This window comes from Euprymna scolopes, chromosome 24 (genome assembly GCF_053919585.1).
Source record: "Euprymna scolopes isolate OS-2025 chromosome 24, ASM5391958v1, whole genome shotgun sequence".
In the NCBI taxonomy this organism is placed as follows: domain Eukaryota; kingdom Metazoa; phylum Mollusca; class Cephalopoda; order Sepiida; family Sepiolidae; genus Euprymna; species Euprymna scolopes.
Window position 1 is genome coordinate 26,677,646 of NC_136505.1, and position 72,089 is coordinate 26,749,734.

Consider the following 72,089-nt stretch of genomic DNA (forward strand, 5'->3'; position numbering starts at 1 on the left):
AATTTAAAAAATCGAAAAGAAAAAGATATCTTACAACACGATTTGAACCCAAAACCCTTTACATAATGAGGCCGCGCTCTAAGTAACTGAGCTAAGACGACGTCGACGAAATTGAGTCGCTTTTTCAAATATCTAAAGTAAATCATATTCCGAAGTCGTATGATGAGAGGGCGTTTTTTGCTGACCCCCCCCCCCCGTGTAGAAAACTGCTGCTTTTGGGGTGAAGGAATTAACGTTTTTGGCCAATTTTTCGATATTTGTCGGGCGAAGGTTGGAAGTTTAAAATTATGCCGATCTGGTGAAAATCCGTGACCTGTGTGGAAAGCTTTTACGAGACATACAAACACACATACATACATACAAACAAACACATTTTCGCTTTTATATATATATAGACTAACGAGGGGTACCCGGCGTTGCCCGGATGTTTTTCGGTGTGTGTGGTCGGGAAAAGGAACGTTAAAAAACCCTGCTTAGCGTGGGGGGGGGACTCGGCGTTGCCCGAGTGTTTGGAGGGGTGGGAGTGTTAATGAAAACCTAAGATTAAGCGAAGTAAAAAAAGAAAACTGAAAAACGAACCCGGTAATCAAAACATGGAAAAAAAACACAAAAAACTAATGTAAGGCAAACGAACGATGTTAAATGTAAAAATCGAAAAAACAAAAACAAAAAAGAAAACAGAAGAACGAACGTTAAAAAAGAAAACACGTGAAAAATGGCTTACATAAGCCTGTTTCGATATTAAAATTTAAAAAATCGGTGCGTACCCGGGTGTGTGGTCTGTAGTGTTAATGAAAACCTAAGAATAAGCGAAGTAAAAAAAAAAACAGAAAAACGAACGTTACGTGAAAAATGGCTTAAATAACACTGGTTCAATATTTAAATTTAAAAAATCGAAAAAAAAGACATCTAACACCACGATTCGAACCCAAAACGTTTAGATAATGAACCAACGAGCTAAGCAACTGAGCTAACACGACGTACATTAAATTCAGTCAGTTCTTCAACTATTTAAACTAAATCAGGTCATGATGTCATCTGATGCATGTGTAGGACCGGTCGTCGTCATGAGAGGGCGTTTTTTGTTGACCCCCCCTTTAGAAAATTGTCGATTTCGGGGTGAAAAAATTAACGTTTTGGGCTATTTCTTCGATATTTTTCGGGCGAAGGATGGAGCTTCAGTATGATACCGAGTTTCTGTATTTTTGTACTGTCTGTCGAAAGTTTTTAGCGGACACACAAACACACATACATACATACGAACATACATGCATACATACATACACACATTTTCGCTTTTATATATATATATATATATATATATATATATATATATATATATAGAGAGAGAGAGAGAGAGAGAGAGAGAGAGAGAAAGACATCCAACCTGTGATCCAGTGGATCACAGAGTGGAGTAGGTGCTCGTGTAATTGCAAGGATGCGATCAAAAAGAAGATGCAAACACATAATGAAATACTGTAATGCAACGAAACAGTCTGTGGATCAAATGTATATAGTTTACAGATACCAGCAGTGACAGGTTTCAACAGACGAGGATTTTTTTTTAACAAGAAATGAAAATCTAAACTGTACGTCCAATTGCTCTAAGTGATTAATCGTTTACATTTTTTCAAGTGGAACGTTTTTCTCGATAGTTTTTCAGAATTTCTCAAAATGCAGAAAAATGGAATTGATTAATGTACTAAGGAAGATAGACAGATAGGCAGACAGACTATATATATATATATATATATATATATATATATAGAGAGAGAGAGAGAGAGAGAGAGAGATAGATAGAGAGAGAGATAGATAGAGAGAGAGAGAGGAAGAGAGAGAGACAGACAGACAGACGGACAGAGACAGAGACAGACAGATAGATAGAGAGAGAGAGAGAAAGAGACAGAGAGAGAGGGAGATATATATATATATATATATATATATGTGTAGAGAGAGAGGGGGGATACATAGCGATAAAGAGATAGATATATAGATAGACAGCTAGACAGATATAGATATATATATGATGGCCTCTCCTGTCGATTTCGACCTATAAGCTTCCGCCACAACAACTAAGTTGCTCGGAAATCCACACAGATGATTTGTTTATAGTGGTGAAGGCTTTGGGCAGAACCAACCACACATTTTGGAACAACTGCTAACTTTTGTCGATACAGATATCTGCCACAGGAAAAAGTATACAATAGACCGCAGGTTTTTACATCAGAGTTTCCTTCTCCTAGATACGTGTCTTAATGAAGACCGGGGGTAGATCACTTCCATTGAATTAATGCGCCCCCAGATACCAACCTGGAAATTTCTATGACTCGGCGCGGTATATACAGCGCCTACCCTTCCGAAATGGGTACATATCTGGTACTGGTCAAGCTCAACGATGTATATATATATATATATATATATATATATATATACAGTGTGTGAGAGAGAGAGTGGGTAGGATACAGTATGACCTAGATAGATTGATACAAAGTGGGATGGATAGATAGACAAGTAGATACATAATGAGTTATATATATATATATATATATATATATATATATATATATATATATATATATATATATATATACACACATTAAACTACCCGTGACCCGTGTGGTCAGTATGTTATATTAGCTATGGAATTAATGTATGAGCGTGACACTTGTCACGTAAAGAAAATAGTTTTTTGTGACATAACAGAAACGTTTCTATGAAAGTATATTATACTGAAAAAAGAATATAAATAGATTTCTATGAGTTGTTCTGTTTATTCCTTGAAAAAAAAACTTACAGCGATTGAATTATAAGTGGTTTACCATACTTATAGGTAAATGTGCACTGAACAGATACCATAATACTTAAAGTTAAATCAGATTTTGATATATCTGTTTATTAAAACGCGAAAACAAAAAAACAATTGGGACGCTGATAACGTACACAGTAAAACAATATGTTTTATTGTATTTGTAACGCAAATTAAAAAAAAACATATTTTCAGGGTTATTTATTTATGTTGGTAGTGTAGAAGAAAATGTATGAATGTTTTTTAAGGAAGTTGCATATAAAAATGGAGAATAAATTAAAAATAGGGAAGGCGGTGGGTAAATCGCCGTTGTAAAATGCTCTTATGGTTTTCAACGGGTTAAAGTAGATTTATTTGTAAGGAATTTGCGTTAAAATAATTAAAAATAGTACAAAAATGAACGATGTAAAAAAATGCAGAAAGTATTAACAATTGTTATTTGGATAATTTAAACGCAGAAAAAAAAGCAATTTGGACGTTCAAAACGTACACAGTAAAACAATACGTTTTGTTGTCGCATTGATTATTTATTTTAACGCAATTTAAAAAAATATTTTCGGGGTTATTGTAATGCAGAATAGTTGCAAAACATCCCCACCTTTCCTATGTTAAATAATAATTTCTAAATAATAACGTTAATATTTTAGTGCGCAGGTCAAATTCTGCAAAAGTATCTATTTGTGTTTATTTGTTTACGCTGTTATGGGTTTATGTTTATGTACGCATACACTGCCAGAAGTCGTAAATCGGATGTGGGTTACAACACCCGGTACAAGGTCATTTGAGTTTTATAATTATGCTATATATATAATGATTTTTATATATATATATATATATATATATATATATATATATATATATATATATATATATGCGTGTGTGTGTGTGTGTGTGTGTTATATTTTCATTAAAATTGTTTCGTTCTTACTGTTTAAAATATTTTTACTTAAATTGTTTTTTTCTTACTATTTAAAAAAAAAATGCAAATTCAGTTTCTTGCCACGTGATTTTGCACGTGTTTCTTTTTTAAAAGACTCTTTCTCTCTTGCTTTAGTAGGTGTGACTTTTGTTCAATAAAGCCTTTGAAAGAGGTTTTGTTTTATTGAACAAGATTTTATTTCCCTCATAGAGAAGATCATTCGTCTGAACAAATTTGACGTATCCTCGACAGACCCTTAGTCTAACAAGCTTTGGAGATTGTGGTATCGCAACTTTAATTACTATATATCAACTATTGCGTTTTTAAACCATGATAAACAGAAGTTCTTTATTTAAACACCGTTGCTGACGTAATCGAGGGTTGTTCAGGATTTGAACACGCTGTCGAATTACTGAAAGGTGTTTACGACAAGTCTCCAAGCGTTATTCATGCTAGACATCTGCTTCGACGCGTCTGCAACAAGAAAACGAGTCTGTCGACCAATATCTTCAGGTCTTGAATCGACTTGCCCCTGACAGTTACTTTAAAGACATTACTGCTACTACTTACCGGCATGAATCTGTTAGTGATACGTTTATACGTGGTCTCTGCTCCTCAGTAATACGTTCTAGACTACTTGAAACTGATACGCTAACTCTCAAAGAGGCTACTAGCTAGGGCTTTAGAACAAGCTTACTTTCGTGCAATCATACGCTTCCCCGATTGGAGTAGCCGCTGCTACTACTACTACTACTACTTCTATTAGAACTAACAATGTGTCTACTGATCCTGCCGAGGGGGCCACTATTACTAAAATTTCTTATTCTATTGGTTCTCGTATGGAGTGTGACTCTGTACAATTTTCTGCTGCCCTTCCTGCTCATGACAAGTGTTACAACCGTGGAAGGAGACGTCACTTTAAGGATGATCGCCGTCATTGTCTTGCCCGCGATAAGGTATGTCGAAACTGTGGTAAACTCGGTCATTTCTCCAAAGTTTGCCGTTCTACTATGCTGAAACCTTCACGTTCTACTTCTGCTATTATAGTAGCTCATGCTAAAAGGGGTGATAGGTGCCCTTCCATTACTAAAATTGTTGAATTAAAAGGGGAAAAAAATAACTGCCCTCATAGACAGCGGCACTTCTGATAACTTTATCAGTGCTCGTATTGTTAAAACAATGAAGCTGTCTACTTCAACATTATCTTCAATGGTTGCGAGTATAAAGAAATTGACTTTACAATGTTTCCTGATTCCTGTATGGATATTATACTCGGAATACCTTTTTTAAAACTATATCAGGGTATCAGTATTTTTTTTTTGTGGACATCAGGATATTCTAAAAGTCTGCGCCCTAACGAAGATCAGCTGTGCCCCTGTGAAATTGTTTTGAAACTTAACCCCTGATGGCAAACCTATTGCTACTAAATCCTGAAATTACCGTGCGAAGGATGCTCGATTCATTGAAAAGGAAATTCTACAACTACTAGAGGATGATGAAACAAGTTATTCACTCTTTCTCTCTCTCTCTCTCTCTCTCTCTCTCTCTCTCTCTATATATATATATATATATATATATATATATATATATATATATATATATATAGTAAGTTATAAAATGTATATGGCGATTAAGCTACACTGAATATTCCGCGTTTCATCCACTTTAGGATTCTTCAGGTGTATGCGCATAAGCCTGAAGAATCCTAGAGTGGATTAAACGCGGAATATTCAGTGCAGCTTAATCGCCATATACATTTTATAACTTACTAACTAGCTCTACCTGCGTATTGAGCACTTTTGAAATAAATCTTACGCATAAATCTATACTTTCGTATATTAATTTTATGTGAGTAAATTTTATATATATATATATATATATATATATATATATATATATATACAGTTGGTCGCTATAAAAGCGGGAAATTTGAAGGTCAGCTTAGATCATGAATAAAATGCGTGATTGCTATTTTTTGATTGGTGCCGTGTGAGTGTCGTAAAAATAAATCGTTGTTTGACGCTGCAGTAAAGTGTACGGATGACATTTTGGGTATCTATAAATATAATATTACATTTATCTTTGAAAAACTTTGTAAAAATTATTTTTTGTAAAAGTAAATCGTTGTTTGACAAATTTCCCGCTTTTCTAGCGGCCATCCTGTATATATAGTTTTTATTTTTCTTTATGTAAATATAATCATATCTTGCTACGATGCGCAGATATCGTTTCGATCATAATTGCTCTTATCAGACAATAACATTTAAAAATTAAAAATGTACAAGACCATTTTCAATTTTAGAGAGGAGAAAATATACTTTGCCGTGAAGCAAGGTTAATGTTCTTACCATTAAGAGCATTGACCTTACTTTACGCCAGTCATGGCAAAGTATATTTTATCTCCTGTAAAATTGAAAATGGTCTTGTACCTTTTTAATTTTTTAATTTTCTTGCCTGATGAGATCAATTATGATCGAAATGGTCTGCACATCGTAGCAAGATATGACTATATTTACATAAAGAAAATAAAAACTATAATTTGCTCTCTTTGGTTGAGCACTATCAACAATCCTTGTTAGAATTCAATTATTCTTAATTTTTAGTCGCGTGCAAGCGACTCTATAAGTCACTCCGTCGGTCGGTCGGTCGGTCGGTCGGTCTGTCCGTAACACTTTTGTGCTTGACCTTTTTGGTTAAGATCAAAGGCCTGTTGTTTATACATGGTGTTCTTAGCTTTTTAAGCTTTCTTGGACTTTTGGCCATGAACAAAGTGCAGTATCTGTTCCGGCAGATACTGCAAGCAAAGACCATATGTGGGGGTAACCCCAGTAATCAGACTTTGGTCAATGTAGGGGCAACCCTTCATACCAATTGTCACCAGCTCCCATTTCCCACCCATCGGGAGCTGGTCCCCTTCTCCCCCCCCCCTCTCTCCACATTAAAAAACGGCCTTGTGCCTAATTTGCTCAGTGGGTAAGCAAATAAATCCACCCACATATAAGACCTTGGTCAATGTAGGGGCAACCCTTCATACCAATTGTCACTATCCAGCTCCCCTACTCCCCGGGGAGTTGGTCCCCATTTCCCCTTCACTCCTCAAATCGGCCTTGTGCCTAATTTGCTCTGTGAGGGAGCAAATAAATATCACCCTTTTCTTGGCCTTTTGGCCAAGATCAAAGTGTAGTATCTGTTCTTACTACATGCTGTACTTATGTTTGTAACTTTGTGATATAAAGTCGGGGATCACTTTTCTGTATTAATTTAATGTAAAATGATCAACCACTTTACAACCAGTCAGTCTCAAAGCCATTCAAGTCATTCTCCAGATCATTCAAGTTGTTTTTGAAGGATTCCAGTCATTTTTTTAAGCATTCAAGTCATTCTTAAGGTGATTCAATTCATCCTTAAGTTCATTAAAGTCATTTACTCTTTATTTATGTAAGTAATTTCAGTCCATTTTTCGGTCATTTTAGTTTATCTTTAAGAATTTCATGTCAATCCTACATTCACGCATTCATTCATTACACGAGAGCACGCGACTAATGGCTATTGGCCTTGTTTGATATCTTTCAACCTTTCAATATATATATATGCACACGGATACAGAAATATGGGAGGAAGAGAGGTACAGAATGGGATAGACGGATAGATAGATAGATGGATAGATAATTGCATATATAGAGTAGAGTATGAGATTGATTGATAGATAGAAAAATATACAGATAGATACAAATGGAGACAGAGAGGTAGATGAATGGTTGATTCCTTTAACCTTTAATTTTTTTCGATTCACATTAGTTAATTGATTTTTGCAAACCAATCCAAAATGTGCACCGTCCCCTCGGTCCGATTGATTAATCGTTGGAATTTTATTCCGTGGCAAATTTTAATGGACAAAATAATTTAAAACATTTAAAATGGCTTTCTTGAAATTTCCTACTCTTACCATTTCCACAGTCACCCCAAATGGGGGGGAACCTTTTCAGAGAATGGGACAAGGAGGGCAGTACGGATGCAGGTGAAACTAATATTTATTTTTGTAGACCTCCGCTGTTTTCACATTTTAAAGCGATTTTGAATCTACTTTTAAGAGGTCTACATAACGAGGTTGTTGCCTCCTGCTTAGCGAAACTCGAAATGAAATTAACTGAATTCTTACGTTTATTTTTTTTTTTTAATAAAAAATTATTTTGCATTTTTTTTGTGTGTTTGTTAGAATTAAAAAAAATTAAAATTAAAAAAGTTCGTTGCAAAATTTTTTAAAGTTGGGAGCATGTGGTTTGATTCCCTTGTGCATTAGAATGTTTATGGAAATAATTTGGAAACATGTCGAAGAGCATGATGGTTAGTCGTCCTCTGCTTTTTAATTGTTTTTTAGATATTTTATTGCTTTTTTATCATAAAGAGAGAGGGAGAAGCTAGGGAGGGAGAGAAAAGGGGGGTTAAAGTATGAAAAGACAGAAGGCTTAAAAAGGAAAGGGGATGATGTCAAGAACATATATATATATATATATATATATATATATATATATATATATAGATAGATAGATAGATAGATAGATAGATGAGGAGAGAAGAAGGAGATAGAGAGGCTCAGGAGAAGAAGACCAATAAAAAATTTAAGAGAGAGAATGAAGAGGAGGCAAAGAAAATGGGTTACACAGTGGAAGTGCATAAATAGATTAAAAGAGAAAAGGTTAAAAAGGGCAGAAGGTGATGTTAAGAATTAGTGTTGAGATGATTAATCGGAATCGGGAATCAGAAAAATCGGAACTTTTGAGGGTATTGGAATCGGTATCAGAATCGGAAAAAAAAAGTATGCATATTTTTCGATGCCAAAAACGATTATTTTAACTGTTTTTTTTTAAATTCCATTTTGTTTTAAAAATCTTCTACTGCTAGTGTTAAGACTAAAATAATAAATTGGTTTTCAAACGATCAGTCAGACTAAGGTCATCCCCTGCAAAAAAATATCCGCACATTTAACACGTGTGCTTTTTTTTTAATTTTTTATTTAAAAAATTTTTTTCACCGTAATCGGGAAAATATCATCTCTATAGTTAAATATATAGAAATTTATTAAGAATCGGAATCGGTAATTGTATCGAAATCGGCAAAAAATATTGGAATCGTCTCATCACTATCAAGAACGGGATAGATAGATAGATAGATAGATAGATAGATAGATAGAAAGGGAACGTAAAAGAGAAAGAGAGGGGTTGAAGGGTCAATTTCAACTAGTGAAGGAGAGGAAGTCAAATAAAAAAAGAAAGAGAGAGAGAGTTGGACGTTGTATTCACGTGTAAATCACTGACAATAAGTCTTACGTTTCAGCATTAAATAACATCAGACGATGTCATGAAATCAACAAAGGATTCGCTTACTACAGGTTGGAACGATAAAAGTGTCACCCTAAAGAAAATAACACTGCAATTTATTTTAAAACTATTATGGAAAAAAAATAAATTCAGGTAACTTGATTATGTAGTAGGGCTGACATCTATTCAATGTAGCCACCTTCAGCCTCAATCATCACCTCGATATGGGTATAGGACTGGGAGCATGCCTTTTTCCAGAAGCGCCGGTGGGAGCTTGGTGAATACTCGGCAGATGGCAATTAGGCTGGCTTACTGTTGTGAGAGGTTATGTTCGGGATGTTCTCGGCGTATAACTAAACGAAGCAGTCCAGAGGGTTCAGGTCGGGGGAGTAGAGGAACAATGTGAGAAGGTTACAAAATCGTAGCAGTCCTTCTGAAGCCAAGCCTAGGTCTCTTTGGACTTGTGAGCCGGCGCCGAGTTCTACTGCCACACCCAGGGTCTTCCAGCGGCCACCTGATTGTACTCTTCAGCACATCCAGGTACCCTTTGGTGTTAACTTTCAAGCCGACTTTGAAGATGTGAGGTGGCATGATGTGGCCCTCACTTGAAACCACACGAAAGACAATAACCATGGCCGGAAACTTAATTTTCATCAGCTTGTGCACATCCCTCTTATTCGTGACGATCCAGCAATGCATTTTGAGGACACTGACATGGTCCTGTTGTCATAACTTGAATCGGTAGAGAGCAGGAGTTGTGCAGCGGCACATCTTCGATCTCTCATCTCGTTGAACATTGTGTCACTTTCAGACGTGATAGACAACTCCTATAGTTATTGGAATTTGTACACAGCTGGCCAACTAGTAGATGATCTGCAACAAATAAAGAAAACCGGTTCTCATCAAACGGAAATGGAATCATGTTGTTTTTTTCTAGGATGACAATTTTATCGTTCCACCCTTTACTTATTTAGAGTTTCGTATGCGTATAGCTTTATAGATTTGTAAGTGTATGATTTATTTCTACTAAAACGATCATTATGAACTTTGGAATACATCTGTTATGTGTAAGGGTCGGTAATGTGAGCTATATATAGTTATTGTTAGTAGTCCGGTTGTCTTAAATTCATACACAAGCTGATTTCACAAACTGTAAGTTTGTTTATAACTTGACTCGTTAGTATAGAAAAAAATTCATTCTTTTATTTATTTATTTATTTTTGACTTTTCAGAAATTTTTAGATGAGGATTAGTTGTTTGTATTATTATCCATCGGACTACTGTTCTCATCTTGAGTGTGATTTTCACAACGTTTCGGTCGATATAACCTCCAACCTTCTTTAGGTGTATCTTGTTGAACTCGGGAATTTGGACGAAATATTGAGCGGAACCCTTTATTTACTTCACAGGGATAGCATGCTCTTGTTCCGTCGGCCATAACTGGATAGAAGTCCTAAGTAATTCGCAAATGTATTTTTTTTTTTAATACATTTGCGAATTACTTATTTACTTCACAGGGGTAGCGTGCTCTTGTTCCCTCAGCCATGACTGGATAGAGGTCCTAAGTAATTATTTTTTGAAAAATACATTCGCAAATTACTTAGGACCTCTATCCAGTCATGGCTGACGGAACAAGAGCATGCTACCCTCATGAAGTAAATAAGTAATATGCAAATGTATTTAAAAAAACAAAACATTATTATTGCTATAGAACTCAATATGGAAAAACATCGAACCTTTTTATATGTGCAAGGTTTGCTATTTTGAAGCAGCTCTATTCTGGAAAAGCAGTTGATTTTCCTTTTTGGGTGATTAGTTGATGATGTCTCTATATTACGAAACGCCAGAGCAGCAGTAGTCATTTTTAAAACAAATTGTAGTGAAGTGTATATGATCGATAACATTGTATCACAATAGCAAATATAAATTATCTAACTAGAATCAAAGTTTGTTCGGCCTGCTTAAATGCTATTTATGTCCAACTTTTAGAATCCGGTTGACTTAACTTTATGCACTAGATCGTTTCAGATCATTTATATCTTGCCCTTTCAGTATAGAAAAAATTATTTATTTGTTTTTATAAACGATAAAGAATTTAATTTTTTGGTAATTTAATTCGATTTTCTATGAATTATTTATTCTGAGAAATAATCTCTTTTCTAGAAATGTAACGTAAATAAGTTCTTGATGAGCCGTTCCATATAAGTTATCAAATTTAACAAATTTTTATTACTAATGATTATTATATTGTCCAATTTCTACTATACACTCTTTAACCCTTATCCTTGAGTGGCGACTTGGCCTTGATAATGAGTTGATACCTATGAAAAAAAAGTCCAATGTGAACAAGTTCTAATTGAATCGTCCCCCTAAGTAATCCAAGTTTACAAATTCCCACTGTTTACTATGCTAAAATCACAATGACTAATGTATACCTATTAACCCTTATCCTCGAGTGGCCTCTGGGCCTTGATAAGTGGTGACACCCTTGTAAAAAAAAAATGATCTCTTTTCTAGAAATGATTTTTTTCTATAAACTGCTTCTTTTTCCGAAAAACGGTCTTTCTCTAGAAATTACCATTTTTCTAGAAATGATTTTTCTAGAAATCACTTATTTCCGGAAATGATCTCTTTTCTAGAAATATTCTTTTAATTCTCGTTTCTCGTCTTAGAAAGAGAGCGGAGATAAAAATTTGAATTAAACAACACCTTTTGTGTTAATCAATTATTAAAAAATAATTTCCAGGGTGGAAATTTTGTATAGAAATAAAAAGAAAAAGAAATCGTTCTGGAAATATATCAAGTAAGTGAGTGTTAGCCTTCAAATAACCGAAGAATAGTTTTGTTGCTAGAAACAGAAAAACAAATTAGGATAGAAATAGAGGGGGGGTGTTAGGAAATGCCTGAAGAAGGGTAAATTAAGCTTTTACCGAAATGGGGGCTTGGAACTTTGCAGCTGCTGCCTTCTTCGATTTGGAAGTTGATCCACGAACGGAGAACCTAAGTGGGAAAACAGTTGAAACGCAAATGATGAGCCGAATTTGGAACGCTATTACTGCATCTGCAGTTTAAATTCTTTTGAAACCAGGATCAATTTTGTCTTCTTTTTTTTTTAAACGGGAATCTTTTTTTTTTTTTTAATTTTCTTGCTTTTCTTTATACTAATTTTTAAACAATTTTTTTGTCATTTTTTCTTCTTTTTCCTGTTTTTCTCAAGCAATCTAGATGAGAACAGAAAAAGGTTTGGAGATGATGTCTGGGGATCTCAAAGAGCTAAAGGTGCTTTGTAGGAATTTCATGAAGCTAGAAGAGGATATAAAATTTGGGGACGGACGGAGGGAGGGCAGGGCAGGGCAGGGCAGGGCAGGGACCATAGAGTGGCACTTAAAATGTTTTTGAACTGAAATTTAAATTTACTTTTTCAGGTGAACGATTTTACTTGATAATTCAAGACGTGCATAGCAGTTGCAAAAATGGGCTTCACTAGAAAAGCTTCACACTAAATAAGAGCTTTTTGTAAAATGAGAGCTGTTAAGAGATTAAGAGGTACGAACGTTTCTTTATAATCAAACAGCCTTATCATTAAAGAAAGAAATCGCTCCAGACAAGGCGTGGAGCCACTTTATGTAAGGAACTCACAAGAACAAAACATGATCATAACAAAGACAGAAGATGCCTATTGACTTTAGTCCTGAAAAGATTAATGCTATAGGCAGAAGGAAAACAGCCAGAAGAAAGAAAGTTCCACAAGCTTTCAGTTCTAGAAAAAAAGATACTGGAATAAGAAATTATTCAAAACAGCGAATTGAGGACCACTAGACAAACGGACTGGAACAAAGGAAACAGGAAATATACCGAACAATTCTGAAGAACGCATGTCATAATAGTATTTATTAAAAAAAACTGAGACTGGCAACATCACGTTTATTAGAAACAAATAATAAAAAAAAATTAAGGTAGAAAGGAGGCGTTAGAGAAGAATAAATCAAGTTAGAAAAAATGGGGGGTTGTAACTTTGCAACCACTGCCTTCTTCGGCTTGGAAGTTGATCCATGAACGGTGGAATTAAGTGGAAAAAAGAGTTGAAACGGGCTAGAACAGTATGTTAACGATGTTATTAGTGATAGGACGATTTCAATTGTAGTCTGTGTTTCATTAGCATATGCAGCAATAGGAACTATCAATACATTCTAAAATCTTCACTTGCAAAGATGTAATATAAGTGATGGGACCATTCCACTATTTTTCCCCGATTCCAATAGGCGGGCTGAACCTGCTTCCTCCAAAGGAGAAAGTGTCAAGGGAATGTTAAATGCAGAAGCGGTTCCCTGTCATATGTATATCTTTCAAGAGAGTTAATGACGTTAGGTTCTTGTAGAGGGGTGTCGACGTCTTCCTACACACAGCGCCTGGTATTTTTACATGATGGGAGAGGTAAATAAAAAATGTTGGCGACTGTAAGAGAATATTTTCCGCAAAAGTGATGAGCTAGAAAAGACCGCAATGCTAAAACATATAAAAAATTATAAAATTAAATAAAACACATGTTCGCCACTCCAAGAAGTAAATGAGATTGTAAAACAAAAAGGAAAAGAAATATAAAAGAGAGATAATCAAAACAAATCAAAACAAATCAAACAGACGAAATCAAAAAACATCAGACGAAAGGAAAAATAAAAAAATAAAAATATAAAAATGACATTGAAACAAAAAAAATGAGACAGAAATAAATACAAAAACAAATAAAAATAGATTAGACAAAACAAAAAAAAAACGAGGAAACGGATAATAGAAAAAAAACAATAAAAAGATAGATGATACTGTAAAATTAAACCAAATTTGTTGAGACTGAAAGAAAGAACTAAAAAAGAGATGAAACCAAAAGACATCAAAACCGAAGATGAAACTAAAAAATAATAAAAAGAAAGATCGGATTGCAAGCAATTAAAACGAAGATGAAACTAACAATCAATTAAAAAGGAGGTTAAACTAAAACGATAATTAAAAGATGAAACTAAATACTAGTATTGGGACGATTAATCGGAATCGGAATCGGGAATCCAGAAAAATCGGAGCTTTTTGGTGTATCGGAATCGGCATCGAAATCGGAAAAATTTTGCCCTATTTTTCGATGTCAAAACTGATTCCATTTGATTACTACATTTTTATTTGATTTTGGTTGAAAAAATATCTTCCGTAGTAATAATGAAATAATAAATATTTATTGATTTAAACTTTCAGTAAGACTAAAATCTCTAGCTTACACTCTCACAAGTGTGTTCTTACCTTTGAGAAAAGATAGGCAAATTTAAGATGTGTTTTTATAGTAATCGGGACAAAATAACTATTTATTTGTTAAACATTTAGAGATTTATAAAGAATCGGAATCGGTAATTGTATCGGAATCGGGAATTTAGCACGGAATCGTTAATTGTATTGGAAAAATATTGGAATCGTCCCATAACTACTAAATACAATTAAAAAAGACATAAATCTAGAAAAAAAACAATTTGGAGAAAGATGAAGCTACAAAATTTTTGCGGAAGTAAAACTAAAATACTTAAAAGAAAGATAAAACAAAAACAATAAAAAGAAACATGAAACTAAGAAAAATAATTAGAAGAGAAATGAAATGTAAAAATGTTATAGACACATGAGATTAAAAATAATTAACACAGAGATAAAACTAAAAATAATTAAAAGATAAATGAAACTAAAAAAAACAATTAAAAATGTGATTAAACGAAAACAACAATTTAAAGAAAGATTAACCAACAAATAATTAAAACAAACAATTAAAAGAGAGATGAAACTAAAAACGTTTAAAAGAAAAATTAAACTAAAAAATAATTAAAAGAAAAACGAGAAGACAAACAATTAAAAAGGCGACGAAAAAACAATTAAAAGAGAGATGAAACTAAAGCGAACTAAAAGATGAAACTAAAAACAATTTAAAAAGAAATAAATCCATAAAACGATTAGGAGAAAGATGAAACCAAAATTATTTTTTAAAGAAATGAAACCAAAAACAATTAAAAGAGAGATGAAACTAAAAAAAAAACAATTCAAAAGGAGATGTAACAAAAACAATCAAAAGAATCATAAAACTAAGAAAAACCATTAAAAGATAAATAAAATTAAAATATTAACAGAAAGATGATACTAAAAAGTACTTAAAAGAAATATGCAATCTAGATGAGAACAGAAAAAGGTTTGGAGATGATGTCTGGGGATCTCAAAGAGCTAAAGGTGCTTTGTAGGAATTTCATGAAACTAGAAGGGGATATAAAATTTGGGGACGGACAGAGGGAAGGCAGGGCAGGGCAGGGACCATAGAGTGGCACTTAAAATGTTTTTGAACTGAAATTTAAATTTACTTTTTCAGGTGAACGATTTTACTTGATAATTCAAGACGTGCATAGCAGTTGCAAAAATGGGCTTCACTAGAAAAGCTTCACACTAAATAAGAGCTTTTTGTAAAATGAGAGCTGTTAAGAGATTAAGAGGTACGAACGTTTCTTTATAATCAAACAGCCTTATCATTAAAGAAAGAAATCGCTCCAGACAAGGCGTGGAGCCACTTTATGTAAGGAACTCACAAGAACAAAACATGATCATAACAAAGACAGAAGATGCCTATTGACTTTAGTCCTGAAAAGATTAATGCTATAGGCAGAAGGAAAACAGTCAGAAGAAAGAAAGTTCCATAAGCTTTCAGTTCTAGAAAAAAAGATACTGGAATAAGAAATTATTCAAAACAGCGAATTGAGGACCACTAGACAAACGGACTGGAACAAAGGAAACAGGAAATATACCGAACAATTCTGAAGAACGCATGTCATAATAGTATTTATTAAAAAAAACTGAGACTAGCAACATCACGTTTATTAGAAACAAATAACAAAAACAAAAAATAGGGTAGCAAGGGGGCGTTAGAGAAGAGTAAATCAAGTTAGAAGAAATGGGGGTTTGGAACTTTGCAACCACTGCCTTCTTCGACTTGGAAGTTGATCCATGAACGGTGGACCTAAGTGGGAAAAAGAGTTGAAACGGGCTAGAACAGTATGTTAACGATGTTATTAGTGATAGGACGATTTCAATTGTAGTCTGTGTTTCATTAGCATATGCAGCAATAGGAACTATCAATACATTCTAAAATCTTCACTTGCAAAGATGTAATATAAGTGATGGGACCATTCCACTATTTTTCCCCGATTCCAATAGGCGGGCTGAACCTGCTTCCTCCAAAGGAGAAAGTGTCAAGGGAATGTTAAATTCAGAAGCGGTTCCCCGTCATATGTATATCTTTCAAGAGAGTTAATGACGTTAGGTTCTTGTAGAGGGGTGTCGACGTCTTCCTACACACAGCGCCTGGTATTTTTACATGATGGGAGAGGTAAATAAAAAATGTTGGCGACTGTAAGAGAATATTTTCCGCAAAAGTGATGAGCTAGAAAAGACCGCAATGCTAAAACATATAAAAAATTATAAAATTAAATAAAACACATGTTCGTCACTCCAAGAAGTAAATGAGATTGTAAAACGAAAAGGAAAATAAAAAAGGAAAAGAAATATAAAAGAGAGATAATCAAAACAAATCAAAACAAATCAAAACAAATCAAACAGATGAAATCAAAAAACATCAGACGAAAGGAAAAATAAAAAAAAAATACAAATATAAAAATGACATTGAAACAAAAAAAAATAAATACAAAAACAAAGAAAAATAGATTAGACAAAAAAAAACGAGGAAACGGATAATAGAAAAAACAATAAAAAGATAGATGATACTGTAAAATAAAACCAAATTTGTTGAGACTGAAAGAAAGAACTAAAAAAGAGATGAAACCAAAAGACAACAAAACCAAAGATGAAACTAAAACATAATTAAAAAAAAGAAAGATCGGATTGCAAACAATTAAAACGAAGATGAAACTAACAATCAATTAAAAAGGAGGTTAAACTAAAACGATAATTAAAAGATGAAACTAAATACTAGTATTGGGACGATTAATCGGAATCGGAATCGGGAATCCAGAAAAATCGGAGCTTTTTGGTGTATCGGAATCGGCATCGAAATCGCAAAAATTTTGGCCTATTTTCCGATGTCAAAATCGATTCCATTTGATTACTACATTTTTATTTGATTTTGGTTGAAAAAATATCTTCCACTGCTAGTAGTAATAATGAAATAATAAATATTTATTGATTTAAACTTTCAGTAAGACTAAAATCTCTAGCTTACACTCTCACAAGTGTGTTCTTACCTTTGAGAGAAGATAGGCAAATTTAAGATGTGTTTTTATAGTAATCGGGACAAAATAACTATTTATTTGTTAAACATTTAGAGATTTATAAAGAATCGGAATCGGTAATTGTATCGGAATCGGGAATTTAGCACGGAATCGTTAATTGTATTGGAAAAATATTGGAATCGTCCCATAACTACTAAATACAATTAAAAAAAGACATAAATCTAGAAAAAAAACAATTAGGAGAAAGATGAAGCTACAAAATTTTTGCGGAAGTAAAACTAAATTACTTAAAAGAAAGATAAAACAAAAACAATAAAAAGAAACATGAAACTAAGAAAAATAATTAGAAGAGAAATGAAATTTAAAAATTTTATAGACACATGAGATTAAAAACAATTAAAACAGAGATAAAACTAAAAATAATTAAAAGATAAATGAAACTAAAAAAAAAAAAAATTAAAAATGTGATTAAACGAAAACAACAATTTAAAGAAAGATTAACCAACAAATAATTAAAACAAACAATTAAAAGAGAGATGAAACTAAACTCGTTTAAAAGAAAAATTAAACTAAAAAATAATTCAAAGAAAAACGAGAAGAAAAACAATTAAAAAGGAGACGAAAAAACAATTAAAAGAGAGATGAAACTAAAGCGAACTAAAAGATGAAACTAAAAACAATTTAAAAAGAAATAAATCCATAAAACGATTAGGAGAAACATGAAACCAAAATTATTTTTTAAAGAAATGAAACCAAAAACAATTAAAAGAGAGATGAAACTAATAAAACAATTAAAAAAAAAACAATTAAAATCGAGATGTAACAAAAACAATCAAAAGAATAATAAAACTAGGAAAATCCATTAAAAGATAAATAAAATTAAAATATTAACAGAAAGATGAGACTAAAAGTACTTAAAAGAAATATGAAACCGAGAAAAACAATTAAAAAAAGATGAGTCTAAATTAATAAGACAAAACACATGAGATTATAAATAAAAAAAGATAAAACTAAATCCAAAAAACAATTAAAAGAAAAATGAGACTAAACTAATACGATACAATAGTCTCACCCACCATAAAAGAATAGACGAGATAAAAGAAATAAAAAGACAGAGGAAAACAATTAAAAGAGAAATAAAATTAAAAAATTAACAAAAAGATGAGACTAAAAGTACTTAAAAGAAATATGAAACCTAGAAAAACAATTAAAAAAAAAGAATAGACGAGATAAAAGAAATAAAAAGACAGAGGAAAACAATTAAAAGAGAAATAAAATTAAAAAATTAACAAAAAGATGAGACTAAAAGTACTTAAAAGAAATATGAAACCTAGAAAAACAATTAAAAAAGAGAATAGACGAGATAAAAGAAATAAAAAGACAGAGGAAAACAATTAAAAGAGAAATAAAATTTAAAAATTAACAGAAAGATGAGACTAAAAGTACTTAAAAGAAATATGAAACCTAGAAAAACAATTAAAAAAAAAGAATAGACGAGATAAAAGAAATAAAAAGACAGAGGAAAACAATTAAAAGAGAAATTAGACTAAACTTAAGATAAAATAGATTTGATATAAGAAATAGCACAAAAAAAAAAACAGAAAATAGAAAAACTAAAGAAAACCTGATGAGTCATAACATAGATAAAACTGAACAAAAAAACAATACGACGGATGAGACTGAAAAATACAGCAAAAAAAGGAAGAATTATGATACTGATAAAAATAATTAAACGAGATGAGACTAAACATAAGAAAAAACTAAAAGTGATGAAATGTTAAAACTATCCCCCCACCCACAAAAAAAAAACAACAGATGAGATGAAAGAAATAAAATAAAAAAAAAACAAATCAGAATGAAAACAAAAAATGGAAAGAAAAGTGAAATAAAAAATATATATAAAAAATGAAAATAAACAGAGCAACGTAAAACCAAAGTGTCCTAAACTTGTTCTAAGCATTTTGGGTGTGGTGTCATGTGCTTAGACGAAAAAAAAAATGGCTCAGAAGTGGATAACCATGTTGTCGATTAGAATGCTTTCAAATAAAAGAGAGCATACACCCCGACAAGTACTCAGAACCTTTCAGATACGCAACAATCATCGATAGATTCCATATGTAAAGCATTACATAAGTATGCACGCCTCCTTTAATAAGAAGGGCTTCGTCCCCTTGCCCTCCCGTCCTCAATGTTTTGAATAAAGGGGTGAATGAAGCCACTTCCAGTTATCTTACGGTTTATATTACATTCCATTCTTTTGATCCTCTTCCACTTTACATGACAAACTGTCTTGAAACACCCAAAACACTTTGGATTTGACTCCGTGTGTGTGTGTGTGTGTGTGTGTGTGTGTGTGTGTGTGTGTGTGTGTGTGTGTGTGTGTGTGTGTGTGTGTGTGATAAGAACCAGGAATTTACTTACTCCATTCTTTGCATTTATAAGAGAACTAGTGTTCCGTCGCAGACATATTTCCCCAGAATACCGTTGCCCGTAGTGAGTGCTTCATCCACAGCCATGGAGGTAACGATGGCTACGTGGTTAACGACACGAACTGACAAACTGTGCCAAAGTTAGTAGCGAGATATTTCTACGGTGAAGGTGCGTATCAATTAATTTCTATGTCACTATCAAGATATTGTTACATCTTGAAAAATATTTACTTTTAATAAATATATCGTAGTTTTCTTTATATATATATATATATATATATATATATATATATATATATATATATAGTGTAAAATTTTGTTGAAAATTCAAATACTCGCGTTTTCTTTTTTATAACCTTCGTTTGTTTCCTAGATTATTATCCGATACAGCTGTTTCATTAGTGGGTAGGCAATTTTACGATTTATGTGTCAATAAACATATCCTGTCCCCACCAACAGGTGTTTATATATATATATATATATATATATATATATATATATATATATATATATATATATATATATATATATATGTATGTATATATATACACACAAGGTGCTTTCAATAAGTTTCTTGAAAATTCAGTATGTTATGCAGGAATTGCAATACATCCTACTAAAGCTGATGAATTTTAAAAATGCAATCTGGACGTGAGGACACTTTAGAAGAACGATATGTTTACGTAAACTTGAAAAAAATGTCACATAAACGTATGAAATGCTTCAGTTTTTGAGCGACATAAGAGATTCAATGAAGGCAGAGAGTCTGTAATGGATGATGAGAAATGTGGGAAGAGTGAGGAAGTCAGAACACAAGAGTTGATTGGCCAAATAAAGAATTTCATTGTTAAGGACCTTTGTGTGTCTATAGTCAGTGTGGGAACTGTACACAGAGTTATTCATGAGGAATTGAAGATGCGGAAGATTTGCGCAGAGTTTGTCCCAAACAAATGTCACCAATAATCATCTGATTCAAAGGGAGGTAATGATGATGGTCATAAATCCCTCATTAGCAAATGTTTCAATCGTTGTGCCAAACGTGAACACATATTTTATCTTTAATTATGTTTAAAACAGCAACTTGTGTTATATTCGTTGAATTTTTTGGTATTAAATGACAAAAAAAAAAAATGAGTTCCAAACCACAAATCCATATTTCGAAATCTGATTGTTCCTATTAACAATGCCTTCCCCACGAGCGCAGACCTACACATCGTGATCATTTTTTAATGTGGAGAAAAGGAACAGAAATTAAAAATTGTCTCAGTTGTAAAGGATTTCTCCTCCACTGAGAGAGAACAAGAAATTGAAGTGCAGCATCTGAAGCACAGATACTACATTTTCATCTTGTCCGAACGCCAAGAACGTATTGTTCTTAAATGTGTATCCTTGATAATATTCGATAATAACTACTATCTCATTTACACTTTCTTATTTTTCTACCACGATGTCTAGTTTTTTTTTTTTTTTACATTTTCACCTCAAACAAGGCACATTGCCACTTTGATGTCGGACTGGAATAGAAGGGTCTTTTACATCTAAGGATCTCTACTGTGAAGGGGTGAGATTTAGCTGCTTGTCGGGTTTGTCGGGGGTATTTACGTCGAAGGGGTACAAGTGCTTGTAGTTCGTCGGAGCATTCACCGTTAAAGTACTTGTAGAACAGAACAGGCAGAGGGATGCTACATTTCATCGATGGGACAGAGACTGAAGCTTAGATGACAGTTCAGGGCCTATCAGATTGGCGAATCTCTATTGAACTTTTTCTAGGAGCAAGAGACTAGTAGCAGATGCGCCAGCCCAAATATGACAACAATACTCCATACATGGGAGAATGGTGGCCTTATAGAGGTACAGGATACTTTCGGGCATTAGTAGCTTTCTAGCACGGTAGAGAGGGCCTACTTTCTTCACAGTGGTCCTGGCAATGCTCTCAATGTAATTGTTTCAACTCATGTTTACTGTGCACGTTAGATCGAGGAGTTTTAAAGATGTACTTTCAGATAAAGAATGTTTGGCCATTGCTATTGGTGGTAGAGATGGTTTCTTGTAATTATTGAAGGAAACAAGTTTAGTCTTGGCAGCATTGAATGTGACCATCCATTTTTGTCCCCATTCCACTACAGATTGGAGGTCATCCTCTAGTGTTTCTGCCATTTCTTTAGATATGTGTTCATTTGTTTTCCTGTCGTGTCGGTTATAAAGCGTGGTGTCATAGTCTTAACTCCTGTGAGGTCATCTATTATTATACCGAATAAGAGTCAATCAACGTTTGTTTACCTAAGATTTTTTTCAATATACTTTAATCACGCAAAATACATGCTAAAGTATTCTTTAGTTCTGGGATTGAATTATACTGCAAACAAAATTTTTTTTTAGATTTTAATCGCACAAAATACATGCTAAAATATTGTTTAGTTCTGGGATTGAATTTTGCTTCCAGACAAATTTTTTTTAAAATATTTCAATCACAAAGAAAAAAAACGTACATTAGTTCGGTAATTGAGTTATGCTTAAAAATGTAATTTTAATTGTTTTAATTAAGCGTAAGTTGTAATTAACTGTACAAATCATCCATCTCTTGTTTAGGCACCTATGTATTTCTCTCACTTTCTCTAGCTTCAACACACACACACAAAAAAAACATGATTATCTTTTCTAAATTCAGTTGTACTCGATCGTAACATAGAAATAGAAAAACAAGCAGCAGCAGCAGCTTAACCTATCGATTTTTAATATAATTTTAAACGCAAAGTTTAGATGCCCGCTCGAACATCCAAAATAAATAGAGATTTCTTTTTGTAAAAGAATGAAATGACCTCAAAACTGTTGTGCAGTAATTAACAGCCAATAAACACAATGAAATATAAGTATACTCGTAATGTCTGCCTGTATGCGCATGTGTTATATTTGTGTGTTTTCTATACAAATAAAGGTTAGAGAATATATATAAAATCTAAAAGTGTATTCCTATATTAAATTAGCAAGGGGTGCCCGGCGTTGCCCGGTCGAAAAATACTCTTTAATATGATATTTTAATTGATGCAGATTTCATATATATATATATATATATATATATATATATATATATATATATATATATATATATATATATATATATATATTATAGATTTAAGACTCTAGAGAATATCACATATTCTATTGTACCCGATATGTATTAGTAATTTCAAAAGAAAAGATAAAAATGTGGCTTGAGCGCCATCAGTTTGAATCGAAACCTAAACTTATAGCAACCCAGCCTGTGTCCTTACCATTTGAGCTAGCATTAGTTGAAATATATATATATGTGTGTGTGTGTGTGTGTGTGTGTGTGTGTGTGTGTGTGTGTGTGCAAAAGAACTTTAAGTCAATTTATGCTTACCAAGTTCCCATTTCTTTTTTTTACTCTTAGCAGCTAATTTTACCGACTAAAAATCCATAAAAAACGGTCCTCAAAAAGTGCAATAAGTTGACCTGCCTAGCACTACTCTGCAATCTTTCGTCACGAGAGAGTTTCAGTTTGAAAAAATGAAGACACAGACAGGCAGACAGACAAACATAGTGAGTTTTATAAACGAAATTTACCAAGGAATGAGCATAATGTCTTTCAAACTTTAAATATATCCTATTTTTATGAAATTTAGATCCTATGTTTAAAACTTTCGAGGGAAGATGATAAAAGTGGCCCCAAATCTTTCATTATCCCTGCTAACCTAAAAAAGTTAGTGGAAGGGGCTCGAACCTCCTTTAAAACTTAAAATATATCATATTTTGATGAAATTTAACCTGTATGTATAATATCTTTCTAGTTAGAATTTGTTTATAGAAAGACATTGGGCACTTATGTGAAGGATCACATGAAGGTTGCTAATATCTCTAAATGAAAGTGTTTCTGCAGAACGAGCTGGATTCGAACTTGCCACACCCAGATTGTAATTTTGTGTCGGTAACCACTTCGTCACCATCACTTTCTTGTTGGTGTTTTTATGAGAGTTTGGCTTTTCCCGGCAAAACAGTGTAAGTGGTTCTGAATATTTATGTTACCATTTATGTGCTGCATATTTACCTACTTAGACTTAGGAACACTCATGCGTCTTGCAACTCATGAGGCAGTCAAAGTATATCATCATTTTTGGTCCGAAGCAAGATCAACAACATCCATCCAGCTTCTTCCTGTTGCGATCAAATACCTCGCCATTTAGGCCGTCGGCCCAGAGTGAAAATTCTTAATTTTAATGAGATGTAAAAGGGGTGGGCATGATTTTTGGATATAATATGTATAAAATCATAAGAAACATGGAAAAAAATTTCACAAGCAAGATTATGGTGCATTAATAAATAATTTTAATTTTAATGCACAAAAAAATGCTAACTGTTAAGTTGCCTTCGTACAAAAAAGTAGCCATTCAGAATACTTCTTTTATTTACTCCTTACAATCTACCAATCACAATCATCGTAGTGCGAGTTAAAAATTCAATATGGCTGCCTCCAGTGAAGAAGAAATGTTTGTAAACAAAGACAAAAAAGAGTGCGTTATGTGCATATTTCCAACTAAAACATTGAATGTTAGATCTTTTTCAGTGAAGACATGGACGCGCTTTTTAGAATATGTTAAAAAATGGAAAGGTTTACATGGACCACAAGCAGAAATTGCGAAAAACTTTGACTTAAGCTGTGATTCAACTGAAATACCACCTCGTGTTGGGTTTCACCAAACTTGTTATGCACGTTTCACGGATTATCAGAAAATTGAAAGAATTCAGAAAAAACTAGAAAAGAATACTGATAACGTTTTCGAAGGTAAGTTTAAGCTTTTAATAATTTTTATTTTTATTGATACGTATTTGGAAAGAGACAATTTTTCTTATACTCCCTCTATTCACTTAGGCAAGTACGTGTGAACTGAACAGCATGAAAAATTTTATGGTAGGAAAAAATGGATTTAGAGTAACATTTCGTATATAAATTTAATGGAAAATCATCCTCCATTTCCTGGAGACTATTGTTAATTTTTTTTTACCATTAACCCTAAGTCTGAGTGCCAAGATTGTAATTTACCCCCTCCTCTCCCAATAAAAAAACGCACAGAATTTATCTTCACTAGAAAAAAGGTCAACACCTCTAAATTCTAAAATATATTTATTCAATTTAATTGATTTTTAATTTTTTTTTTTTTTTTTTTTTTTTTTTTGTAAACTTCTAAGTTGTACAATCTTTTTTCTTCTCGGGGGAGGGAGCGATTTAAATGAGGGTGTTAATCTACATTAATATCTTTTCAAACAATTGAATATGTACATAAAAGTTGGCATCTGTTTTAGAAAATTTCACTTGTAAAGAAAACAAAAAAAAAAACTAGAGTTTATTTCTATTTACTTGCCTCCCCCACTAGAACATAGATACAAAACAGGGTTTTATTGTGGGTAAAATTTAGTTCACCAAAAATGTATTCTGATTGGAACAAAAATTACAATTGCCTCAGTTTAGAAAGATTTCTCCTTCACAAATCTGAAACAAAAGATAACCTGTATTATCAGAATAAAGGGTACACTTTGCTCTTAGCCAAATGCTGTTACTATTTAACAGTTTTCATAATTTCAATAATTTTAGCTATTGGTTTTAATCTGGAAATGTTTCATTTCTTTTATGATTCTAAATATAGATACAACTGTCTATGGTACCATTTCTTGATTCTAGCACTTCCACAATCAGTCACTTGACAATCTATTCCATTAACCTTTATCCTCGTGTGGCTTTTAGCCTTGATAAGTGGTAACTCACTAGTAAAATAAAGTGCATTGCATATTGAATTTACCTACCAATTCCAATGATAAATATATTGCATGATTTTGTAAACATCCCTTGGTCCGATTAATAAGGAGTCACCAGACGATTTAATTGTAGAATGTAAATTAATAACATACAATTTTTTCACAGAAGTTTTATCAGCACTATACAAAAAAAATCTTAAATTTTTAATGAAATGTTTTGGATTTATGAAATAATGATTGGATATTTTTAATTTGAACTTTTCCAGTATATGGAAAAGTTCAAATTAAAAATTGTTATTTCAAATGCATATTAAACTCCTAAATATATTTATTTTTACAGGGTCCCCATCTCAAGAAAACATTGATGCGACTACTGCCGAAAATGATGATCCACCAGCTAAAAAAAGACGGGTTCTTCGTTCCAATTTTGATCGACCATCTTTGCCAGCTAGATCAGAGCATATTTTACCAGATGTTTGCATACTATGCCAAAAAGTAAAAACTATAGTGTGCAAAGGATCTGGCAAAAGAAACAGGGAAAAACTTGTCAGATGTTCGACAATAGAAGCTGCTAATTTAAAACGAGCAGCAGAAGAAAATGAAAATGAATCACTCCTCATGCAAATAAGGAATAAAGATTGTGTAGCAATCGAAGTGAAATATCATAACTCATGTTACCGTGACTTCACTCGATATTTAACCAAACCAACCAAAACCGAACACTCTGAGCAAACTTCATATGCTAAAGCATTTGAGGTCTTTGCGAAATTAGTCCAAACAAGGATTATCGAAAACAAGGAAATCATGAGACTTAAAAAATTGAAAGATTTGTTTGTCAAACAGATTAAAGAAACACATGGAGTTGATGCGTATTTATATAAAACAGGATATTTAAAACAAAGATTAATGAAAAAATTTCCTCAATTATGCTTCATCACTCCTAAAATGAGATCACAAGGTGACATCGTGTATGTAAATGACATTACAGTGTCTTCTCTTGTAGAGGAAAAAACAGTACTCCATGAGGAAACACATACCACAACTCCAAGTGAAACAGAGTCGTCAGAAAATGACACAAACCAACAAACAAGTCATGTACGCTCAGATCCAAATCCTCTTTCTAACTTGTACATAACAGCTATGGATCTGAGAAATATTATTCAACAAGTAAAACCTCCTTCGTTATGGCCGCCAACAGCAGAAACATTAAATTTGCAGGAGGCTGAAAAGATGGTGCCCCATATTTTATTTAACTTTCTTGCATGGATAGTTGGGGCATCTGAAGATTTGTGCACAGAAAAAATAATGGACATATCTGCATCCGTCTATAGAAAGATTTTGTCTATTTCACAAGACATTATATTTTTGTCTTCTAACGGACGTACATTAATGCCAAAACATTTATCACTTGGTATGGCTGTACGCCATCTGTCTGGATCTGCCCAAGTGATTGGTTTATTGAATGGTTTGGGACATTGTGTTTCTCATTCGGTGGTTTTAAATCATGATACAGCACTAGCTGAACTTGAAATCAATCGTGGAGAAAATTCTATTCCATCCACCATCCAGGCAGGTATTCCAACAACTTTGGTCTGGGACAATAATGATTTTGGTGAGGAAACTTTATCTGGACATGGAACAACACACAACACAACTGGGATAATAATACAAAATATGTTAGTCGAACCGTGTGCATCTAAGATTGCAGTAGAAGGACTCAAAAGAACACGGAAAAGAACATTGGAACCACCAGAAGTAAATTTGGCTACATACATCGGTGGAAGAAAAGATGGCCCACTACCATTTGCTGAACATGTTTCACTTCATTCAGATCGTGTATTTCTGCAAAATTCTCTAAAACTTGATATAGCGTACTATATCACAAAATTCGGCAGTGAAATTATATTACCATCTTGGACTGGGTTTAACCAACTCCTGTGCAAAAGGGAGATTGCATCAAAATCTACCATAGGTTATTTACCCGTAATTGATGTTAGCCCCACAGAAATGGATACAGTCCTTACAATTCTAAAAAAAAGCATTGACATTGCAGATCAACTCAAGTTAGAGTCTCTTGTTATTGTAATGGATCAAGCAATCTATTCAAAGGCACAATTAATTAGATGGAGAAATCCATATTTCATGAAGAGATTGGTGATTCGACTTGGTGCTTTTCATACAGCAATGTCCTTTCTTGGGTGTTTGGGAAAGCGTTTTCGTGATGCCGGGCTTCAAGATATTCTAATAGAATCAGAAGTTGTTGCTGTAGGCTCAATAAATGGAGTTTTCACAGGTAGACACTATAACAGAGCAGTTAGAGCCCATAAATTAGTGGCCGAAGCAATGCAGCATATGCGTTTGACAACCTATTTAAACAGCATTCCTGAAGAAAAGGCAGAAAAAGTGAAGCATTTAATGACATCCTTGTCACAATCATTCCCAGGACCTCAGTATGAAGAAATTCTGAAGGGAGAACATTTTCAAAGTTTTCTATCATCCTATGAAGAATTTATACAGGTTGGCAACAAAAAGCAAACTTTTGCATTCTGGAGTTCTTATATTGACATTGTAGAAATTCTTTTACTTTTCCTTAGAGGTATTCGAGAGTCAAACTGGGAACTTCACTTGGCAAGTGTTAGACAGATGTTACCTTGGGTGTTTGCATATGACCATGTAAATTATAGCAGATACCTTCCAGTTTACTGGTTGGAGATGTCTAATCTCGCTAATACTCATCCAGTGATATATACACAATGCATTGGAGGAGATTTTGCTGTTCAAAGAAGCTCAAATGCCTTTGCTAAAATTCCTTGTGACCAAACCATCGAACAAACTGCTAATCGTGATTCAAAAACAAAAGGTGGTATGACAGGCTTCAGCACAAACAAGAGAGCCGTCAACAGGTGGATATGGTCCCATCATGCGAGAGGGTCTATTACCCATGAATGTGAAACTATGGCTGGCAAAGGAGAACGAAGTGGAACACGATCAGATCTTTTACACAGTCGGATGAAACATGATAAGCTTGCTATTGGAAAGATAATAGACACAGTAAACAGTATGTTTAATCCATTTGAGTATGAACCAGCTGAGTTGATCCATATTGCATCAGGATTAGTTGCGACACAAGATGTTCAAAATGATCTGCAATTTGCTAAGGCAAGGGGCGAATCAGAATTTGAAAATTTCTGTGGGCAGCGTCTACAAACGGGAGAAGTTGATTTTTTTGCCCCGATGAAAAGAATGAATTTAAAAACATTCTCCAGTATGTCTAAAAAATCAAATCATCATGTCCACGGAAAGGATATCACTTTGGAAGCAGATAGAAATCTCCTAGCAAGATTGGTTGTGATTGGTAGAATCCGGAACATTAATCTTCAAGAATTACTGTCATATTCCTTAGGTCCATTACCATTGTCCCTTGCAAATTCACATGGATCGTTGGTTAAAACTAATAAAGCAAACTTACTTCATGCTTTAGAAAGCCATGCTAACAATCCTATTGTTGAGAACCCTATAGTAGGTGGCATATATATAGTGGATGGTATGTCGCTGATACACCAATTAAATTTGAACAAATTACAAGGAGAGAAAACATTTCTTAATCTTGCTCTTGTTATTTTGAAAAGTTTAGTGAACAGGGCAAAATCGAATCATTCTAAAGAAATTCATTTTGTTACTGATACATACCAGCAGATCTCTATAAAAAATATCGAGAGGGATAAAAGAGCTGCTACTAGCTCTCAGATAAGAATCCATGGTCAGCTCCTTCCTCAGCAATGGAAGAAATTTCTTTCAAATGGAGAGAATAAAAAGTCCTTAATAGAATTCTTGGATGAAACATGGTCTAATGTTTCAACATCAGAGCTTAGAGGAGTGAAGGTATTCTTGGCGCATAACAAGAAATGTCATTCCTTCTCACCTGGAAAAGAGGCAAGTGATATTGTCATCCGGTTAGAAGAGACAAAACTTTGTAGCTCACAAGAAGAAGCTGATACACGGATTTATTTGCATGCTTCTTTTGCAGCCAACACTAGTACGGATGTAATCATTATGAGTCCTGATACCGATGTGTTTGTAATTGGAGTTTCTTTACAAAATCTTATTCCCGCACATTTATACTTCCACACAGGAAGAGGAACAAATTTGCGAACAATAGACATCAAGATGATAAAAGACAACATTGGAGAGTCTGTCAGTCAAGCCTTGATTGGTCTACATTGTTTTACAGGATGTGATAGTGTCAGTTCATTTTACGGAAAGGGCAAAAAGAAAGCACTTAGTTTATTACTGAGAGAGAATGAGTTTTGTTACGCATTCAGTGATCTTGGTAATGAATTTTATGTGAAACCAGACACAGCAAAATCATTGGAAATGTTTGTTTGCAGGTTGTATGGCCAACAAAATGTCACAAGTGTTAATGAAGCCAGATACAACATGTTTAGATTCCAAAGAAAATTGGAAATCACAATGCCTCCAAATCAAGATGCCCTGAGTGAACACATCAAGCGAGCTAACTATCAAGCAGGTACGTTTTATAAATATTTAATTTCCAATTATATGTAAAAATTAAATATATGGAGTTTCATTGTTATTTGCTTATTAGAAAGGATGAAAATTATTCAATATTAATGTTAATTTCTTTCTTTTTTCAGGTGTCTATAAAAGAAGCCTCCATGCAAATCCTGATATACCATCCCCTGATTGTCATGGATGGAAGATAGAAAATGGAGATTTAGTAATCCATTGGATGAATCTTCTTCCTGCTCCAGACAGTTTAATGGATTTAATTAACTGCTCTGCCAAATGTAAAAAAAGTCATTGTAAAGACGTTAACATTTGTACATGTCTCCAAAACAGGGTCCCATGCACAGATATGTGCAAGTGTGCAAGAGATTCTTGTTATAAAATTAGTAAAAACATTGGACATGATGATGATGACACTGATGATGGTGATGACGACGACGATGATGATGAAGTGGCATAAGCAGTGATCAGTTTTAAATAAAAGCATATATGATCTTATTTACTAACATGTTGTTTGTTTAACTTTCATTAAAAATGCCTTTTTGTCCTTTAAATCTGTGTTATTATTCATAGATTCAAAAAAATACTTTTTAATGAAAATTGACAAACATTGTATATTTTACCAAGTTGATGTGTATAAAAAAATGACACAAAATCGCAGCTCTACCTCAGGTTTAAACGACCTTGTTACATACAAAATATAGCAATAGATTTGTATGACTAATAATATTGGTAGACTATAGGTGTCTCTACATGAGAAATATCAAAATGTAAATCTATTTCTTTAGTTATCCACAGAAAAGATTGAAGTTGTTTCAAATAAGATGTTTGAAAAAAGCTTTTTTAGAAAAATATTCCCTATTTTGAAGCATAGTAAATATATTAAGTCCAATATTTATGTATTAAATGATGAAGAAATAAATTGGGAATAAAATGTGCTAAACTAGATGTCTGTATTGTTATCGGTTTGTGTGCTACTAAGGTTTAAGCAAGTCATAATGTTCTATTTGATGATTGTCGGCCATCTTTAAATATGGCCGCCGTTTTCATTAATGCGCAACATTTGTGCTTGTGAAAAAAAATATGATGTTCAGGAGTCTATTGGCATTCATTTGACACCATTTTTTCTTCCACCCCCAACCGAGGTCACAGAATCAAAAATCTAGAGGGATTTTGACCTTTGGGCCCATAGCCTAATTGTCTATTTCCAGTTCATTTTTGGTCGTAATTTTCTTTTTTCATCTGGAGTCCATTGGAGCACTAGGTCAGCAATTCTCTCTGAGGACAATCTAAACCTAAATGTAGATTCCATGAACAAAGTTTCTTTCTTTCTTAGAACTGAACACCTGTGGAACTCTCTTCGATTTGCCTACTTTCCGGCTGACTATAATATGTCGTCTTCAAGTCCGACGTAAACAAGTTCTATCTGAGCCGTTCCCCTTAAGTAATCCAATTTATCAAATTTCCACTAACAATTACTACGACATTGTCCCATTGACCACTGTACACTTATTAACCCTTATCTTCGAGTGGTCTCTATGCCTTGATAAATAGTAACTCCTTTGTAAAAAAAAAAAATCCGATCGAGTCTAGACATCGTTTGCAGATTATTGACGATACCACCTGCTGATTAGTGCTGTCTCTGACTTCCAGATTAGTAGTTTGATCGCTCCATTTGATTTCTAGCATATTTCTAAGGCATTAGGGAATCAAACGCAAGTAAATTCTTCACTTGATTGATTTTGAGATGCCAAATTTCACCTCCATATAACAGTGTGAACAAAACTTTGCTGTTATAAAATCTTAATTTAGAGCTGAGAGTGATTTTTTTTATTTGTTTTTCTAGATCGTACAGAGCTGATTAAATGCTGCTAAGACCTTTCCTATCCTGCACTGCTACTCGTATTCCATACTATCTTCCTTATTTATGGAGCTTTCTAAGTAAGTAAAGTTGTCAACTAGAGTTATTTTTGTTTGGTCGATAAAGACGTCTAAACAGTCTAAGTATGTCAAATATTTACGTACGCCCATTTCTAAGTGACTGTGGGAACAAAACCTCCTTAAAAGTTCAAATACTTATATCCGAATTTTCTTATTTGAAAACTTGATTGAATCTAACACAAATTCCATGAACAAAGTTCCTCTCATAGAACTGCCCACCTATAGAATTCTGTATAGAGGGAGATGCTTTCCGGTTGAATACAATATGTTCGTTTTCAAATTTAATGTAAACAAATTCTTGTTGAATCGTCTTCTTAAATAATCAAATACTACCACCACCAATCATTACTCTGATGTTTCACCGAAAACCTGGCGCTCATTAGCCCTTATACTCGAGTAATTTCAGACCTTGATAAGTGATGATTTCTATGTGAAACATGATTTAACTGTTTTCCAGGGTGGCTGTTTATATATATGTATACATTTGCCCCGAGGCCTCACATAGCTACACAACTTCCGGTCCTTCATCCAGCATGTTTTGAATCGACCTGTTACGCACACCATTTGAAAAGGGAAAATTTTTCCGAAATTAATAATGGAATACGTCGCATAGGCTTACCAGTTACAAGTAAGACATTTTACCATACAACTGAATAAATATATATATATATGATATATATATATATATATATATATATATATATATATATATATATACTTATTGATTTGTAAATCGTCACTTGTTCTCGTCTCCTCTTACCAACAGCGACTATAATTCATTCCTCGCACTGTGACAGCCTTCTAAATCTCTTTTACACGTATATATATATATATATATATATATATATATATATATATATATATATATATATATATATATATATATATATATATATATTGTCATTTAATTAAAATATTGCCAGAAAAATATATAGTCACCTTTTGTAGTAATAGCATGTTTAAAATAAAACGTTATTGCACATCTGCATTAATCTGGTTCAAATTAAATTCTCCCAAGCTACCACTCCTTTGAAAATGATGTATAACACCCCCCAAAAAAAACTCCTGATCTCACCCTTAAATCCCCTGAAAAATGTTTTGTAAACAAAACAAATGAAAATAGTTGTTTTAAACCCGTTTAAATGTTGAATATAGGTTAAATTCAATCTTCTTAAGAATTATCTCCCCTTTTTAAGAGGTTAGGGTTAGGGTAGATCCTTTCAGGAATTACATCTTTCTTTATTGTAGTATCTTTTATTGGTAGTATATCTATTCTGTTGTCATAAACTAGTCTTCATAGAAATTAGTTTTTTTTAAGGAGGTGTGTGTGGAGATCATCCTGCGGAGAGGCCAATGTGTTATCTGTTCTGTTGTCATGAAACCGTTTTCTTCCTAAGAAATACCTTTCCCTTTTTGTTTGGTGACGTAGTATATTATCTCTTCTGTTGTTGTGATATTATATTTGGAGGCATTAACTTAGCTTTTTGTACGGGATACTCCCAGGTATTGCCTCTTCATTGTTTGAGTGGATAATATAGTAGCTGTTCTGTTATGATACATCTCCCCAGGCATTACCACTTCTGTTTTTTTATTTTTATTTATTTATTTATTTTAGCATGGTACGGCCTTGTTCTGTGTTGGTTTGATGTATACAGTTCTAGGAGGTCTACGTTCCGAGACTTTATCTTTTTGCACTTTGTGGTTATTTATTGCTTATGACCTGAGACCCCCCCCTCTCAAGGAATTCGGACAGGGCTGTCCAGACATTTTGGTTCTCAGCAAGATCGCGCTCTTTCAGTGGGGGCTGGTTCTTGAATTTTCTCTTTCCTGACCTTCTGTCTTATCTTCCCGCTGTCGGAGAGAAATAAACGAATTTAGAATCTGAATACTTGACAATTTTAAAATTAGGAGCCGAAATTTGATTGAATTGTTTCATTAGGAAGGTATCTAAGACTAAAATTATGTGTTAACTATTCTTTACCTTTACTAGTATCGTACCTGAATGGCATTCACTCAAGGCGAGTTTAACCAGCTTCCCTCGAAGGATGAACATTCATGGGAATATTAGACTCGCATGTATCTTCACAAGTACTTTTCTAAAATAAAGTCTTATATGAGTTAAAAGAAAAGCCACATATATTTGGGGTATTTTAACAAGATACAACAAAACCAAACAAGGGCAAAAAAATATATATACTCGCCTGGGTACCCGGCGTTGCCCGGGTGTTTGGAGGTGTGCGCTGAGCAAAAAAAAAGTGGTAGTAGGCAGGCAGGCTCGAACCCATACCGTAAAGGAGGAAACGAACGTGAAAAAAAGTGACGTCTTTGCTGTTTTGCCCATCGCCAAACCGGAGGTGGCGAATGTTTAAATTAAGGCTAGTCAATCAAAAAGAGGAGTAACTTTCGGAAATGTCGGAGAAAAAAGCGACCCCTCCCTGTAGAAAAGTGCCCAGTTAAGAGTGAAGGAATTAATTTTTTTGGCCAATTTTTCAATATTTGTCGTCCAAAGGGTCGAGCTTCAAAACGATACAAATCTCGTGAAAATCCGTCGCCTCTGTCGAAAGTTTTAGGCATACATACATACATACATACATACATACATACATACATATATTTAAACAGACAGGTGAGATTAATATTATAGATGACAAATACATGTTACCAAAGGTTAAAAAAAGATATTTTTCTACCTAGTTGGATAAGTTTTTTTTATGTTTTAACTCATTTTAAAGTATTAAAATGGAAGTTAATTTGTTAGTTTGTGTTATATCTAAATAGCTTAATGAGTAAAATGTCTAGCTGACAACATCAAGGTTGCTGTTAAAGTAAACTTTTTACAATATTATGCTATCTCACACTCTAACCTGGACAACGTCGGGTATCTCTGCTAGTACAAATATAATATTATAAGGTTACTTACTTTTCTAACCTGTTACACAAGAAAATTAATCAATTTATAAACGTTAGTTTAAGAGTATTGACGTGTATTTGAAGAGCTCAGTGAGTATCTAAGATTAGAATAACGTCATATGAGTTAAAAGAAAACCAATATAGCAATATATATTTCGGACAGTTTTTGCAAGAGTCAATAAAACAAATCAAGGGTGAAAAATATATCTTTTGACGACAACGGTGAGAATGATGGTCGTCTTCTGGGTTTTAGTGTATGTGGACGTGTCCGACAAGGCCGATCCTGGCCTTGAACCGCTTTTCACAGTGCAGACAGGTAGTTCCATTTCCATTTTGAGGGTTGGCTCCAGGGCGTTATTCTCTCTCCCCTTTCTCTTTCTCCCTCTTCTCCTCGCAGTCCGCACATCGGTAGACCTCGAAGGTAAGTGTACATTTGGCAATGGTCTACCTCCAGGTTTGTCTGTCCTTGGCCTGGGTCTCTCATTTGTATGTATTGATGTCATACTTCGTCAAGTTTGCTTTCAGAAGATCCTTGTATCGATTCTTCTGGCCTCCTCTTACGTTTTCCTCCTTTTAGCTTCTGATAAAAGATCTGTCTCGGCAGCCAAGAATCCAACATCCTGACTACTTCAGCGAGTTCCTAATGATGATGGTTTCGATGCTGGCGGTGTTAGCGTCTTGGAGAATGCTGAGGTTAGTGCGAGAGTCCTTCCAGAGGTGTCCAGAATGCTTTGCATGCAGTGTTGCTGGAATTTCTACAGAGCCTGGAGGTATCTGTGGTACGTCGTCCAGGTCTCTGAGGCATAGAGAAGCGTTGGGAGCACAACAGATTTTGAAGTAAAAGTGTGTGTATATATATATATATATATATATATATATATATATATATATATATATATATATATGTGTGTGTGTGTGTGTGTGTGTGTGTGTGTGTGTGTGTGTGTGTGTATGTGTGTGTGTGTGTGTGTTACCAAGAGCAAGGGAAGATAAGATACTTTTCTACCGACCTGAAAAAGACGTTTTTGTGTTTTAACTTATTTTAAAGTATTGTTTGTTTAATACAGAGGTAATGTCATCTCTGTTAAACTAGAAGGAAAAAACATATACACGTAAATATGTATCAATATATGTGATATATATGCATATGTACGCATATATATATATATATATATATATATATATATATATATATATATATGACACATGCATATATACATGTATACACATACACCTTGTGTATATATAAACATATACATACTTACACCATACATATACATACATGCATTCACATACAAATCCAAACGTACAAACACATGCATATATGCATCCCCATCTATCTCGATCTCTTTCTATCTCTCTCTCTCTCTTTTACACACACACACACACACACACACACACACATATATATATATATATATTAATGATTTATGAAAAGATAGAGAGCAATCTTGAAGTAAATACTAATAATTGATACATAAAATATATTTCATTATAACATTTGATGCAGATACATGAAATAAGTATATATATGTATATGTATGTAAACACACACATATATATATGTGTATATATATGCATATATATATATATATATATATATATATATATATATATATATATAATCCGTTGCCCATTGACACTGACTTTCATGTTACCATTCTCAGTTCTTTCGAAAATATGTAGAAACGCGATGTTCTTCTAAATATTTTGAGATTTTTTTTAGTGCCTCCCTGAAAATCCATTTGGCAAACCCATTTTATGGAAAAGTTCAAAACGAAAATAAAATTTGAAAAGGTTTATTTCGGTTTTCTAATAAGCTTCACAATATCAACTTTCATTTCCATCTCAAGTTTGTCTGTTTGTTTGTTTGTTTGTTTGTTTGTTTGTTTGTTTGTTATATAAACTGAGGGCGTGACAGGATCAATGGAATATTTTTAATACGTTCACAGTTTTTATCAAGATGCTCACACGCATTCACTCTCCACACACACAGACACACACACACACAAAGTGACTTATATATATATGTGTGTGTGTATGTATGTGTGTGTATGTGTGTGTGAGTTTTTTTCAATTTCTTTTATATTTGCATAATATTTTTCTGTCGAACTCGGAAAAGAAAACTTCTAGAAGAAGGTCGGAGGTCACATCAACCAAAACCAAAACGTTGTGCAAAAAACACTCTAGATGAGAACAGTAGTCCGAAGAATATGAATAATATGCATAACCATCATCTCCAAAATTCAGAAATGTAATAATAAAACTAATAATCATGTTTTTAGATGAGGATTGACTATTTGTATTTTGTGATTCTTCGGACTACTGTTCTCATCTTGAGTGTCATTTTCAAAACGTTTAGGTCGGTGTAACCTCCGACCTTTTTTCATGTGCATCTTGTTGAACTCCGGGATATTTCTGTCTGTGCAAATTCCCGAGTTCGATAGAAAGATTCCAAAGTTTGAGAAGATACACCCGAACAAGGCCAGATGTTACTTCGGCTGAAACGTTGTAAAAAATAATAATAAAATAACACTAAAAATAGTAGTCCAAGAATCCAAAGAATGCAAAGAATAAATCGTCATCCTAAAAATTCCGAAACGTAATTTAGTTTTTGTTTTATTTATTTGTACCGTCCAAAATTTCAAGCTGTTTATGTGTAATTACATTTATTTACAACATAATCGTGTTGTCACACCGGTGATTCTTGTTAGATGACCGAAGATATGCAATGTCAAACCTGGTCACTACAAGATGAGTGATCATTCGACAATGTTAGGCGTTGTATGTTATCTTCCCTAACTGCTTGTAAATTCGATATTCCCTGTAAAGTGTAAATTTCCTTTGCTCGGTGAAAGCCAGCCTAACACTGTCAGGACTAATATTACTCTAGGTATTACCAAGTCGTTTTTATATTATACGTAATAGCCTAAAAGAGGTAAAATGTAATTTGCTTTTGAATTAGCTTAGGGTGCATATCTCAATATACAATGGATACCTCCTTTAAGGGTGTTTGTGTGAGGAATCTACAACGAGTGAAAAGATGTTTAATTCGCAACCTCATTTCTTGAGTCCAGTAGATTAGCTGCACAACCAAGGCTTGAAAATCTATCCTTCTATTTACTCTATAGCTGGAGGATCGATATATGGATTCATACCTTTTCCAAAGCTGATAGTGAAACTGATTCAGCAGTCCCAGCAGAGATCGGACCGTGCTTGCTCAGTACAGCATCTACACCTCTAATCACTATAGGCTATAAAAACACGATAGGACATTTTCAAAAGTGTGTGTTACATTTTTATATTAAAATCTCTCTCTCTCTCTCTCTCTCTCTCTCTCACACACACACACACACACACACACACACACACGCACACACACACCTTCTCTTTATATTTCTCTCTTTTTCCTCTCCCCATTATTCCGTTCTTCTTCCCAACACTTTCATTCTCCACCACCAAAAAGGGAATCAACATCATACACGTAAGTACTAATGTACATTAAATGTAGTAAAACACACACGAAATACATGAACTGACAGGGCAAAAAAATTATGGAGAATGTCAAATGAACACAACTTACTTTGATGTTTTCTGATAATCATTTCAAGAACAAACAATAGAAAACGGCCATATCTTTTTGGGAGTTGCGTCTATGTAATCGGTATTTAGTTATCTCCCACTGCAAGAACCTGGACACCAGGATAGAAAGTGGGATTTAGAAGTCAGCTCCCCAGATGAGAGGCACTCTAACCTGCAAAAAAGTGCCTGGGCAGTCTCTTTGGCATTCCACAGCGAGGGTACCTCAAGCGATTAGCAATTAACTAACCCCTTCTTAAAGAGAAAAGGCAAGGCCTGAGAGGGTGGACCTCCTAGAACTGCAGAGAACTAAACTCCCATCGCAAAATCAACAGGGGCCGGATCATTACAGGAATGGTCTAAGGTCTGTTGATATTGGGGTCCCAGGATAAAAATCAAAAGCGAGAGCAAACCAAACAATGTTCTCAGTGAGAAAATATATGAGAAAACTTCTATTTACTCCCCTTCTCTCTCTCTCTCTCTCTCTCTCTCTCTCTCTCTCTCTCTCTCTCTCTCTCTCTCTCTAGCAGTCTCTTTATCTTTCTCTCTTTCACTCTCCCCATTTTTCAGTTTTTCTCCTCAGCCCCCTCTTTTAACCCCGCCTAATCCATTCATCTCTCTTGTTTTAATGTGTTGGAAAAATATGTAAATCATGTAATTAGTTAATTGAAGTTATCCCTTTTAAATGTAATATTATAATCTTACATTTATTGCTCCTCGACAACGCCTAGTAAAACAAAACTCAATGACATTCTTAATCCCGGGTGATTCCGTCCCTCGTCAGTTTTCACAATGATATGAAGAGAAATTATGTTGATAATGAAGATCGCATAACATCTACCTTCGCTTGCCTTGATGATTGTATCCGGGTCTTGTTCTGTATTCCACGTCAATGCTGCAAATGATAGCCATAGAAAGTATTCAAAGTTAGGATTAAACAAATACTAGTAAGAAATCTAAGGCAATTAAGTGTCCATAATTTTCTTGATGCTTCAAAATTTGGTTAATTCTATAATTGCATGTGACAATTGTTATTTTGATTGAATAAAACACAAAAGATTTATGCTAATATCGTTCTCTCTCTCTTTCTTTCTCTCTCTCTTTCCATATATATATATATATATATATATATATATATATATATATATATATATAATGCTCTGCTGCGCATTGAGTTCTCCCACTTTAGGTTCCCTACATGGATATAACATTATATATATACTAGCTGTACATCTCCGATGTTGCCAGGTCGAAACGTACTGACGGGCGGAGGATTCAGTCACATACTATTTAAAATACGCCGAATATCGTAACTTATTACGATTTTCCTGAAAGTGGACCATATGTTGGATTTATGGAAGCATAAAACACGTCCATTTTCGTCTATGAAAATTACCCGGGAAATAACTCTCACTGTTTAAATAAATAAACTTTCTTCTGTTTTTAAAGGCAGCTGGTGTCGGGTAATAATAATTGAAAATAAAATAAATTAAAAGGAAATTAAATTTAAGAGAAATTAAATAAATAAACTTCAAATAATATTTCTTAATATAATAATTAAAACAATCCTATTATAAGCAATTAATAATATGGAACTAATTATTAAAATAGATTTTCTGCAATGTAATATGCAAACGAGATTACATCTTGAATGTAGATTTTCATTGAATGAATAGTATATATATATATATATATATATATATATATATATATATAATTCTGAAATGAAAGCGTATAGAAGTTTGTTTTCAGTGTGATAATTAATTTGTAAAACATTGTACTTTTTGAACATATTAATTTAATTGTAAACAAACAAACAGACAGGGTACGACTTTACTATATATATATATATATATATATATATATATATAACGACTTTACATATATATATATATATGTACGACTTTACTATATATATATAATATATATATTATATATATAATATATATATATATATATATATATATTATGGAAATGTAAGCTTTTTGAATATTTTCTATTCTTTATGTATATTAGTCCTTTTTTGATCAGAAGCTCAATGTTTGTTAAGATATAACAACGAAGCATATATAAATGCCCCTGTTAATCTTCGGAGACCGATTGCTACACCACGCATAGATATATACCCATTACCAGAGGTGGTAAAAGGATTAACCCTTGGCCACTGGAAGTAACCATGAAGAAATTCAGAATTGAGTAAGAGCGAGTACGAGAGAAACTAAGGTTATCATTGTACTGCGTTTCACCACGCATATAATATTCGACCTGATATATAAACAATCAAAAAGGGACACTCTGACATCTTTACTTTAATATCATCGGGTTGTTTTCAAAATTAAAACTGCGATTAGAATGACCGAAAGATTAACAAAACATGATTGCTTACCACGAAGTGCAACATAGCGCGGACGTGCGAACGCAAATGCATGCAAAATGACATCACCGATAAAGAAAACAGACTATAAAAATAGAAAGATAACGATTACGTTAGAAACTTGGAAGACGTTCAAGATCACGTGAGAATTGTGAATAATGCTTGAGAACACGAGAGAGATGGGAATAACGTTCGAGATTAGGTAGGTGACCTCGCAACCGTAATAAAGAGGAGATAAATGTAATTGTTACAAAAAAAAAACGAATTGAATTTATTTCCTATTCTTTGTCTCCTTTGCGACTGAAACTGCATCCAACGTGTTGGTTCCCGGACAACGTTATATAAGAACATCATATTAGGTAATAAGACATGCGTTATATTGATCGAATATCATTCCCAGACTAACTGGAATTAGTTTACAGTTATGCGATGAAATTGGCATACTTTTATTAAAAACTATTTTTTAAACTTAGATTGGAATTCCCTCGCCGTTTCCTGCTTCTCTCACTGCACTAACCTTCAAAATTTTAAATGTAATATGAACAAACATCTTGTTGCTCAATTACCCGTAATCCTCTGTTAGACACGATCCTAAAATAATAATAGCTCCTTATGTTCTTAGCGGCAATATGCTATGTTTGAGGTAAACATGTATAAAATAAAAATTTAAAAAAAAAAACGTTCTGATGCAGATTTCATAGATTTTGGAAAAAAAAGTTATTGGTAAGATGAATAAAATCTTGGACATTGGAATCTATCAAAATCATTATTCCAAACTTTCTGTTTGTAGAATACTCTCATGGCCGTTGATTTTGACCAGCCCGATTACACTACATCATAAGTATCTAAATCCACTTCCATTTAAAGGTTAATTCCCGGTGACCGAGAGGAAAAAACACTAGCTCAAAAAAATAAGCTTGGCTTTGTTGACTTGGTTTGAATCTCCTGACTAGCAGTGATTATCACTTCCCACACTGATGATTGCATAAGCATGAAACACTAAAATTTGTAGGTACATAATATTAACATTTATTGAAAAATATTATATATCGTTTGTTATATTTATATATTTTTATATCTTATATCTTATATATATATATATATATATATATATATATATATATATATATATATATATGTATATAGGTATGTATATATATGCATATATACGCGTATTTATATGTATATGCATATATATATATATATATATATATATATATATATATATATATATATATATATATACAGTAGCACTAAAAAGAAAACCCACACTTGTCATTTTTTCAAAAATCGCAAATTTAAGCAAAATTGAATGTAACTGTTTAAACAACATACACCTCATTTTATTCGCCTTTTATCTAGACTCTTATAATGTTTTTATTTTTTTATCGATGTTCATATTAAAAAAACAACTTTTTTCTATTTATTTAAAAAGAAAATACAACATTGTTATAAATGGGTTGTGGAATAGCATTCATCTGCAAAATATCTAGTTAATTTGCATATTCTTTAAAACATTCATTTTAATTAATTCCTTATTAGTTTTTGTTTCGGTTTTCTCATGGAATGACCATCTTTATTTAACTATTACGTGTGATTATATTCATGCAGATATTTTACATGATTTGCGTGATATTTGCATAAAAAGTTTATAGTAAACACACAAACCTCGTTCTATATAAATATATATACATTTGTATGCATATATATTTCTTTTTAAAAAATTGCTTACCAAACTCCTCCGTCAGTTTTTAGTCTACAGACATGAAACTTAATATATAGGGTATTCGAACCCGTGTTCAATTTTTTATTTTTATTCATTTTCTTTTTTTTTTTTTTTTTTTTTTTTTTGGCTGGGGAAAATCGCTGAAAAAGTGTGAAAATTTAAAACAAAAAATGGAATTTCCCAATTGGAGGTCGGACCACGGCATTACGAATATGTATGCGTAACGTTATAGCTACTGGCTCATGTTTTAATTTTTACCTTTCCATAAGAAAACCGAAAAAAAAGACTAATAGAGAATAAAATGAATGTTTAAAAGGATATGAAAATTAGCTAGATCTTTTGCAGATGAATACAATTCAACGACTCATATATATATATATATATATATATAGTTGTATTTTCTTTTTAAATAAACAGAAAAACGGCTCGCCTTTTTTCTGCTTGGCCTTCGAACCAAGATCTTTTTTCTGTTATCAAAGTGAAGTATCTGTTCCGGCAGATACTGCATCAAAGACCATATGTGGGGGCAACCCCACATATCAGACCATTGCTCTTGAGCAATCAGTGTTGGTCAACGTTGCGGAAACCCTTCATACCAATTCTCGCTATCCAGTTCCCTCTCGGGGAACTGGTCCCCTTCCCCTTATTTTCCACATTAAAAAACGGCCTTGTGCCTAATTTGCTCAGTGGGGAAGCAAATAAATAACTAAATAAATAGAAAAAAGAGGTTTTAATATGAATATTAAGATACAAAAAAAAAAAACACGCACACATATTTATAGGAGTATAGGGTTAACACTCGCACAGTGTCGACAGTGTTCTCCATGACTATATATTTATATAGATCCGAAGCCTCTTTGTGTGTTGGTTGCTTTTGTAGCAAGATTGCATAACTAGTCTAATTTCCTTTGTGGTCCATTTCTTACTTTGTGGTCCATTTCTTACTTTGCGGTCCATTTCTTACTTTTCATGTTCTTTGGTTTCTACTGATGATATTTATTTAGTTGTATTTGGTTTGCTGTATTTTGTTACTTGAAATAAGATGTTGACTATCAAAGAAGCCCCTGCTAATTATGATTTTTTAAGCAACTTTGTTTTTTTGTTTGCTTCCATTTTGTCAAAGTCGGCTACACTACACCACCAGATCGAGACTTATTCTGCTCGTAATTCTGTTATAGACATAGTGGGTTACCTATCCCATATGTTGAAATAAGTCTACTATCACACACACATATTGTACATGTGAGATGTTTACAATAAAAAATGTTCATCAGTATTTCTTTCAGTATAGTCTATCATTCAGAAACCGAGAATTTCCGGATCTATAATACATATAGAACATAATCCATCATTTTGTTTGTGTATGTGGCTACATTAGTTCCAGTTTTATTTTACTTAGTAATTCTATTACATAATGGGTTATCTATCCCATATGTTGAAATAAGTCTACTATCACACACACATATTGTACATGTGAGATGTTTACAATAAAGAATGTTCATCAGTATTTCTTTCAGTATGATCTATCATTCAGAAACCGAGAATTTCCGGATGTAATGAACATAAGAACATCCGGGTTTCTCCATACAAGAATATGATCGGTTGTTCGGCATATTATGACTACCACGCCGCCATTATTATTCAAGCAAAGTAAGAGAAGTGGCCATTTTTGAAAACTTTACTTTATCTAAGTTTTTAAGTGTCTTATGAAGAATTTTCTGCCTTTCACCTTCAAGATGCAAACAGATTTTGAAGATTCCTTTTTATTCCATCCTATCCTCTCTCTCTCCCTCTCTCTCTCTCTCTCTATCTATCTATCTATTTATCTATCTGTCTATCTATCTATCTATCTCTTTCTCTCTTTTACTATTTCTCTCTCTTTCTCTCGTGTTTTACAATAGAATCGCAAAACCACCTTTGCAAAAATTCTCCACATTTACATGTCTTACCATTTTAGCCATTTTCAATTATCCCACACTTCGTTATCACCACCAGACAAAATATAAACAGCAGTGTTTCTAAACAATAACTCAAGAAATCGTCCATGCATTAAATCTTCGTCTTCTTATTTATCTTCTTTATCTTTTACTTTCTTTTTTTCTATTTCTTCTATTTTGCATTACTAAATACTACTACTACTACTACTACTACTACTACTACTTATTGTATTATTCGCGTTCTACTTTTCGTCCTTCTTTCCATTTTCCTACTGCTACTACTTGTTTTAATTTTTGTAAACTTTTATTACTACTTATTTTATTGTAACCTTCCATTAATACTACTACTGCTACTATTACTTAGTTTGTTGCAATCTCCTCCTCATCCTCATCCTCCTCCTACTACTACTTATTTTATTGTAATTTTCTACAACTAATATTACTACTACAGTTTACTATTTCTAATTCATTACAACTTCTTATTGTATTTTTCAACTCTGACACCTTTTACGTTCTTGGAATTTCCTAATTTTTTTTAATGAAATTGCTCTCGACGAGGCATGAAGCCACTTGATGTAAGGAGCTAAAAGGTCAAAAACTATCCAACGATAAATGTTATATGAATAAATTACGGCCCCGAAAACAACAATTCTTACCCCTTTGCCAGAAAAATCGTTCATGGTATGTGAGGACTAAAGGATAAAATAATGGAAGCGAGAGTTATGAGGCTGTGAAGGTGAATTCGAGATCCATTTTCTTTTCTCTTTATTTTATTTTACTTATATTTTTATTAAGGTCTACTACTACTACTACTACTACTACTACTACTACTATTTATTCTTGTTTATTGTTATATGCTACTACTACTGTTGTATAGCACGGGTCATATTAGGGATCATATATCGGGTACATTTTAAAGAGAGACGGGTACATGTAATACAGAAGTAACGATGATGAAGGAGACATTTATAACAGTGAGAGAGATAGATAGATAAATAGAGAGAGAGAGAAAAAGAGATAGAGATCATTATTGAATGAATGTGTATTACTGTTCTTTTACATCAGACTGGTGAATCATTATTTATGATGGCGGAGGGGGACACGTTACTTGGAAGGGGGTTATACAAAGTGCATATTAGATGATTAACACATTACCTTCAATTGTTGAATGACGACAAGGAGACAAACAGTTACAAATATCGATGGTGATTCTTTATTTCATCTGACCGGTCGAAATGATGATGACGTCAGGAATTCAAATTCGTTTCTACATGGTTAAATGTTCTCCCTTCGCTTCTAAAGAGACCCTTCTCTGATCATGCCAACTCTTTCCGACTGCTCGAACCTGTCTGCTTGACTGCCTTCACCTCTAAAACTAGCTCCTATATTGAGAAATTCCCTTTCTGCTATGACGTCAGATGTGTGGCTCCAAAACGTGACCAACTCACGTGGCTAAGCACCGTTTCCAAAACACACGGCAAACAAAGAATTCTCCTAACCTATTTTTTAGCCTAACCTATTTTTTTACAATATATTTTTAATTTGTATTGTTCATTCTTTTAAGCTGACATTTTTAATTCAGTTTTCATAAAAGACTGAACAATTAATTGTTTTTACAAACAAACAATATCTATTTTATATGAAATTTAGCAATAGCGAAATTCTAACATTCCATTTTCTAAATCTATTTCTGAACTTTGCTTACAAGGTTCGAGTCTCGGCTTATCCTAATCTCATTTTCAACTTATCTAATGTTCTTCTTATTTACAGGAAAAGGGGACAGCCTTTCCATGTAACATTAGTAATATTTGCTTGAATGAGAAAATACTACCTAAATATACCAATATATACATATATATATATATATATATATATATATATATATATATATATATATATATTGCTATAACTTATTTTGTATTATTATACCACTTATAATATTACTACTGCTTTATTGTAATCTACTAATTTCTTTACTATTTCTTCTTCTTCTTCTTCTTCTTCTTCCTCCTCTTCCTAATAAAGGTCGTATGGATAGCTGACCTCAGAGTTGAAAATAAAAAATATATTGGTAAAATTAGATTTAATGGCTAAGTAGGTAAAAAGTAGATGAGAAAGACGTGCGATAAATTGGATAAGTTAACAGAGATACAACTGCGTATGTGGGTGGGGAGGTGATAATAAATAGGTATATGGATGGAGAGGTTATCAGCTTCGGATTCATATTGGATCTCTTGCAGTGAGTTAAGTAAATGAAAAAAAAACATTCAAGGTTCATATTTATATTCGAGGAAATAAATTAATACAGATAAGTCTATATAGAATTATGTCGGTAGGATTTTAGAAGGTGGGCGTAAATAGCATTTAAGCTGACAAACAAACTTTGTTTCTGACGCGAACATTCCTGACGCGAACATTCCTGACGCGAACATTCGCTAGTCAGTTTCGTACTCTGTTGTTGGAAATATAATAAAATACTTTGTTATCGTTTCTATCAAAATTTAGTGTACCCAAAACAACCTATATACATTTTTACAAAGAATTCATCACTTATCAAGGCATAAATCCAACTCGAGATAAGGGTTAATGAGTGTAAGACGGTCAGTAAGACAACAGCATAGTGATCGGTAATGGTGGAAGTGGAGTAGAATTTGATTCTTTAAAGGGCAGCTTAATAAGAACTTGTTTGCATCGGACTTGAAGACGACTATGGGAAGCAGGTCCACTGTACATGTGGGCCTGATCTTATCCTTGATATAGTTTTAAAGAAATGTTCTGCTGAGCTGGCCCCTGTCATCTCCAAACTCTACAATAAATACTTTGCTAAAACTTGCTTCTCCAATAGCTGTAAAATTACTGGTGTTCAAGAATTCTGATCAAAAAATCTGACCTGCAAAATTATCGCCGTATCAGTCTTTAACAAGTGGATGGAGAATATTGAGATCCATTGCAATGTTGGAGTACTTCAAAAGACTGCCTTGTTGGGAACCACCAGAATCGTGCGGAAGGTGCTGGAAGACTGAGAAAGCAAGATGCTGATAGCCTTTGTTCATTTGTTATGATCCGCCTATCAATATAAAATCAGAAATGCCAACAGCCAGAAACAAAATTTTAATAATAATAATAATAATAATAATAATAATAATAATAATAATAATAATAATAATAATAATAATAATAAAGTTGAACTCTTTGAAGTGCAAAATTATCGTACTCCAGAAATCAGTTTTGCTTGGCACAGCAAACAGCCTACGTCAAGTGCTTTCCATTTAGTTAACTTTTTGATTATGCTTACTAGCTTTGGTGTAAAAGCCTGCTCTTGGTGAAAACAAACCGGTGTAAAACATCACAACACCGGGAAGTTAACGGTCATCATCATCATCATCATCATCATCATAATAATAATAATAATAATAATAATAATAATAATAATAATAATAATAGGGGTAATTAAAAATAGGTCATATAGACCCGTTTTAAACAACACTATGCGCTCCTTCGGCAACATGCAACATCATCTTTTCGTATTCTTCGTTTTTAATTCTTATCAAATTGCTACTAATTATAAAGATATTTCAAGTTTCAGAACCTCACCTGTGCGTTCTTCATGCAAACCATGATCTTCCCTTCTTTTCATTGCCAATTGAACAATGTTTCATTCTTGGATAAACAGAGTGTTAAAGTCTTTACCAATTTCAACTGCTTGGAATTTTTTTTTCATAATAAAAGAATCATTATTATCATGCACGAAAATATCAGAAATTCAAGAAAAGGAAACAAAGAAACGAATACAGATAATTCTTGAATAATGAATGGTAGAGTTCTTTGCTTTCATGACAGACATATTTTTCATTCTTATGGAAATCGTTCTAGACAAGACATGAAGCCACTTGATGTAAAGAGCTAACAAGAATCAAACAGGTGATTATCGCAAAAATAATGTAACGTGGCCGTTGCGCTTGAATCCTGTTTGTTACAGTTCAAACCTCTCTCGAACCCTCACACTATCTGGTACCATTGAAAAGGAACAAACAAAAATAAATCCGACTCAGCTTTTTTTCTGCTTTAGTAAAAGGAATTTATTACCATTACGTTCCAAGCAATGGCTGCTTTTTTTCTGTTCATTTCGTCTGCTATGAGGTTAACAAATCCCTGTTGTCTCGACACCAGCTTAAAAGTATCTCGCCATCACCATGATGCCACATGTCCATCTCACCCAACATGCGTTTTTCTTACTCCTCTTCATACTAGCCATAGTGAGTCATTTCTTGCCTTCGACTTTATACACCCATCTCCCCCGGCCATGTGCTTTGCTTCTCTCTGACCATGTGCTGTTTTTTTTTGTTTTTGTTTTTTTTACATGACGGTCACCACTTATTAAGGCCCAGAAGCCACTCGGGGATAAGGGTTATTGCGTGTACAGTAATCAATGGGATAGTATCGTAGTAATCCTTAGTATTGGAGATTTGATAAAGTGTCTTACTTAAGGGGCGGTTCATCAGGAATTTGTTTATGTTGGACTTGAAGACATCCAAGTTGTAGTCAGGTGGGAAACAGGCAAACGGAACACGCAAGCCCACGCACGCTCCTAATTTGCATATGTGCTGCTAATATCTTCAAAAGCCAGCTACCCTACAGCTTCTGCTGACATTTTCCCCACGTGCTCATACACGCTCTGTTGCAATACAAGAGTCTATTGGTAGGATGAAAACAATCAGCAAGAAGAAATATCTACAAACCTGAAAGTCTTGTAAAGAAGCTACTGGAATAGGAAGTTGCATTACAATGACATATCAAAACAGTGAATCGATGAAGACCACTAGACCACCGAATCAAACGAGCTGGAACAAAGAAGGCAGGCAATAGAATCAACAATTCTAAAGAACATATGTCATGAGACTATTTTTAGAAAATTTTGAAAGAGACAGCGCCGAGAAGAAAGGGTGGGGGAGGGGGCAATCAAATTACAAATAACGTTCGAAACCTTATCAAGAATTCTCAAATAAAATAGGCAGTTATCCTTTTCCCGCAAGAATTTCTACACTTTTCTGGTTTTTTAACCGTTATATTTTTAATTTCAATATCACATTGCTTACTAAACAGTGGACTTTTCTAATATTTTAAGACAACAGGATTCCATACGAGATCGGCGATTGTATTTGTAGAGATCAAGAAATGCCTGCAGAAAATTGTTTGGAGCGATAGAAATACCCGCCTTACGAAAATTACTTCATGAGAAAGAAAGACCAAGAAGTTTTAGTGTCGATTTATCCTTAAGAGCAGGATTTTCTCTGAAAATCTCTCCTGGGAGAAAAAAAAAAGATATGCCTGCGATTAAAAGACACATGTTTTTTTTTTCCTGGTTGATTTGATGATCAATTAAGTTTATTTAACTTTGAACTGTCATCAAGTATTTATTACATTATTTGCTCCACCCATCCGTGTAGAGCTTTCCGTATCTTGATAGGTTATCATGTAAGGGTTATTTTCTGTTTTTATCTTTATCATATATATACATATATGTAGTAAGAGACAGAAAGATATATATATATATATATATATATATATATATATATATATATATATATATAGTGCCGCCAAAAAGAAAGTCCACACTTCTCATTTTTTTTTCAAAAATTGCAAATTTAAGCTAAATTGAATGTAACTGGGTAAACAACCTATACCTCATTTGATTCACCTTTTTTCCTCTATATAGTTCACAATTCTATAGTTCACATTTAATTTTTAATTAAAGTATCCTAGTGTTCACGTCAATTTAAAAAATAACATCAAATCGAGAAGGTAAAAGACTCCGCACAATGGAAAATTCTTATTTAAATGTAACTTTAGAACATTAATGCAACACAAATACAACAGAAACACAATGAACTAGTTAATATTTAGTAGCATAGCCCTTCTGTAATTTGACAGCCTATAAATTTAGGGGCATTCTCTTGAATTAGTCTACGGCAATACTTCAATGAAATATATATATATATATATATATATATATATATATATATATATATTGTCAAATGTATTTGCCTAAATTCGGCGTTTAATAGTTCTTAATGCCTTTCATTCCCGTGGCAATTGTTTGGAAGCTCTGAGGTAGAGGCTTGCCTAATGGAGTAAAAGGTATCATCGTGGCTGGGTTCGAATTTCATGACCGGCAGGAATTGTCACTCCTACTCTGATGATTGCATAAGCAGGAAACACTAGTGTCTGTAGGTATAAAAGAATAATTATTATTTAATTATGATTATCAAACGATGTTCATGACTTCAACTCTTGTAAACACTAGATTGTCAAACTGCATTTGCTTGAATTCGGCGTTTAATACTTGTTAATTCCATTCATTCATTGGTGGCTCCAAGGCTTGGTTAACGGAGCAAAAGGTGATATCATAGGTTGGGTTTGAATCTCATGACCAGCAGGAATTGTCACCCCCTACACTGATGATTGCGGAAGCATGAAACACTAATTTCTGTAGGCATAAAGAAAACTTTTTATTTGATTATAATTATCAAACTACTTTTAAGGATAGTGCAGAATTATAAATATATACAAGCAATTGGTAGAGCCTTAGCAAATGAAGCAAAAGGTGGCTTCGTGGCTGGGTTGGAAACCCGATGACCGGCAGGAATTGTTACCCCTACACTAATGATTGTAGGTATAAAGAATATTATATATATGTATTTATATATATATATATATATATATATATATATATATATATATATATTGTTTACAGAAAGTTTTAGATGAGACAATTCATTGGTACCGTCAGTTTCAAACCCGACAATTAGAGACCGTTTTAGATACCCATATCAAGCTCTCTTCAGCCCATACTCATCTCTTTTTAAAGGAATAAAGGATAAGATCGTTAACATCACGAAATTTGGAATATACACGTTTGTCATTTGTTATATATATATATAAGCCTGACGAATCCTATAGTTGGATGAAACGCAGAATATTCAGTGTAGCTTAATCGCCATATATATTTTATAAATTACTATATATATATATATATATATATATATATATATATATATATATATATATATATATATATATATATATATAGCGATTTAAAGGTTATGTGGGTTTTTTGAAGCATGAAAAACGATGTTACTCTTTGTATTTAATATTTTATTATTATTTTTTTTATATTTCAAGCGGACCTCCGCTCTTGATCACAAAAATAATATCGAAATGAAAAAGAAAAAGAAAACCGTTGAAAGAACTGGAGATTTGTAGCGTGGACAGCGTTCATTCCTAGCAATCATGTTCGAAAAAGTTTACGTGAATCATTTTAGCCGTTTGTGAAAGAAGATTGTGTTTTTTAATATTTTTTTTTAATGTTGCAACGTAAAAGCGTTTAATTCAAACGGCAAAAATGAGACGCAATTGATTTAATATGTATAATGGAATAGAAATGAAATTGTTAAACGGTAAAAATAATGTAATTATTAGTTATGAATAATAATAATAATATAAAACTACTGAAAATAAAACTACTGAAAAGGGCAGAGTTAGAGACAAGGTCGGCTTTTTTAATGGTGAGTAAGAGATACAACTAATAATAATAATAATAATAATAATAATAAAACTACTGAAGAGGGCAGAGTTAGAGACAATGTCGGCTTTTTTAATGGTGAGTAAATTCCGTCTCTCCCTTAATAAAGATTGGATGAACATAGATAAATAAATAAATAAATAAATAATCAAAACAAGGATCGATAAAACACAAGAAAACAGCAAATGCAGACTCTGTGGACAGAGAGACGAAACGATAAACCATATAGTAAGTGAATGCAGCAAACTGGCCCAAAAGGAATACAAAAACAGGCATGACCAAGTGGGGAGGGCAGTGCACTGGGAATTGTGCAAACGGCTGCATTTTCAGTGTACAGATAAATGGTACAAGCATAAACCCGCAACAACACTCGAAAACGAGAACCACAAAATCCTATGGGACATGGACATACAGACGGACAAACCCATCCAAGCAAGAAGACCAGATGTCGTAAGAATTAACAAGAAAGAGAAATCCTGTTAAATCGTAGACTTTGCTGTTCAAGCTGACCACAGGGTCAGTATGAAAGAAAAAGAGAAACGAAGCAAGTACACAGAACTAGCCAGAGAGTTAAAAGGGATTTGGATGATGAAGAAAATCAAAATTGTAGCAATAATAGTAGGAGCACTAGGAACAATCCCAAAAAACCTGGAAAAAAGAATGTCAGAAATTGGAATCAGAGGAATAGCTGCAAAAATACAACGGCTAACGATAATGAAAACGGCTGAAATATTAAGTAAAACCCTTGAATGCAGAGAATAACACAAGACAATATAATGAAGAAGCGTTACATGGAATGAAGAAGACCGAAGCTGCAGATCTACATGTTCTACCCCCCCCCCTCCATCATGCATCTCTTCATTGTTTCACCACTGTCCCCCCCAAAAAAAAAGTGATAACAAAGAGCCAAGAAGGGTCAAGGAGGATGGAAACACCGAGGAGGGAGCACTGGCCAGACCTCTGCTGGACAAGTGCGAAGAGAACTGGGATCTTGGGGAGGCTTAGTGCCACTCAGCTTTCAGTATAAACCAATGGCCACTGTAAGCGAGAAATCAATGGTAAGAGGCTGTTGCGATGATGCAAATTTATTTGCGAATGCTATCAAAGGAGGAGGAGAGAGCTAGACGTCTGGGGAGACTTGTTGTCACTCAGCTTCCAGAGAACACCACAGGTCTCCAATCAGATCGTTTGCTGACTCGTGAGAAAGCTCCAGGTGAGCCAATAATAATAAAATCAACAAAAATTAATATTAGTTAATAATTAAATGAGAATACAAATAATCTCGGTCTTGAAGGAAAATTGTCTCAGTCCTGAAGGAATTCTCATACACAGACCGAGGATAATATCAGATCAGGTACTTAGATGTACATGCTTTTGGCTCGAAAGTCACTCTGTGTGTATTGATAATAAAGACAATATTTATAAAATAATAATAATAATAATAATAATAATAATTATTATTATTATTATTATTATTATTATTATTATTATTATTATTATTATTATTATTATCCTCCCAATAATATCCTCCCAAGTGATTATTTTCACACCGGTATTTTTTTTTTTTTTTTTTGGTGCTAAATTGTCGTTTTATTAAAATTCTTTATTTTGACTCAATCTCTGCCAAATATAATATTAATTCCAGCCAGTGGTTAAATGCAAATGTATCTGAAATATCCACCCACCCGGCCCAAGAAAGAAGAAAGGGGAAAAAATCGGTAACTATATCTGACGGTATTACGACGAATCCACAATACAAATACACTTGTAAGTATGGGTGGGGAATCTATCTTCAAATATCTCTAATTTCGAATTACAACTACGGACTTATACTAAGTAAATATTAATAAGTCCTTTGAACCTATTCCTTAAATTTTATTTTGTTCATGTCCCATACGTATGTGTGATAGTGCATGATACCTTCTGTTTACATGGGAGCGTTACACTATCCCTGCAGCAGAACCACAGGTAAAACAACTCTGGGCCCGGTGTTGCCACAAACACCAAAATATGAAAAATGTCAAATGCAAATAATCCAATCCGTGGGACCCAGAAGAAAGATCTAGGTATCATGATCGGCAGATGCTCCTTCGGTAGCCAGCATGGGACACCCAGTCGTCATCCTGCGAATGTTGGCCAACTTTCTAATTTCAGAAACCCAAATAACATGGATGCTGAACAGGTAAGCATAACCTCTAATTTCAGGGAACAAGATGATACCGAACAAAGACAGCACAGCCGTGATAATCATCACAATGGAAAAAAACTGAAGAAAGAAATGGACAACAAAAAAGAATAGACTCGTCATGGAATGCTACTATAGAAGTCATTCTAAATATAGATATGGAGGTTACCGGAAACGAATGAAAGAACTATGGGGCTTATCCAGTGACTTCCATACGACAGAACAAAGAATTGCGGACCAAGCAAGACTAATACTCAAGAAAGGTTGGCTCTCTAAACTAGAACTAACAGAAATACAGCGAAAAATAAATGATGAAACTGAACAAGAAGCATACCCCAACAGAACCGCGCGTAGAGCAACACCACAAGTTGAAGCCCCACAAGTAAAAACACCGAAGGCCGAGGACCAACAAGGAACAAAGTCCACAAACGTGGAAACTGAGAACAATGAAACAGAACTAACAGAGAATGAAGCAAATGAAGTAAATAAAATAATACAGCTGATGAACGAGGAAAAAACAAAACTACCATCGTTAAGGAACCAAGAGCAGAAGAAACTAAAAACAGAAACAGAGAAGGTTAACAAGCTCCTCCCACATATCTCAACAAATACAATCACAGACAACCTAATTTACGCAGGCGCCAAAATGGTAAGTATGAATTTCAAATCAGAAAAACAACCGGGGACAAGCGGCCGACAAAACCTGGATGGGAAATAAGACTAGAAACCCAAATACACAAACATAAAAAAGAAGCCAAAATGATCAACAGGAAGAAAGCAATGTGGAGAAAACGGAACATTGGAAATGTAACTGACAGGGAGAGGCTAAACAAGAAACATGAAGAACTGGACCAAAAAATAAAAGCAAAAGAAGCGAGATTGAGACGATATAGATATAAATCTGAACAATGCAAACAAAACAGAACATTTGAAACTAATGAAGGCCAATTCTCCAAAATGTGAATGGAGGAAAAACAAAAACAGAACAACCAAATCCGACAGAAACAAAACTCTACTGGAGTAAAATATGGGAAGAGCGACGAGATCACACTAGAAATGCCTAATGGCTGAAAGACATGAAAGAAGAGTTACAACAAATAGAAGAAGGAACAGTGAATGAAATCAACAAGGAAACCCTAAAGAAAACCATAGAAAAAATGGCAAACTGGAGAGCACAAGGGCACGACGGGATACATGCATACTGGTTCAAAAAAATTCACAACCTTACATGAAAGACTATCCCAAAACCTGAGAAGATGTATACAGCAAGCAAGCGTACCAGACTGGATGACAAAAGGTAGAACCACACTGCTACAGAAGAACGTGGGGAAAGGACCTCCCTAGCAACTATAGGCCAATCACGTGCTTACCAACTATGTGGAAGATACTGACAGCGCTACTGAGGGAACAAATCTACCACTCCCTGAATAACCATGGACTCATACCCGAGGAGCAGAAAGGATACCAAAAAGGAAAAAGAGGAACACATGACCTGTTATATATAGATCAAAAGATCCTAAAGGAGGTAAAAAGGAGGAAAAAGAATTTAACCATGGCATGGATCGACTACAAAAAAGCGTACGACAGGATCCCCCCAGCATGGATAATAAAATGCCTAAAATGTATAAAATACCAAGCGGGATCACCAACGTAATAGAAAATGCAATGAAAACATGGAGACTGAAATTGACAGCCGATGGACAACACATAACAGAAATTCACATACAAAGAGGCATCTTTGAAGGAGACTCACTATCACCACTACTGTTCATCATAGCCATGATGCCCTTGAACAGTATTCTGAGAAAGTGCCAAGCCGGATACAATTTCTCCAATACAGAGGAAAAAATGAACCATCTAATGTACATGGACGATCTGAAACTTTTTGCAAGGAACGAAAAGGAGCTAGAGACACTAATCAACACTACCATAATCTTCAGCCAAGATATCCAAATGGAATTTGGAATGGAAAAGTGCGCACAACTAGTTATAAGAAAGAGAATACTGGAAACGACAGAAGGCATGGAATTACCCAACCAAACATAAATGAGGGCACTCGGGGAACAAGACAACTATAAATATTTGGGAATTCTGGAAGCGGACACCATCAGAGCAACAGAAATGAAAGAGAAAATTGGAAAGGAATACCTCAGGAGAACAAGAAAACTCCTGGAAACGAAATTATATAGTAGAAACCTAATAAAATACATGGGCAGTATCACTATTAAGATACTCTGGACCGTTTATAGGGTGGACAAAAGAAGAACTGAGACAACTCGACCAGAAAACCAGGAAACTCATGACCATGCATAATGCACTACACCCAAAGGATGATACTGACAGACTCTACGTGAAAAGGAAAGACAGCAGGAGAGGATACGAAAAAAGAACTAGAAAAGTACATAATGCAAAACACTGAAAGGATAATCATGGCAGCGAGAGTCACGGAAAAATACAACAAAACAGAAAACAGAGAGACAAACGATAAAACAAGAAAAGAGAAATGGGAAAAGAAACAACTCCACGGAAGATTCATAATATGAGGTGAGAATAACGAAAACACCTGGACATGGATGCGAAAAGGACATATAAACCGAGAAACTGAATCTCTAATAACTGCAGCACAAGATAACTTGATAAGTGAATGCAGTAAACTGACATATATATATAAATAAACAGAAATGCACGCATGCACACACACACGCATATATATCCATACACATGTATATGCATACAATGACATGTACAGATCCAGGCATGCATACATGCACCCATATGCATACATATATGCATGCACATCTACCCATATGCACACATGTACACACATACCATATATACACATAAGCGCATACACATGAATATATATATATACATACATATAGAATATACAAATACACATACACATAAATACACATATATACATACGAGGGGTGTGCAATAAGTAATGCCCCTGACCCACTTCCCATAGAAGTAGGGCAACGAAAGTTAGCACAGTTATTAGTCTTTCTCTACATAGGAACCATCCAAAGTTATGCATTTCTCCCATCGTTTGATGCAGCTCTGGAGACATTTTTTGTAGAACATCCCAGGTTGGTCCTCCAATCATGATGTGACTTCAGAAATCAAGGCTTCATCATCTGGGAAACGCTTTCCTTTCAAAAACGACTTCATGGCTGGGAAGAGGTGAAAGTCAGAGGGTGCAAGGTCAGGAGAGTAGGGAGGATGGGGTAGGATTTCATAACCACACGCCTGTGCTTCTGATCTGGCGACATACGAGTTGTGGACTGGAGCGTTGTCCTGCAGGAGGAGGGTACCTTTGCTGATCTTGCACCGCCTCTTGATTTTGATAGCTTCCCTTAATTTCCTCAAATGTGAAGCATAATAGGCTCCTGTAATTGTGGTACCCTTTGCCAGGAAATCTGTCATCACTACTCCGTCCTGGTCCCAGAAGACTGAGCATGACCTTGCCAGTGGAGGGCTGCACCCTTGCCTTCTTTGGAGGTGGTGAGTCCAAGTGCTTCCACTGCATTGACTGGGCTTTGGTCTCTGGATCATAGTGATTGACCCAGGTTTCATCCTATGTAATCAGTTTTTTGAAAAACTTTTACTCATCTTCTTGGCACATGTCCAAATTCATCCTCGAGCACTCGACACGTCCTCGCTTCTGGAATGGTGTGAGCAATCTGGGAATCTATCTGGCAGACACCTTATGCATAAGCAAATGGTCATAAATGATAGTTTCCACAGACCCTGTACTAATCTTGACATCTTGCGCTATTTGGCGAATATTAATGTGCCGATCTTCCAAAATGGCAGCCTCAACTTGACAGACAGATGCCTCATCAATGGCAGAAGAGGGGCGACCAAGTCTGGGAGCTGTTTCTACAGTCTTCCGGCCATGTTTGAATTCACGATGCCAGCGTTTTACAAGGTCATATGATGGGGCATTATCACCCTAAGTTTCTTTCATTTCATCAAAAGTCTCCTGTGGTGTTCGTCCTTTCAAATACAAAAACCGGATCACTGCTCGACATTCAACAGGCTCCATTTCACACCTGACTCAGTTCAAACACCTGTAAAACCGAAACCAAAATTAGTTCAGAGCTGTAATTTGCCACATAACCCGTAGAGATATAACTCATTGCACATGCAAAATTTCAGCTAGATCAGACAAGTGGAAGTGGATCAGGGGCATTACTTATTGCACGCCCCTCGTATGCATACATATACAAATATATATGCATAAAACAAAATACAAGAGCATGTAAGGCAGCACAAAGATGTGCACATCAACATAATTATGCATTACATGGACAGGAACGTACATACATACATATATATACACATATATATAAAAAATATAAAACCATATATGTACAGATATATTTATACAAATCCCCATATAAACACATACATACATATGTAGGCGCATATACACATACTTATATAGTCAAACACAAATATCAATTACTATTTAAAGACATGTGTAAAATAAAGTGAGTGAAAATATATTCATGTGTATGTGTTTGTGTGTATATATGGTATGTGTGTACATGTGCGCATGTGGGTATGTGTGCATGCATGTATGTATGCATATGGGTGCACGTATGCATGCCTGGATCTGTACATGTGATTGTATGCATATACATGTGTATGGATATATATGCGTGTATGTGTGTGCATGCATGCATTTCTGTGTATGCATATTATTATTTATATATGCATTATATGTATGGGGGTGCATATATTATATACATATGGTCGTTGAATATGACTGTGTATTGGTATGTATGCATATATATGGGTGTTAATTTTGCATGCATATATATATATATATATATATATATATATATATATATATATATATATATATACCTGCACCTTTATGCACATGTTTTTTTTATAGTAAAGCTACAGTTGGTCTATGGTTTAAATATAGATATTATTACTTATATCATTATTATTATTATTATTATTATTATTATTATTATTATTATTATTATTATTATTATTTTATAAATATTGTCTTTATTATCAATACACACAGTGACTTTCGAGCCAAAATCACATACATTTAAGTACCTGATCTGATATTATCCTCGGTCTGTGTATGAGAATTCCTTCAGGGCTGAGACAATTTTCCTTCAAGACCGAGACTATCTGTATTCTCATTTAATTATTAACTAATATTAATTTTATTGATTTTATTATTATTATTATTATTATTATTATTATTATTATTATTCATTTATTTATTTATTTATCTATGTTCGTCCCATCTTTATTGAGGGAGAGACGGAATTTACTCACCATTAAAAAAGCCGACATTGTCTCTAACTCTGCCCTCTTCAGTAGTTTTATTTTCAGTAGTTTTATTATTATTATTATTATTATTATTATTATTATTATTATTATTATTCATAACTAATTTTTTTTTTTTTTTTTTTTACCGTTTAACAATTTCATTTCTATTCCATTATACATATTGAAATCAATTGCGTCTCATTTTTGCCGTTTGAATTAAACGCTTTTCCGTTGCAACATTTTTAAAAAAATATTTAAAAAACACAATCTTCTTTCACAAATGGCTAAAATGATTCACGTGAACTTTTTCGAACATGATTGCTAAGAATGAACGCTGTCCACGCTACAAATCTCCAGTTCTTTCAACGGTTTTCTTTTTCTTTTTCATTTCGATACTTTTTTGTGACCAAAAGTGGAGGTCCGCTTGAAATATAAAAAATAACAATAAAAATATTAAATACAAGAAATAACATCGTTTTTCATGCTTCAAAAAACCATCTTAACCTTTAAATCACTATCCTAGAAGCATATGTGGAATTTTAACTTTATAAATATATATATGTGTATGTTTGTGCGTGTGTGTGTGTGTGTGTGTGTGTCGAAAAACGCATCTTTTTAATTGTTATCGAGAATCTAAACAAAAGCAACAAATGCTTCTTGTCAAACAGCATCCACTAAACAAAAGGATGCAGTTTGATCCTAATTGCATCAAACTTTTCTTCATCTTTCTGGTTCTTCCCATTATTGTTTGGAACATTTTGAATATAAATAAAATTATTTATTAATGATCTAAGTGTTGGAATTTGCTTATGTCCGGGCCTTTATCTGGTTGCTTAGCTTTTGGAATATCTTTTGTAGATCAGAACATCAGAAATATCTAGGAATCCCTTGAAGAGGCAAAGTTAATTTCTCCTTTGTAGCCAATTTGAACTCCAATTAATTGAAGCCAAACATTTGACAATGCCCGCCCATATCTATCTATCTATCTATCTATCTATCTATATATATATATATATATATATATATATATATATATATATATATATATATATATATATATATAAAGTGCACGATTACAAAGAAAAATTGAATATAATAGCATAATATTTATTTAAATATATTTAGATTAATTTTTTTTTTTTAACATGGAGGTCACCACTTTATCAAGGCCCGAAGGCCATTCTGGGATAAGGGTTATTGCGTGTACAGTAATCAATGAGATAGTATTGTAGTAATCATTAGTATTGGGGGTTTTGATAGAGTGTCTTACTTAAGGGGGGGGCGGTTTGTCAGGAGTTTGTTTATGTTGGACTTGAAGACGTCCAAGTTGTAGTCAGGTGGGAAACAGGCAAGCGGCAGAGAGTTCCACTGGCGTGCAGTTCTAAGAAAGAAGCTTTGCTCATGGAATCTACGTTTGGATTTAGACACAGATAAAGAGTGGGGAAAATTATTGACAGTATATATAACAGAAGATCAGAAAAACATCGGTACCCTTGGTTTCAAATCCAATACAAAGAGGATTAATCCTCGGTCGTCTATATCGGACTCACTTCAGAGCAACCAATGCTTTCTCTTCCCTTCAGTTCATTTGAGACTTGCAGGATTACCCGGCGTTACTCAGGACAAATGTGTGACATATTTCTATTAAACCTTCTATCTCTTTCCCCCACTATACCCATTTTCTCCCTCCCTATTCCCAACCCCTCTTTTTTTCTGCCAAACCCATTCCTCTCCTTAGACATACACTTTTATAGATTTCTTGATGGAAGAGTTGGCATAAGGAATTAACTCCTTGATTAAAAACTCAATCACTTCCCCAATACATCCCGATACATAATCTGGCTGAAAAGGCTGATTTCTAATCCCCGAGAACATCTGTAAAGAATGAATAACCTTTTCTAAATTTTAGATATTAGTTCTCCAGAGATATGCCAATAAAGGTAGCGCCAACTTTGTGGGGTTTTGTTTTGTTGTTTTTTAGTTTGAGCCAAATATATAAACATACAATCGCCTTTTATATTATAAAAGATGATGGTCATATTTGGACAAGATGTTGTACCTGTTAACATCGCTCTGAGGTTCCAGAAGGGGTGGATGGAGCTCCTCAACCATAATGAAGGCAACCTATCTATAAAAAAGAAACTGATGACAAAAAAAACAAACATTAGGACAGATGTCCTCTAAGACTTTTTTCGGCAAGTATCTAGAAGATGGACAACTCTGATGAAAAACCTCAGAATTATCTACTTTTTTCTGCACCGATTCAGTGCTATCATTAATTCAAAAAACAAAAGTGTGGATAGTTCTACACAAGTCTTAAATCAAATCTTCTAAATCTAACATAAAAGGATATTGCTGGGAGTCTCTAGCTGGGGCTCTACACTAAGGTTTCCCAAAGTGGGTTCTATGGGGCCCTGAGGCTCCATGATTGAGGTTAAGGAGCTCCTGAAGTCCTTTCTTAAAGAGGAACAAATGCTTTATATGGAAAAATTAAATGGCTGCAGAAATTTAATTATTGATTTTTTTTACTGGAAAGCGATATGTTACATAACTACAGGTGTAAAAAGTTTCAGGATGATTTATTAAAAATAAAATAAAAAGTAAATTAACTAAAAAATGTAACAATTTTTGATCAATCAAAAACAAAAAATGGTTGTAAACATTATCATTAGTTAGATTTAAAATTTGAAATTAATGTTTTGTTTTTCATATTTATTTTAGAAATTATCTTGTTAGTGTTCCGTGAAAAACATTCGCCCTGCTCAGGGGTTCCATGGTGTCCTAGGGTTTCTCAAACTTCAGAACGCCATGGAACCTCTGAGCAGGGCAAAGGTTAACAAAATAATTTCTAAAATAAATATAAGAAACATTAATTTCAAATTTTAACTTATACTTAACAAAATAATTTCTAAAATAAATATAAGAAACATTAATTTCAAATTTTAACTTATACTTAACAAAATAATTTCTAAAATAAATATAAGAAACATTAATTTCAAATTTTAACTTATACTTAACAAAATAATTTCTAAAATAAATATAAGAAACATTAATTTCAAATTTTAACTTATACTTAACAAAGTAATTTCTAAAATAAATATAAGAAACATTAATTTCAAATTTTAACTTATACTTAACAAAATAATTTCTAAAATAAATATAAGAAACATTAATTTCAAATTTTAACTTATACTTGTTCATTAGTTGTTCCTGATCGTGATTTGACTATATTTTCGTGTTTACACATATTTTTTTCTTTTTGATGAATCAAAAATTGCTGCATTTTTTTGTGAATTTATTTTTTCATAAACCATCCGGAAACTGTTTGCGCTTGTAGTTCTTTCAACATCGAAGTCGTGCTAGTGTTTCGCCCATGAGAAAAGGGTGGCTTATTCTCAAAGCAAAGAAAGAAGAGAGAAAAAAAAATTCGAAAGTTTATCGGCGTTGTACTTAAGAGGCTTTTTCCTCTTCGACGACTTGCTCAGTTCTTCCCCACATGTTTTCTTTCCGTCTTCTTCGCGACTGACTAATATCTCATGTGAACGAGATAATGTTAATCTTCTAACTTTCATATCATTTTTGGTATCGGACGAGTTTCAGGTTCAAGTGCCACTGCTTCTCTACAGAGGACACACACCAACCGTGGGTGTTTATTGCTGTGACTTTCCACACTGTTATTACACTTTCTTAGGAATTTGTGACATTTTTTATTTTGGGTCTAAAAATATTAAAATATTATTGATTTGCTGTTTAGTTCTTTAACTTTTCTGTGTTCGTTTAGAAATATAAAAATCTTGTTCATTGGATAAAAACTTCCCTTTTTGTATTTGGATTTTTCAAATTACTATTTTCATTTTTGCTGTTATTTTCACAACGTTTCTGCTGATGTAACCTTCGACCTTCTTCACGTACACCTTTTCTAACTCAGTAATCTATGTGAAATTTTGGCTGAATCCTTTATCTAACCCACGCGAGTAGTTTGTTCTCGTTCCATCAACCATCATTATTGCTATGATTTTTCTCGCCATTATTAAACACCTCTTTGAGGAACAGGTTGGCTACACATTTTTCTGGGTTGACAAACAAGGGAATGAATCAAGCTGGTGTTGGTTTTGCTGTGAAAACATAGATTGTGAGATCACTTCCTTCAATACTAATAAGTCTTCCATTGAAATGCAGCACACGTGTACACTTATCAGCTGTTATGCATTGACCATGAAGAAATCAGAACAATGCTAAGATGAATTTTACAATCATTTATCCACTAAAATATTTAAAGTGCAACATAAGGATGAGATAATTCTGGTGGGGAGACTAATGTTGATGTGCGTGTCTTGAAATGAGAAAATACAGAAAAGAACAAAGGGAAGGTAAAACTCTAGGAATGGGGATAGAAAGAGCAGATAAGAAATAAGAAAATAAATTACGAAGTAAAGAGAAACATTATTAATAAAATATTATAACAAGAAAAATTAAGGACAATTCAAACTTTATAAAAAGTCCATCGTAATGTCCTTAAAATACCGATACTTTATAAAAAGTCCATCTTAAAATATCGATACTTTATAAAAAAATGTCCATCTTAAAATACCGATACTTTATAAAAAATGTCCATCTTAAAATACCGATACTTCATAAAAAAATGTCCATCTTAAAATACCGATACTTTATAAAAAAAATGTCCATCTTAAAATACCGGTACTTTATAAAAAAAAAAGTCCATCTTAAAATACCGATACTTCATAAAAAAATGTCCATCTTAAAATATCGATACTTTATAAAAAAAAAAAAGTCCTTTTAAAACATCGATACTTTATAAAAAAAAGTCCAGAGTAAAATCCTAAAAATGGTATTCCGGAGCAAAAAAATGGCAACTGTCCAAAGGGTAATGTGAATCGACAGTGAAATTTAGGTAAAAAGAAAAATTCCCAAATAGAAAGATCCACAAAACACTTCCAAGAGTCAGTAAAATATTCTTCTTGTCTCGACGCATCTGTATGTTGAGATGAGATGAATTGGAGCGTACAAAGATGATGCAGTATCTCACAGAAGAAAACACAGTGGGAAGCTGAAGATCAGAAGAAAATAAGGTACGCTCGCATACATATGTATATGAATATGTGTTATATACGTATACAAAAATATGGCTATGCATATGAAAATATGAACACACACACACACACACACACACACACATACATATATATATATATATATATATATATATATATATATATATATATATATATATAAACTCAAGTAACTAATGTGAGAAGTTTACTAGTCAAATGCCGTTGTAAATTGCAGTCTTTTTCTTCTGATGAAAAGAACCTTACATTTTTTGAAACTCCACGGAATAAAGATATTTCACCACCCTTCTTTATTGGAGGTATTCTGTTGAAAAATTATTTTTTACATGTAAATCTCCGGTTTATAGTCTTTGTTTATGCTTATATATATATATATATATATATATATATATTATTTTTTACTCTTTTCACTCCAAACAAGTCGTATTGCTACTTGAACAGGAGAGGCTACTAATTGGGATTATGATGGGAGTTGAAACACAAGATGTCTGTTCGTATTATATCTAAACTTCTTTATGTTAATACATTCGGTGAAACGGGTAGCAGACAGAGCATTTCAAAGTAAAGCAGTTCGTAGTAGAGTAGAACGGTTTTCAGTGTCCAGACACCTTAACAGAGAAGGGACAGCTTGTCGAATTAGTTGGGGGTTTGTACGTCGAGGGGATACAAGAGCTATGAGTTCATCAGAACACATACCATTAAAATAATTTTAAATCAGACATTGCGGAGATGGAACAGAAGATGGAGCTTGTGCATCATCATCATCATCATCATCATCATCATCATCATCATCATCATCGGTTTAACGTCTATTTTACACGTGTTGGACGATCTGTAGAAATTAACACCCTACTTCTCTTCCTATGAAAATTGGCGTGCTAATCCCCCACCCGTGGCTTCAATGAAAATTGATGAGGGATTGGTACAGTCCATACCCGCGGGCCGGCACTGATTGCACTTGAAATGGAGAACAACACTATGAAAGTTTCGTAACAGATCGATGGAAAAGGCTGGTGAATAAGGAAAGCATAGTAAACAAACTTAAAAATTGTGGGTTTTTTTTTTAATTTAAATGACATATATATATATATATATATATATATATATATATATATATATATAAATACACACACACATACACACACACACACACACACACACACACATATATATATATATATATATATATATATATATATATATATATATATATATATATATATATATATATATATTGAGATCTGTGCAGATACTCACGGGAATTGGTATCTTCTCGAAGTAGTGATCAATCCTTGGATATAAAAAAAGGTCGGAATAAACATACAATAAGGATATAAGCAGAAAATAAGAGAAAAGAATCTATAAGATTATATATATATATATATATATATATATATATATATATATATATATATATATATATATATATATATATATATATAAACTGATTTTAAGAGAAAAAAAAAGATGGGAGAAAAAGATGCAAGAGAATGGAAACCATCTTTATTCCTCCCAGCCTCATCTAAAGAAAAATGGACAATTTAAAATGAAATCATAAAAGGCTATCACAAATAGATAAGTGTATTTAGTGTATTTACCGATGACTAAAAAAAAAAATGGGAAACAAAATGTAAATAAAAAAAGCCGAAGAAAACAAACAAAAAATAAAACAAAAATAAAGAAGGATAATATTCAATTGAAATATATTTTAGGTGCGTCCTTGTATTTTTATGAGAAGCTTTGTCTGTTATCCCATAAATCAGTCTGCAATGTTTCAGCTTAGGATAGCATTTTCGTCGTAAGATCTGCAGATTTAATAATTTTAATGTCTTGAAGAATGTCTATAAAAAATTCTCCTTTCATGGGTAAGTTTGAAATAGCATTTATATTAGTTTGCTAATATTTGTTTGGAAATGACACTTTAAGTGGGGAAACAGCTTTTTCGTTGGTCTGTCATGCTTAAGTATGAAACAGTATTTTCGTTCGCCTATCATCACTCAGAAAATAACACTTTCAGAAACCCCATCATTAACCACACAGATTGAATGGACGCATCTTATTTTAAATACGCCCAAGTATACAAGTAAGAGGCTCTGTTTGTCAGTTGCTCTGTAACATTTCAGACTGGACTATCATTTTTAGAGCTGTCATTGTAACTCCATAATAGACTCTATTAATCTGTTCTCTGGTTCATTGGACTCTCACTCTTATATTTGAAATAGCAGCTTTCTTGCTAAATATATAGATTGAATATCATCATTTTATTTTTATCCCAATTCACAATGCTTTTTGGGTGGGGGAGCTGTATCTTTCCCACATATAAAACGACCTTGTGTCTAACTTTGTCCTCATGCGGAGGCAAGTAAGAACTTTTACGTTTGAAATAAAAGCTTGCAAAATATATAGATTGAAGGGAAGGTTAAAACAAAATCCAGCTCCCCAAAAAAGAAGCATTGTGGATTGGAACAAAAATATAAATTACCTCAGTCTAGTAGGATTCGTCCTTCATTGACTGAAGACAGAAAAGATAGTTTTTTGTACGAGAGAGTCACTTATTATCAAGACCCAGAGGCTCTTCGAGGATAAGAGTTAAAGAGTGTCAAGTGACCGGTAAGTGACCGGTAAGACAACACCGTGATGGTAGGTAATGCTTGAAATTGATTATTTAAGAGGACGGCTCAACAAGAACTTGAAGATGACCATTTTATAATTAGTTGGGAAGCATCCCTGCGGTATTATGTTCCACATATGTAGTTATAAGGAAGAAACTTTGTCCATGGAATTTCAGTTTAGGTATAGGCACAGATAGATGGTAGGGAAATAGTTGACAGCAGTTGCAGCTAGATGAGTATTAGAACAGTTACTGCACTTTTCTCCTAACTAAAAAGCACATGTTATCCTGTTTTTAATGGGAAAAATAGAATCCAAAACAAATAATTAAAGCAAAAAAGGGATACGTCAAGTGGATAGAATAACAAAATAAAAAAATAATGAAATCCTTTCAGAAAAACAAAAAATGGGTATTCATGGGACGATTCCACTATTTTTTCCGATTTGATAAAATTACCATTTCTGTTTTGAATTACCGATTCCAATACAATTACTGATTCCGATTCTTTTAGTGAATAAATGCAAAAGACTATATTCAAACGTTCATGATGCTGACCATCTTATAATTTATTCAGTTGACATTTACCATTCTTGACAGTATCTGTTTCGTAGCGCAAAATCAATCACTTAATTATTATATCAATCAGTAAATTTATTTTGCCCTTAACTCATCAGAAGAAATAGCAACAATCACTCTGTCAAAATGGAGATAAAGTGCATTTTGACATGATTAAAAAATCTGAAAATTGGAAGAGAAACTGTAAATACCTTATATGTTTCCATTACGCCATTTTGAATTTTAGAAATATAGTCACTAAACCCATCTATACGAATAGATCAGTTTAGTGACTTGCTTATATATATATATATATATATATATATATATATATATATATATAAAGTAATGTGATTTATAATTCAAAAATTTTAAAAAAATTTTTAAATTATAAATCACATTACTTAATATTGAATTAGCTCTAGGACATTTAACTATCGAGCTTATTATATATCTAAATTACAACGAGCATTTCCTGTATTTTAATTAAACTAGTAATTTCACTATTACATTAAAATACACTTAGCTCTTTAGACTATTATTCTAATCTCCTTTAAATTATATATATATATATATATATATATATATATATATATATATATATATATATGGCAACAAAAAATATACACATTTGGAGTGATCTATAGATTAAAATTTTATTGACAATTAAAATCAATAAATATTTATCTTTTTTAACTTTATTGACAGCAATGGAAAATTAAGTTATAATACATATATTCATATTTTGTTAACAGAAATATATACATATTTTGTTTACAGAATATATATATATATATATATATATATATATATATATATATATGTTTTGTTTACAGAATATATATATATTTGTGTTTTGTTTACAGAAATATATATATTGTTTACAGAATATATATATATATATAAATATATATATATATATATATATATATATATATATATATATACATACTAGCAAAAGTACCCGTCGTTGACTGAGTTCAAAAACAGCCTACAGAAAATAGACTCTGATTTATGAAAGTATGATAGGTTATGAAAACCAAAGCAAAATATGATGAAAGTAAAAATAAAATAGATAAACCTCATAATTTATTATAGCATACCTGTTCACAGTGAAACACTTATCACAATATTCTGTGGATCTATATTAAAAAACCTTCTTAAACTTTGTGACATATTTCCATTCTATGGAGGTCAGGCACAAACTAACACCCCCATAATTTTATTATACCATATTTCTTCAAACTGAAACATAATTATCAAAGTATACTTACGCAGATAGATATGAAAAGTCTTTATTAAAGTTTGTGCCTATTTCCATTCTATGGAGGACAGGCGCGAACGCAGACCCCACAATTTTATTATACCATCCTTATTTAAGTTAAAACATACTTATCAAAGTATTATTATGTACATTTCATTACTTTGTGGACCAGGCGTGTACGCAGACCCCACAATTTTTATGAATCATCATTATGCCAGATCAAACATACCCATTCCTGTGTCTCGATACATCTTCTATCATTATATGTGATCAGTTTTCTATAATAATCAACCATATAGGAGCCTATTCGTGACAAGACACACACACATACGTTCAGCTTTATATATATATATTTGTTTACAGAAATATATATATATTTATAAACACACAAACGCACACACACACACGCATATATATATATATATATATATATATATATATATATATATATATATATATATATATATATATACGAGGTGCGTGCAATAAGTAATGCCCCTGACCCACTTCCTATAGCAGTAGAGCAACGAAACTTGGAACAGTTATTAGTCTTTCTCTACATAGGAACCACCCAGAGTTATGCATTTCTCCCATCGTTTGATACAGTTCTAGAGACTGTTTTTGTAGAATACTCCAGGTTGGTCCTCCAACCACGACGTGACTTCAGAAATCAAGGCTGGATCATCTGGGAAACGCTTTCCTTTCAAAAACAACTTCATGGCTGGGAAGAGGTGAAAATCAGAGGGTGCAAGGTCAGAAGAGTAGGGAGGATGGGTGTATTTCATAACCACACACACGTGCTTCTGATCTGGCGACATGCGAGTTGTGTACCAGAGCATTGTCCTGCAGGAGGAGAGTACCTTTGCTGATCTTGCCCCACCTCTTGATTTTGATAGCTTCCCTTAATTTCCTCAAAAGTGAAGCATAATAGGCTTCTGTAATTGTCGTACCTTTTGCCAGGAAATCTGTCATCACTACTCTGTCCTGATCCCAGAAGACTGTGAGCAAAACCTTGCCAGTGGAGGGTTTCACCCTTACCTTCTTTGGAGGTGGTGGGTTTATGTGCTTCCACTGCATTGACTGGGCTTTGGTCACTGGATCATAGTGATGGACCCAGGTTTCATCCTGTGTAATCAGTCTTTTGAAAAACTTGGACTCATCTTCTTGGCACATGTCCAAATTCATCCTCGAGCACTTGACGCGTTCTCGTTTCTGGAATGGTGTGAGCAACCTGGGAATCCATCTGGCAGACACCTTATGCATATGCAAACGTTCATGAATGATAGTTTCCACAGACCCTGTACTAATCTTGACATCTTGGGCTATTTGGCGAATAGTAATGCGCTGATCCTCCAAAATGGCAGCCTCAACTTGACGGACAGATGCCTCATCAATGGCAGAAGGAGGGCGACCAGGTCTGGAAGCTGTTTCCACAGACTTCCGGGCATGTTTGAATTCACGATGCCAGCGTTTTACAAGGTCATATGATGGGGCATTATCACTATAAGTTTCTTTCAGTTCATCAAAAGTCTCCTGTGGTGTTCGTCCTTTCAAATACAAAAACCGGATCACTGCTCGACATTCAACAGGCTCCATTTCACACCTGACTCAGTTCAAACACCTGTAAAACAGAAATCACAATTAGTTCAGAGCTGTAATTTGCCACATAACCCGTAGAGATATACATCATTGCACATGCAAAATTTCAGCTAGATTAGACAAGTGGAAGTGGGTCAGGGGCATTACTTATTGCACGCCCCTCGTATTGTTTTTAAAATATAATTATCCGTTAATAAGTGGTTCGTCGTCTACGACTCATCAGAGTGGCTTAATCTAGCGAGACTCGAAATCGGGCCCCACGGTAAAGAGCCTAAACTCTTACCGCTCGTCTGTTTTGATATATCGCGATATACTTATATGTTGTTTGTTTTTGTTTTTTGTGATACGTTTGGAATAAATTCAATTATTTACGAAAGTGCATTTTTACCTAAATGCGAGTTGGGATTAATTTTCCATTTAACCAAGTACTTCCATATGGGGAGCGGCATATATATTGTTTTTTAAAATATAATTATCCATTTCGTCTACAACTCATCAGAGTGGTTGAATCTAGCGAGACTCGAAATCGGGACTCTACGGGAAGGAGCCTTAATTCTTACCGCTCGTCCATCTCGCACGACTGAGAGAGAGAGAGAGCGTGGCCCAAAAGAAGCTGATGGTAAAAAAATATTCATAACTTTCTTATTTGTTATATTTTTCTTTTATTTTTTCAGATCATCTAGAGTAACCCTTCCAAGGTCGTTATGAGTTGTTACACTATCGAGGTGGGGATATTAATCATAGTGTCATATTTTCGGTTGAATGAGTCAATATCAGAAACTCAAAAAGAATTTCGACGAAACTTCAACACAAGAAATTCCCCTACTCCCAATGCAATAAAAGCTATGGTGGCTAGATTTCATGAACAAGGGCCTGTATGTGACCTCCCTAAATCGAGTAGACCCCGTACGGCAAGAAGTGATGAGAATCGTCAGAGATTAAGGTTTCGAATGAAGCAGATTTCATTTTTTTCCATCATATTTTCCCTTTTGGCAATAGTTTCAACCATTTGTTTGATTAAAAATTCGATAATATGCGTAAACGCTTACTTTCTTAAGTGGTCTTATGATTTTGACCAGGACTGTATATGTTTTATTTAAAACAGTCCCTAATTATCGGGTTTGAAACCGACCGTACCAAAATCTCATCTAAAATTTTCTGTAAATAAAATATTTACACTCTTATTTTCGGATTTTCCTTATAATAGAGCACTCTGTTGGATCTCTTTTGCCAAAAAAATCATAACTAATTATATATATATATATATATATGTATATATATATATATGTGTGTGTGTGTATATATATATATATATATATATATATATATATATATATATATATATATATATATATAGTAAGTTATAAAATGTATATGGCGATTAAGCTACACTGAATATTCCGCGTTTG

The 72,089-nt window shown here is 33.4% G+C and overlaps 1 protein-coding gene and 1 pseudogene across 1 annotated transcript; both read left to right on the forward strand.

Annotated features, from left to right (window-relative positions):
- Window positions 1–6,871: 6,871 nt before the first annotated feature.
- On the forward strand, window positions 6,872–7,010 carry LOC145246937 (U2 spliceosomal RNA; annotated as a pseudogene).
- A 17,057-nt stretch (window positions 7,011–24,067) lies between these two features.
- Window positions 24,068–30,220, forward strand: LOC145246455 (uncharacterized). The gene is made up of 4 exons (XM_080108074.1): window positions 24,068–24,528; window positions 25,837–27,418; window positions 28,091–28,712; window positions 30,152–30,220. Exons 1-4 carry the CDS (start codon window positions 24,207–24,209, stop codon window positions 30,218–30,220), a joined length of 2,595 nt encoding a protein of 864 aa, XP_079964200.1. The 5' UTR covers window positions 24,068–24,206.
- The last annotated feature ends 41,869 nt before the right edge of the window (window positions 30,221–72,089 follow it).

What these genes read in the sequence shown, in the direction of transcription:
- LOC145246455 (XM_080108074.1), top strand. Translation starts at nt 24,207, where the DNA reads ATGGCTGCCTCCAGTGAAGAAGAAATGTTTGTAAACAAAGACAAAAAA. An exon ending in TACTGATAACGTTTTCGAAG is followed by an intron (nt 24,529 to 25,836) that starts GTAAGTTTAAGC and finishes TTATTTTTACAG; the next exon opens with GGTCCCCATCTCAAGAAAAC. An exon ending in ATATTACCATCTTGGACTGG is followed by an intron (nt 27,419 to 28,090) that starts GTTTAACCAACT and finishes ACTTTTCCTTAG; the next exon opens with AGGTATTCGAGAGTCAAACT.